The sequence below is a fragment of the Pseudophryne corroboree genome, chromosome 4 (genome assembly GCF_028390025.1).
Source record: "Pseudophryne corroboree isolate aPseCor3 chromosome 4, aPseCor3.hap2, whole genome shotgun sequence".
NCBI lineage: Eukaryota > Metazoa > Chordata > Amphibia > Anura > Myobatrachidae > Pseudophryne > Pseudophryne corroboree.
In genome coordinates, this window is record NC_086447.1 from 389,149,096 (window position 1) to 389,221,184 (window position 72,089).

Sequence of the window (72,089 nt, forward strand, 5' to 3'; positions counted from 1 at the left end):
ATAATTGTGGATGGCCATGCCTGGCGCAGATAAGAAAAATCTTTGATGTTCCGTAATTGTAAATGGTTTTGCGATCAGCCCACATATTGTGATGCATTCGCAATTTTTGCAATGGGTGTTTTTTTCTCAATTTCTGTGCGGCAACTATTTAATCGCAGAAACTGCTACTTAGCAGAAATTGCAATCCTTACTGAATAAGGGGGCTAATTCAGTAAGGATAGCAAATTCTGCTAATAGGCAGAATTTGCTATCCTTTTCCTAGCACGCCCACCGCTGGGCAAGGCCGCCCAGCATGCTGACCGGAGCCTCCCCCCCCTTCAACAAGCAGAAATTGCGAGTGATCGCAATTTCTGCTTATTAGCAGAAATACTGGAAGCCTCCAGGAGACCCGCCGCCTTCTCCCTGATCACGGTGACTGTGTGTGACGTCACGCAGATGCCGTGACCACACCCACGACATGCCCCGTTCGGCCGACTCTGCCCCCGCACCGCCGCACCGCCCCAGCAACGCTCCGCCTCCTCCCTGGAAACGGAGCATTACCCGCCCCTCGACCGCCTCTGCCTGATTAACAGGCAGAGGCGATTGCATTTTCTGCGCCCCCCCCCCCCCCGCAGAAAGGGCAGGCGCATGCGCAGGACGGGCACTGCGCATGCGCCCATGGGGCGATCGTAAAAATTCCGGATGGATCGCGATTTGCGATCCAACCTGAATTAGCCCTAAGGTCCAGTAGCCACTATGTGGAATGCTCTCCCTTTAACAACAGCCTCAAAACTTCAAGCTTTCCCTGATAACAGACAAGCTTATAAATTCCATAATCACCCACATAACCTTCTTAAGCTATTCTATACCTTCCCTCTACACAATCCACACTTAACTTTACATACAGTATGTTCTTTTTCTGCACTCACACAACCCAGTGACCCCAGGCCAACATTGCTGTATGACTGGATCATATAACCCATCAAGAATCTCTGCAATCTGGCTAGACCAATTTGCAATCCGTATGATTTATCCTCATGTATCAGATTTCTATTTCCTTATACTGTAGATTGCAAGCATGCAAACAGGGCATCTTACCTCTGTAATTGCCCAGTCTTGCTTTATTACTGTTTTGTTCTCAATTGTAAATGTAACTGAATTTTCTGGTGCTATACACTGTAAAGTGTATATCAGTGGCGTCACAAGCCAGGTGTGCGGAGTGTGGCCCACACCCAGGTGTCACCCTCGGAAGGGGTAACACCAAAGTGTCGGCTGTACTGCAGTGACAGGAGCCGGGTGCTGCAGTGTGATATTCACCTGCAGCACTCTGCTCCTGTCAGAGATAAAGAGACTACCACCACTACACACAGCGGACAAACTAGTCTCAAAGGACAGCCAGCATCTCCGGATATGCTGGACAGCCCCCGCAGTGACGTAATATGGATCCCCGCGAGGCTACGCCCATTTTAATTAGGCCACACACCCTTTTTCAGCGTGTGGGGTGTGTGTGTTATGCTGAGTGCGCAGCGGGTGTCACCACACCCGATGACACCTCTGCTGTATATGTAAATGTTCAGAAATAAATAACTAGAATGGAGTATACTACTTCATGTTTTATCTCTAACTCGTCAGTCAAATTTTCATCCATTTGTCACCCCTACCTAGAATGTAATGAAGAATCCCACCAATACACTTTGGTCAACAACCCCAATGAGATCAACAGCCTGTAGATCTGGTTCACTTGAGACCCCCTGCATGGCACCCTTCAATGGGTTTGCTTTTTGCCCAAAATAGTACAATATGGAATAATAATTGGTTAATGTTTGTTTCTGCTCCTTTATTTTTTTCTCTATCCTGCATACCATATATTTCTTCAATCCAAGATCATTGGTGCCCTTGGTATTCGGAACGTTTGTTGAAAACTTTTTTATTTGACTGCATTTGGGCATTGAACATGTTGATGAACCCAACCTTTCCCCTTTAACTCAAATTGTTCTTCCTGTGCCCCAGGATAAAAATCTTTTTAACTTAATAATACAGTATGTTTAACAAAAAAAAAAAAGAAAGATCATTTGTGAAACCTATATTGATTAAAATGTATTACATTTAACAAATTTCTCATATACGGCTGTGTCACCGCATCCTCAGAATGCTATTTTGGTAGAATGTACAACATTCTAACACATTTGTGTGATATTGGGGTCAATGTATAAAACAGTGATAATCCCTTTTATAAGTGCTTTCAACAAAAAATGGAGTAATTAGTATTACTGCTTTTCCATATGTACAGTATTAAAGAGCAGTCTGTGAATAAATCAGAGATTTCGCCAGCGGAAACTTTGTTTTCCTTTAATAAGGTCATAGCCATGGTGGCGACACGTGCTGGCAACTTATTAAGCTACATACAACTTACCTTCCCTCAGATGGTACTGTATATACTTACTTACAGTCCCACAGCAACCTCTGGACATTTTTACTCTAGTGCTTGCTGTAAAGTCAGTGTACAAATCACCACAGGACTTTAGTGACCAGCAGAAGTATGACTTTACTAGCTGCAGTAATTATTATTATTATTATCCTTTATTTATATGGCGCCACAAGGGTTCCGCAGCGCCCAATTACAGAGTACATAAACAAATAATCAAACAGGAAAACAGCAACTTACAGTTGATGACAGTATAGGACAAGTACAGGGTAAATAAACATAGTTACATCAGCAGATGACACTGGAATAAGTATCAGGTGGCAGAAGACTGATGGATTTGGTGCAGTTGAAGATTATTAAAGTAAGAAAGGATAAGCACATGAGGGAAGAGGGCCCTGCTCGTGAGAGCTTACATTCTAAAGGGGAGGGGTAGACAGACAGGGGTGACACAGATGGGGTACATAGAGAGCATAGAACAGAGGGTTAGGATGAGATTTGGCTGGGTTTGGTGAAGAAGTGGGTCTTGAGAGCCCGTTTGAAGTTTTGTAGAGAGGTGGAGAGTCTGAGGGGGAGAGGTAGGGAATTCCAGAGAAGTGGTGCAGCACGTAAAAAATCTTGGAGGTAGGAGTGGGAGGAAGTAATCCATAGGCAGGAGAGTCGGCGTGCATTAGCAGAGCGAAGAGGACAGGTGGGAGTGTAAAGGGAGATAAGGTCAGAGATGTAGATGGGAGAGGAGTGGGTGAGGGCTTTGTAAGCGAGTGTGAGAAGCTTGAAATGGATTCTGAAAGGGAAGGGGAGCCAGTGAAGGTCTAGTAAGAGAGGAGAGGTGGACGTAGTGCGTTTGGTGAGGAAGATGAGCCGGGCAGCAGCATTGAGGATAAATTGGAGTGGAGAGAGGTATCTATCAGGAATGCCAATCAGGAGCAGCTTACAGTAGTCCAGTCTGGAGATGACCAGTGAGTGGATAAGAGTCTTAGTAGCATCCTGGGTCAGAGAGGGTCTGATCCTGGAAATATTTTTTAGATGAAAATGGCAGGTTTGTGAGAGATGCTGAATGTGTGGTTTGAAGGAGAGGGAGGAGTCAAGGATTACTCCAAGACAGCGCACTTGGGGGCTAGAGGAGATAGTAGTGCCATCAATAGATAATGAGATTGTAGGAGGAGAGGTAATGCGGGAGGGAGGGAAGATGATCAGCTCGGTCTTAGACATGTTAAGTTTAAGAAAGTGCTGAGACATCCAGGAAGAGGTAGCAGAGAGACATTTGGAGATACGAGTGAGGAGAGCAGGGGAGAGGTCTGGAGAGGAAAGATAGATTTGGGTGTCATCAGCATAGAGATGATATTGGAAACCAAAAGAACTAATGAGCTTACCTAGTGAGGACGTATAGAGAGAGAAGAGGACCAAGGACGGAACCTTGGGGTACCCCTACAGTTAGTGGAAGTGAGGGGGAGGTGGAGTCATGAGAGGAGACAGAGAAAGAACGGTCAGAAAGGTAGGAGGACAGCCAAGAGAGGGCAGTGTCACGCAGACCAATTGAGTGAAGAATTTGCAGTAGGAGAGGATGGTCCACAGTGTCAAAAGCAGCAGAGATCAAGTAGAATAAGTATAGAGTAGTGTCCCTTAGATTTAGCAGCATGAGGGTCATTGCATACTTTTGTAAGGGCAGTTTCAGTGGAGTAATGCTAAACAATGGCTGTAGAGGCACCTCCTGAATAACAAGTGGATGGCGCACTAGCGAACGCAGGGGGGTTTGAGTACCCAAAACCCCATGGGCCCGGCAGCCAGAGATTGGAGCCAGCTGGAATCCCGGCAAAACAGAACTATTCCCACTCGTGGTTGTCCACGACACCCATAGAGTGGGAATAGATCCTGTGGTGAGTGCAGTGAGCCACTGAGCCCACATGGGGACTTTTTGTGCTCACCCCGCTGCCGGCATTCTGGCGGGCAGGATGCCGCTGTCGGGATATGGACAGCCGGCATCCCACCCGCCGGTAAATCATACTGAATCCGGTGATGTGGGGTAGAGCCAATATGACATTTCTCATAGAATGGTGTAATATTGGCTCAACCCACACCCCCACTGACCCGTGAATCACGGCATATAGCTGTGAGGGGCAAGGCCTAATGATTAATGTTCCCAGGGCCCTGGTCAACCTCCAGCATGGTCAGTGGCCAATGATCTCCTCCAGTGTTCGCAAATACGCGCTATAGCGCGTATTTTACCCGGATCTGAAGGCAGGGACTCACTTTTAAAAAATGTGAGGGTCCCCGGGGACGCGCTCCGCTGCAGCCAACTCCTTGTAAACTGACAGCGACGGCGCTTCTTGCCCGTACAGAGCGGAGGTGGAGCCTTACAACTGGCAGTCTGGCGGTGCCCCCTCCCCCTCCTGGTCACGTGCAGCGGCTTCACACGGGGGCCGGGCAGAGAGAGAAGACGGCTCTGCGGCTGCTGTACGCTGTGCTGCGGGCGGGAGGTGACTCGCCAAGACTGTGAACTGCAGCTCCCTCCCAACCCGATATCTGCCTCCCTCTCTGCTGCCTCCAGTGTGCTCTCCCACGATCTGTGTGAAGGAGAGCAGCGGTGATCGGCCAGGAACCTCACCTCCAGCCCCTGCCGTGCTCTGCCACCACACTGTTGCCGTGAGAAGAGAGGGCTGCACCATTACCATCAGGTGTCCTCAGCATCCCTACGGATGCCCAGCTAGCGGGCCTGTGACACGGGAGCCAGTTCCCGAGGTGGCCGCATTGGGTACACCCCCCCCACAAACTTCTTTTCACCACTTTTACCTGACGGAAGCAGCACAGGGCCCTGGTGCGGAAGGTACATTGCCATATAGCAGGCGGCAGAGTGGGAGTGAGGTGCATGCACGGCACGGAGTCCTAGCTTTCATGTCCATGGGTATGTAACTGAGTTGATCACCTTGAGTAATCTGTGCTCTCTAGAGTAGCTTTGTAGTAAGTGTGCCCCATGTACAGAGTCTTTAGTATATATAGCATTAAGGTATATGGCCTTCTTTACTGTGCTGCGGCGTGCTCTACCTGGTGCAATGTGTATAACGGCGTGCTCTACCTGGCGCATTGTGTATAACGGTGTGCTCTACCTGGCGCAGTGTGTATAACGGCGTGCTCTACCTGGTGCAGTGTGTATAACGGTGTGCTCTACCTGGCGCAGTGTGTATAACGGCGTGCTCTACCTGGCGCAGTGTGTATAACGGCGTGATCTACCTGGCGCAGTGTGTATAACGGCGTGCTCTACCTGGCGCAGTGTGTATAACGGAATGCTCTACCTGGCGCAGTGTGTATAACGGTGTGCTCTACCTGGCGCAGTGTGTATAACGGCGTGCTCTACCTGGCGCAGTGTGTATAACGGTGTGCTCTACCTGGCGCAGTGTGTATAACGGCGTGCTCTACCTGGCGCAGTGTGTATAACGGTGTGCTCTAACTGGCGCAGTGTGTATAACGGAGTGCTCTACCTGGCGCAGTGTGTATAACGGCGTGCTCTACCTGGCGCAGTGTGTATAACGGAGTGCTCTACCTGGCGCAGTGTGTATAATGGCTCTACCTGGCGCAGTGTGTATAATGGCTCTACCTGGCGCAGTGTGTATAACGGCGTGCTCTACCTAACGCAGTGTGTATAACGGCGTGCTCTACCTGGCGCAGTGTGTATAATGGCTCTACCTGGCGCAGTGTGTATAACGGCGTGCTCTACCTGGCGCAGTGTGTATAACGGAGTGCTCTACCTGGCGCAGTGTGTATAATGGCTCTACCTGGCGCAGTGTGTATAATGGCTCTACCTGGCGCAGTGTGTATAACGGCGTGCTCTACCTAACGCAGTGTGTATAACGGCGTGCTCTACCTGGCGCAGTGTGTATAATGGCTCTACCTGGCGCAGTGTGTATAACGGCGTGCTCTACCTGGCGCATTGTGTATAACGGCGTGCTCTACCTGGCGCATTGTGTATAACGGCGTGCTCTACCTGGCGCAGTGTGTATAACGGCGTGCTCTACCTGGCGCATTGTGTATAACGGCGTGCTCTACCTGGTGCAGTGTGTATAACGGCGTGCTCTACCTGGCGCATTGTGTATAACGGCGTGCTCTACCTGGCGCATTGTGTATAACGGCGTGCTCTACCTGGTGCAGTGTGTATAACGGCGTGCTCTACCTGGCGCATTGTGTATAACGGCGTGCTCTACCTGGCGCATTGTGTATAACGGCGTGCTCTACCTGGCGCAGTGTGTATAATGGCTCTACCTGGCGCAGTGTGTATAACGGCGTGCTCTACCTGGCGCAGTGTGTATAATGGCTCTACCTGGCGCAGTGTGTATAACGGCGTGCTCTACCTGGCGCATTGTGTATAACGGCGTGCTCTACCTGGCGCATTGTGAATAACGGCGTGCTCTACCTGGCGCAGTGTGTATAATGGCTCTACCTGGCGCAGTGTGTATAACGGCGTGCTCTACCTGGCGCAGTGTGTATAACGGCGTGCTCTACCTGGCGCAGTGTGTATAATGGTGTGCTCTACCAGGCGCAGTGTGTATAACTGCGTGCTCTACCAGGCGCAGTGTGTATAACTGCGTGCTCTACCTGGCGCAGTGTGTATAACGTGCTCTACCTGGCGCAGTGTCTATAGGAGGTTCTACATGGTGCAATGTGAATTGGCACTTTTATGTGGCCATTCCCCTTCCCCATGAAGCCATGCCCCTAAATTTTTGCGGCGCGCCTGCGGCGCGCACAGCCTGTAGTTTCGGCTCTGGGAGGTGGAGCTCCAATTCACTTTCTGCCAAAGGGCACCAAAATATCTAGTTAAAGCTCTGGGGCAGAGTGTCCTGCATGCTACACAGCCCAGCAGCATTGTCACCCCATTCCCCCACCTTGCAACACTTCTGTAGTGTCCAAATAAGATTAATATTAATAAAAACCTTAATTCCGATGGAACCCAGAAAAGAACCTGTAGGACCCCAATTTTTAAAAGTGAGGGGTCCCTGGGACCCACCTTTTTTTGTGCTCAGCGCGATCACTGTCCTCCTGCAGCATCTGACCTCAGGGCAGGCCCCAGGTGTCAGTGACAGTGTGTGCGTTTGTGTGTATACTGTTTGTATGTGTGTATATGTGTATTTTCTATCTGTGTGTATATTTAATATGTATGTGCAGTGGTTAAAGTGAGCCGAAACAGGGCGGAATTGCATTCTGTCAGTTCCAATTGGAGACAGAACGCAGTTCCGCCTCCTCCGGATCACCTAACCCAGAATGTGAGCCCAGATCCGCATGGGGATGCTGGGCGCCCGCTGAGATTGTGTTACCAGCGGGCACCTTCCCCTCAGCAGCAGCCGGAGCTCACTGCTGAGCTCCGGCTTCCGCTGTGTGCAACGCTATGGGCGCTACAGCGGCTCCCGTTCTCCTCCGTATCTGATTGCGGCTTGATTCCCTGATGTGGCTAGCAGCTTTTAGTGAACGCTGGCATAATTGTCACTTTTGGTGTCCTCTCCTCAATCACAATTGTCTCTCCAACACGTTTCGGGCTGGGACGCCCTTTAACTAGGATCCGGAGGAGAACGGGAGCCGCTGTAGCGGGCTCCGCAGCTGTGCAGGCTGATTAATATCACACCACTGAAGCCGGCAATACAGGTAGGGTCAGCAGGGAAAGTTTACTATGCACCTGTTATTGGAGACTTAAACTGGACCATCGGAATCCCCTGGCCCACCATAATAGAAAATACTCAATCCTTTAAAATAATCATAAAAGAGTTGTATACATTATAATTAATCATTCCCTTTTTTACAGGTATGAGCGTTCTTTTACATAATCATGCGCTCCTCTTTTCAGTATCTTAGATTGATAGTATTATTACGGAGCTGCTGAAACACATATAGCGCGGTATTATTATTGTAATTTGAGGTTACGGTCTCCACTACAGATTCACAGATGGTTTCGGAGATATAGATGAGAAGCGCAAGCCCAGTCTGGAATATGGCGTTTAAGGCCTCTATGAAGCGTTTTATTTAAATAACATAAATGTAATAATAGAGCGTAGAATACGATGAATGCAATCTGAAAATTTGTCATGTAAATATTTAAAATTTCAGTAGAAATAGTCACAATCAGCATATCAAATAATATTAATGACTTTTCAAATATTACAGTAATATCTCTACATTAGCAACAACCATACAGTATATACCATATCACTATGACAGTTCAACATGCAAATGTCCCTGGAATATAGTTTCGGCACACGTGAGTTCAGGGTGAGATAAGAGATCCCAGCATGACGTCAATAGAAATTTGAATCAGGATATATATGCATATATATAAAACCCAGAAAAGGTCTAAGCTTGGTTTTAGCCACTAGATCAGGGCTGGCCAAACCGGTCCTCGAGATCTACCAACAGTTTATGTTTTCCAGGCCTCCTGGAGACCTGTAGAACTGTCAGTTAGGAATGAATGCAGCACATCTTAATTAGTAGTGACTACACCTGTGCACCAGCTAGGTGGTCTGGAAAATGTGAACTGTTGGTAGATCTCGAGGACCGGTTTGGCCAGCTCTGCCCTAGATGGTAGAGCAATTTAGAAGTATTCACTACTCGTCAGAATATAATCCATAATTGTTGCAAGAATCAATGTAACAGTGAACAGTGTTGCAGCTCTGAAGGGTGCTGTTTTGATCAGGGATGTGGTGGTTTCTGAGATATAGATGAGATGCACAAGCCCAGTATGGAATACGGCGTTTAAGGCCTCTATGAAGCGTTTTATTTAAATAACATAAATGCAATAATAGAGTGTAGAATATGTTGAATGCAAACTGAAAAATCTCTGAAGGGTGCTGTTATCAGGGATGTGCTAGTGAACACTTTACGTGGTGCAATCTGTAGCAGGAGATTACTAGGAAACATTTGCCTAGGAAACATTTGCACTGCACAGATGCATAACTGTAAATCAGAGCTCCACAGTGAGTGCCTGTCCACAACCCTTCGATTTACAGCCAACTGAACTCAGCTACAGGCAATAGAGGTATATGATGTGGTTTTAGAGATGGACAAACTGTATTAGCAGTCTTATAATCCTGAAGTTATGATAATACTATCCATTTATTTACACATTCAAGGTATGGTGACTTAAATAATCCCTCACACCATGCAGGCTGTGGCGGTTCCGGTATGAAAGATAGACAGTGTCTAGTTAGACAGTCAATAGATAGACACCATATGTTAGACAGACATTAGGTCGACAGGATCAAAAGGTCGACAGGGTCAAAATGTCGACATGAAAAAGACCGACAGGTCAAAAGGTTGACAGGTCAAAAGGTCGACAGGGCCAAAAGGTCGACATGAAAATTGTCGACATGAAAAAGGTAGACACCATGTCTTTTGCATGTTTGTGTGGATAGTTTTGTCATCTGGGACCCCCAATTGTAGAAAGTCATACCCTCGCGGGGCTCGCTTCACTCGCCACGCTTCGGGCACGGTGGCTCTAACCAACTCTATGCCGACATGGATAGAGAAGGTATGAAATAGTCCAAAAACATGTTACATAAAAAAAAACCATTTGTCTATCTTTTTTATGTCGACCATTTTCATGTCGACCTTTTGACCATGTCAATGTTTTGACCTGTCGACCTTTTGTACTGTCTACCTTTTTCATGTTGACCTTTTGACCCTGTCGACCTTTTGACCCTGTCGACCTAATGTCTGTCTAACATATGGTGTCTATATATTGACTGTCTAACTAGACACTGTCTATCTATCAAACGGATACCCTCCACTACAGACTGACAGCCAGTGGGTCATGCTTCAACAGTGCCTAACATTACAGAGGAGGAACGTGGGGTGGACTTACCCAGTGACTGACAGCCGGTGTGTGGGCGTGAGTACTCTATATTCCAAGTCAGTAAAGCCCTCACATAACCCAGTAACTACCGCTAAAGCCTATTACAGGCTGATAACTCTGCATGTCTGAACAAAAGGCCCTTTCTCTGTACATACATAAGAGCGACAAAGAGAGAAACTGTAGCCAGCACATTGCACGTATTTAGCAGCTCCATCTATTCAGGACAGCTAGGCCTAAATGATGTAAGAGATAACTACCCAGATTTTTCTATTTGGAAACTATTCCTTAAACTCAATCCAGGAGCAGCAATAGGATTTGACTTAATAACCAACTGAGCTTCTGACTCAAACCCTTTATAAATGCACTGCAGGGTATATCCATTGTGCACAGCTAATTGGCTGCAGCTACACAAGCAATCCTCCTGTAACACTACTACAGTATCACAGTACAGAAAGAGTACTCAGCACAAGGAATAGTGAGAAACCGTGTTTATTTCTGCAAGTGCAAGAAAAGGAATACTTTACCATTTGGATGAAAACTAGCTTATCCCTGCAAGGCTTACACATGTAACGTAAGGCTCTGATTTTACAAAAATTGAGTACTCCAACATGAACTGCTTAACAGACTTTAGTTAGGATACGGGGCCCCATTAGCAGCACCGTAACTACGTGTGTGCCAGGTTTGCCTTGTACACAGCGCAGTCGCCCTGAGGGCGCAACGGCCAACAGCTTGTAATGAGTCAAATTGACTCATTACAAGCAGCCTCTGCTGTGCTGGTTGCGCCGCGCTGGAGAAGAGGAGAGGAGAGCAGCAGCAAGGGAGGAGGAGGAGGGAGGGGGACTGGAGCCGCAGCAGCGCTATGTAATTGGTAGTGGTGCCGCTGTAGCAGTTCCTCTCCTTCCGCATTGGCTGCCCGGCGCTGCTGTGAATGCTGGTATGCGCTTCCCTTATCCCAGCATTCACAGCGGTGTCGGCCAGCCAATGCAGAAGGAGAGGGACAGCTGCAGCCATGCCGCTACCAATTACATATCGCTGCTGCGGCTCCAGTCCCCCTCCCTCCTACTCCTTCTCTCCTGCCCGGGATCTGCTGCATGAAGCCTGCACCGAGGAGCCTGAGCCAGCAGGAGAGATGGTAAAGTATCTATCTATCTATCTATCTATCTATCTATCTATCTATCTATCTATCTATCTATCTATCTATCTATCTATCTGTCTGTCTGTCTGTCTGTCTGTCTGTCTGTCTGTCTGTCTGTCTGTCTGTTTATCTATCTATTCTGTCTGCCGCAATGTGTAAAAAGGGGGACTGGCTGCCGTAATGTGTAAAAAGGGGGGCGCTGTCTGCCGTAATGTGTAAAAAGGGGGGCGCTGTCTGCCATAATGTGTAAAAAGGGGACGCTGTCTGGCGTAATGTGTAAAAAGGGGCACGCTGTCTGCCGTAATGTGTAAAAAGGAGGCGCTGTCTGCCGTAATGTGTTAAAAGGGGATGCTGTCTGCCATAATGTGTAAAAAGTGGGACGCTGTCTGCCGTAATGTGTAAAAAGGGGGACGCTGTCTGCCGCAATGTGTAAAAAGGGGGACTGGCTGCCGTAATGTGTAAAAAGGGGGGCGCTGTCTGCCGTAATGTGTTAAAAGGGGGACGCTGTCTGCCGTAATGTGTAAAAAGTGGGACTGGCTGCCGTAATGTGTAAAAAGAGGCTCTACCTGGTGTAGTGGTGCTACTGTGCAGCGTAATTTGAATAATGGAGACTACTGGTCACTGTAGTATGAATTGGTATTATTTAGTGGCCATGCCCCTTCCTCACGAAGCTACACCCTATATATTTTTCACACGCCTATGACTCGCACTGCCCGTAGCTTGCATAGGGGGGGGCGGCAATGCCATTTCTTGCACACAGCGCTAAAATGCCTAGTTACGGCACTGCCCATTAGTAATCATTTATAAAAGACTATTACTAGCAGTGTATAGTACATTATTAAGATTGTTAGTTATTCTTGTTATACGTATATTGAAATTTGTATTCTATTTATGGACAAGGTGTGCACATACAGTCTACTTTGAGTGCATTATAAATAAGATTGCTTATGTTAACTACTTTTAAGCTCTTACAGTAGTAAAAGCACTTCCAGAAGCATTCCAGTTTAAAAATATTACTGTAAGAGCAATCGTGTAATTTTTGACTGTATGTAACATACTTTAATCTGAACTGTATGGTAAATTAACAGAGAAACCTGTCTCCACTCGATACTAGTCTCCAGGCTCTGGTAAGGAAAGTGAGAAGAAATAGCACCCAGCACAAACTAGAGCCTATATCATACTTACCCGAAATCCAGAGGCCTACTTTAAGCTCACCTGGAAGCTGGTAAATTCTGTGATACTTACCTGAGTATTACAAAGTGATGACAGGTGTATGGATAGTTTGAGCTTAATTATGTGTTAGTGTTTTTTTCACTTGTCATGTATCTCCTATATATATTAGCCCAGATCTGTGACTCTGTGTATAATGCTGGGCGGAGTCACAACACTGGGCGGAGTCAGAGTCACAGATCTGGGCTAATATATCCGTGGGTGCTCCTGGCCCTGAGCACCCACGGCCATCGAGGAACACCCACATTAGCAGCCACCCAATAACGATTTCCGCCGCAGCCCACGCAGTAGTTTGAGACACGCTGGGGGCTGCCGAAGCGCTTCCGTACATTGCTGCGTTAAAAGACCCACCAAAAATGGCCACTGCCATAGAAGAGACAGAATTTAGAGGTCACATTTGACCTCTAGCGCCTGTCTCCTCGGCGGTGGCCATTTTAAGGTTTTTGTTTTTACACTGCAATGTACGGAAGCGCTTCCGCAGCCCCCAGCGCATCTCAATCCACTGCGGGGGGCTGTGGAGGCTAGCAGTATAATTAATTATGCCCGCATCCATCCTCCCATACTTTATTGGGGCTGCGCCCAGAAGACTCCTGGCAACACACATTAAACCCCTGGCAACGGACATTTAACCCCTGGCAACGCGCATGCAACCCCTTGCAACGGACATTAAACCCCTGACAATGGACACTAAACCACCGGCAATGGACATTAAACCCCTGGCAACGCGCATGAAACACCTGGCAACAGACATTAAACTTCTGGCAATGTGCATGCAACCCCTGGCAATGATCATTAAACTCCTGGAAATGCGCTTTAAATCCCTGGGGTGCATGAAACCCTTGGCAACGTGCATAAAATCCCTGGCAATGGACATGAAACCCCTGGCAATGAGCAGGAGACCCCTGACAACGTGCATGAAACCCCTGCCAACGTGCTGGAGACCCCTGGCAACAAGCATCAGACCACTGACAACAGGCAGGTAATTTAAAAGTAATTAAAAGCCTTACTGTGTGGCATAATTTGTAAGGGGCATTATTGTGTGTGGGGCATAAAATAGTGTCAGGACCGGATCCAGTATGAATGGTCGACAATGTTAAGGTCGACACTCATTAGGTTGACCACTATTGGTCAACATTGACATGGTCGACATGGACTAATGGTCGACACATGAAAAGGTCGACATGAGGTTTTTTTACTTTTTTGTGTCGTTTTCTGCGTAAAGTGACGGGGAAACCCAATTAGTGCACCGCTTAAAAAACGCTTGTCAACATTTTCATGTGTCGACCATTTTCACGTGTCGATCATTTGTCCATGTTGACCATGTCAATGTCGACCAATAGTGGTCGATCTAATGAGTGTCAACCTTAACAATGTCTACCATCTGACCGTCAGGACCCCCTTCCCCTCCCGCAGCACCTCTGGAACCCCTCACCCATCCACAACCGCCCTGCACCTGCCCCTCCACCATCCGTGGCACCCCCGCCCTCCTCCTCCCACCCACAGCCCATCTGGACCCCATCCGTGGCCCCCACTTCCCCGCCCCCTCCCCATTGCAAGGGGCTCCGCCCCTTCACCATCGGATACCCTTTCGTCGTGCAATATTTAACCACTAACAAAACTAGGAATGCAGGTAATACTCCATATAATACACATTTTTAATGCCAGAAATGCGTGCAGGGGTTAAGGAGGTGTTTCCCCTTGCGACGGTGTGAAGAGCGCCCGGAGGGTGCTAAGAGTCACCTAGTTTAAATGTATTGGTTTATGAGCATATTGTACTTTACCTCTCTCTAGTTGATGCAAAGGACATTGTTGATACTTCCCATACCTGTAAATTGGTAATTAGATTCACTTATGCCTTGTGGAATTCAGCAGAAACAGGAACACTATTAAGTATGAGTAACAGGCCTAGCAACTGAAATCTTGGGACTCAGGGCCCGATTCAGTATTGACCGCTGAAGTGCGGAAATCGATGTTCGGCGATTTTGGCACTTCTGCTCATGTGCGCATGCCACTGGGTGCATGTGTGAGGACTTAAACTGCACTTGCATTTCAGTGGGGAAAGGCCCCCTGTGCTGAACGGCCCCCCGAATGCTAGTGAAAGCTGCTGCCATCTGATTCTCTCTTGCTTTTCCATACTACTGTTGTTTTTTCCTCTCACTATGACAGCCTGGCACCTCTCCTAACACCACGCTTCTCTACTTCATTCACACTGCACAATCCCTCACTTTATGGTGACTACGTGCTCTCACAAAAACGTCCTCCTCCTCTCACACATCCCGCTCCACTGACTTCTCCTGCTTCCTCTTCTATGGACTCCGGGGTTAGTTTAGTCCACCTCCTTAGAAAATAGCCACCTGTAGTGCAGTGATACCACATGTTGGCGGGGTATCACATGTTCCTGTGTCTCGGGGTCTCGGTCTACTAGGGATGTGCAACCACACAGGTAATGACCATGCACCCCTTGCTTGGATACATGCTCTCCAGCACTAAGGTCCAAGTGATCTATTTGTGGCCCCGAATACTATTAGATTGCACATGTCTCATAATATGAATGTTGAAAAGTTCAGTTTTATCAAACACTAGTTACCTACATTAGCAAGGTATTTTTTTATACAGTACAAACATGTGTACATACTTATATTGTTAAACAAATTTGCTTTTCTATTGATGAGGAGACTGGCAATGGCTGCCTGATATACAAGTACAATAAGCTCTACACAATTATAACATTCATTCTTATATATTTTATACGTGTTTATGTATTTAACAATATACATGAGTGCTTTTCATTGCAATAGAACCACAAGAAAGATAAACACACTCTGTTCATGGCAGGACAGTACAAAGGGCTGCACTGTACTAAGCAACGGATGAGTCAGTAATGTTATACATAACATCGAAACCATAAAAAATTATGCATGGATACTGAAAACAGCTAAGTGCCAAGCTTCTGACAGTACAGGTCATTGTTTAGTACTGTACTTGAATCTTGTGCTAGCAAATACATTTAGATGACATTCAGTTGGATAATAATCCATGTTATTAAAATATGTAATGTATATCTTGATAACAAAGTAGAATACAGCATACTGTATCAAAATAGAAGATAAAAATGTCACAGTATGTACACAACTGTTTATAAAAGAGACAGTTTCCAAATGTTTTCATTACACGAACAACTTCAATATTTTTAGAATCTACATCATGTGGATCAGGACAGAGCCATAATGGTCACTGGGCCTTATTCAGGTCACATCGCAAGTCGCGCGTTTTGGAGGTGGACACTTCAAACAGGAGTGGGTCGGTTCCGTTTTCAAGGTGGCTGCGTGACGTCACAAACAGCCGTTCCGAAGGAAAAAATAGCGGCTGTGCGCCTGCCTTTGCAGCCAGATTGAGATGGCAGTAGTCGTCCACAGTTGGTGGGACCGCAATTAAATTGCAGTCGCAGCCACTGGGTGGGACAGTTAGCATGAGTACAGAAATGGGGGCAGGGGGTGAGTCTTTACACTGTAATTTATAAAAGTGCAGTCTCCACCCGTGCCTTCTCCTCTCTAGCAGGCAGAACAGTAGACTCTGCACTAGGAGCTGTAGACTGTGCAAGCATTCATTTTCCTGAAGATTTTACTAGTGCACAAAATGTTGGGAAAACGGCCACAGTGCCATTTTCCTAGTGATTTGTGTAGTGCTGTTGCTGCTGAGGCAGAACTCCGGAGAGGTAAGTATTGAAAAGATGGTGCACCCATTATATATATATATATATACACACAAGTAGCAGTAGTCAGCAGCACTCCATACTGAATAAGATAGAAAGTTAAAGCCGGTGCCCTCCGTTTAACACCCCCAGCAGGGATGTCTTAAAACAACAGACCCAGTCGGCGGCACTCACGGCTCCCTCAGCAGGGAATAAAACGAGACGTAGTCGCAGAGCTTGTCAACGTTTCCTGATGTCCTGATGAAAATGTTACATTAATAACATTGAAACGTTGACAAGCTCTGCGACTACGTCTCATTTTATTCCCTGCTGAGGGAGCCGTGAGTGCCGCCGACTGGGTCTGTTATATATATATATATATATATATATATATATATATATATTTAAAATAAAAAGTAACCTTTTTTCTGCGCTATACCACTAGTCTCAAACCACTGAGAAATACCTTCTGTCAGATGAAGTATAAAGAATAGATATGAAAAGGAAAAAGGTTCTAGTGGGAGCCAATACGCCTTTAGAATAACTATGTTTAAAAGTTTTTATTCATACACAAACCGACGACATTTACAACCTAAACATTCGTCTTTGGTACAAATTACTAAAAATTCAGTAAAATGATATAACAATCTTATATAAACACATATTTCAGTTGATGTGAGGATTTTACAATCAGGTGATCACAATCAGAATTGTGAAGAGATATATCTCCAACCAGAAATCTGTGGTGAAGGCTTTATGAATCCAAGATCGCGAAACCCAACGCGTTTCGTCCGTTAGGACTTCATCATAACAGAGAATTACATTTTAAGTCGAAGTTAGGTGATGTTATATTCCCTAATCTCATCAGGGGTAATGAAACTCTACAGTCCACCTCGGCTTCAATAAGTATCACCAAAAGGGTTTTAATAAATTCCCAATCCTGAACAGTACTGTACCTTCTTACTGGGACATGCACACCCTCACAGGATCACAACCACCAGGTTAGATACCAAATTAATTGAATACATACTTGTGATTGGATATAACATTGAGAACCCTAGCCGGTCATAACCAGTGGTAATCCAATCTATTGTAAGAACTGATTGTTAACCCCTGATGAAGTCCTAACGGACGAAACGCGTTGGGTTTTGCGATCTTGGATTCATAAAGCCTTCACCACAGATTTCTGGTTGGAGATATATCTCTTCACAATTCTGATTGTGATCACCTGATTGTAAAATCCTCACATCAACTGAAATATGTGTTTATATAAGATTGTTATATCATTTTACTGAATTTTTAGTAATTTGTACCACAGACGAATGTTTAGGTTGTAAATGTCGTCGGTTTGTGTATGAATAAAAACTTTTAAACATAGTTATTCTAAAGGCGTATTGGCTCCCACTAGAACCTTTTTCCTTTTCATATATATATATATATATATATATATATATATATATATATATGCCACTGGCTATACTGCTGTAACTGGCTACATAAGATGCTGAGGACAGTACACCTTTATATACAAGGGATGAATTAGAGTATTGCTTCATTTTTGCTCAGCACTCCAAGCATAAGTCTATAGGTGTTTATAATTGGTGTAGCATACATCCAGATATCCAGGGCTAAATTAACAATGGGGTGGATGGGACTACAGTCTTAAACTGCCACTAAAAATAGGTCCATCATGATGACAGCATGATGATGACCAACCGCCCATTTGGCCACACAGTCAGGCATGAATTGTAAGTTTTAAAATCCTCAAAAAATTATGCAATTTTCTACCTAGTATTTAGGGAGACAGTGTGGCTGATCATGTAAGGGGGTGTACATGGTCACATGACACTGGCCCCTCCCACAGAACACTGGTCACACCTCCCCTGCCTCATACAATAGACCCTTTTTTTTTAAATCAAGTATGTTTTATTTCATTTTCAGATTTTAGAACATATAAAACACATAGCAAACAAAAACTACAAAACAAGAAAAGAAAAAACAAAACACAGAGAAGAAATCATATGCATTTCCAATAAGTACATCAACACCCTACAATAGACCCTTGATAATGTTCTGCCTCAGGCCCATCTAGCTCTGAATCCAGCTCTGCAGCTTCCTGCAAGTAGGCTCAGTATCATGTAGGCAATTACAAATCATAGAGGTATAAATCTTATCTGCTATTTCCTCCCGCAACACTGGATGACAGCGGTAAAAGAAGTCTAATTACTTACATGGCCAATGCTGTGTTTTTTTGTTAGCAGCAACAGGGCCTAATACAGTTTGCAGTTCTACATAATTGTGCAGTTCTATCCAAAATAGAGCAATTGCAAACCCAAAATTTGTGCAAGTCTAAGAGCTCCTTGCTTACAAATACATACATCATAAAATAGAAATAGAGTCCTGCACACTTTTCTAAAGGTATAAAATGTCTAGATCATATATGTCCAAACAATAAAGTCAAATGGTAAAAAAGACAAATGGTAAAAAAAGGAGGGTTGGCTGCAATGGAGAAACCTGTTTGGTGTTCTTGAACCCAGCAGTCAATAGTCTCTATCTTTATTCATTCCACAAGTGACATTCTCTTGATTCCTTCAGATCAAAAAACATATGCACCCGGTCCTTCATCCACCTTCGTTGTTGTTATCAATCACTTTCAGGTAAATTAATGTAAAACAAAAAAAGGTGGAAAGACCATAGTGTATACCAGTAAATTTTTAATATTTAAAAGCTATAACAACATGCGTACCAGATGAGACCTTCTATGGAAGGCACAAAGCAGAGTATATAGGGGTTTTGATTTAAAGCTGTTAGTTAGAGGTGTGGCTTCACTTTATTCAATAAAAACGTTTTGTCACTTATTTGTATCAATTCCTATATATACATCCAACTCAATACATTAAAATCAACTTCTTTGTTCCATTTAAAACGATTTCTAAGCACTAAATTTGGTGATTTAACACTAAAGAGGCATGCGTTCCATTAGTGGAACGCACGATGTCATTTCCGGTTCCGCCGGGCACAACTTAAGTCTATTAAGACTAAATCAATATGGCTTGTATACAGAAAAAAATGTGACACTGTGGTATGGTGCGCTAAAAATATCATTATGCAGCCAAAATATGTGAATACCAAATTAGGAGGATTCCTCCAACCTCCACCACAACATGCAAAGAACAACAATAGGTATCACTTATCCAGCGCTGTGATCTGTGGATCCGCCAGGGTAATACTGGTCAGGCTCACTTCCGGAGTGATATTACTTAGTTATATCCGGATAATATGCAGGCAAAGAAAAAGGGTTTGTATAGTGAAGTACAGTAAAAACACCTTTTTAATTTACATATTAATACATATACAAAATCCTGCTCCACATAAAACAAATAAACAGCGAATTCATCCAGCACAGGTATAGTGAGTGCAATTACCAGAATTTTGTTTCAAAACAGCATGAATATAGGTGAGTCCCGGGCACCCTCGGTGTTAAGAAATGCTGCAACAAGTTGTCCGGTATCGCCGTCACACATCCGTCCTGGGTGGCCTCTGCTGTCACCTCCAACGCGTTTCCACCCCGGTCTGGGGTCTTTTTCAAGGAGTATGTGAGTGGAGCTGCAAGGCATGTGCAATTTAAACTTCCCTTGTCCAATAAAATCCCTCCAGGCGCAGCTGATGGCCATTTCATTCATTTCTTAGTGTCTCCCCGATCAGCTGTGGGTTGCGGCGCATCTCTATGGTAACCCGACGTCACTTCTGGTGACGGGCTGAAAACAACTACAGTTCCCAGAGTCCTAAGGGCTTCTACAGTCTGTTTCCATGGCGGCATGTTGCGTCACTTCCGCCCCCGGGTTCTTTCCATGCAGTTTATAGTGTTCATTGTCCCGGAGACGGTGCCGCCCATTGTAGTCATGGCAACGCGATCCTAGGTAGTTCATAATAAAACAAAACTTTACTATTCATTCTTTCCTATGTGCTTCGTCCTATTATAATAATTCCCAGTCTTAGATGTTATGAGAAATAGCAGTTTAAAAATCATAAATGTTTAAAGATGAACGTGGATAAGGTGTTTATAATAAAGTGACAGTGCATACATAATTCATAAATACTAAAAAAAGACGTGTTGGATCAGGGGAAATATGAAGAACTGGGAATGGAAATTAGAATAACAAATAAAGGGAAGGGTAAAATTATGAAGGGCCGTTTAAAAATATCTATAAAAACCATTTTATTTTGAAATCCGAGTTGGTTTTAATGTCCCCAACTCGAAAATCAATTGCATTTCTGTTTTTGCTAATTGAGTGGCCGTATTTTTGTGTCTGCGATGTCCTGGAATATGTTTTAAACCAAAGAACCTCTTAATTTCAGATGTCTTGCTGTTGTGTTTCAATCTGAAATGCTCAGATAAGCCATGGGTTTGTAGGCACTTCTTTATATTTCGTATATGTTCCCCTAATCTGATTTTGAGGGGTCTCGATGTACGGCCTATATAATATAGACCGCAGGTGCATTCAATCCCATAGACTACGTTCTTAACGTTGCACGTTATGAATTCCTTTATTTTTTCTATTTTGCCATTAATGTGAACTTCCGTTAGTTTTTTATTGTCCCCTCTAACCTCTTTACACCCAATGCAGGACCCACATCTGTAAAAACCTTTGGAGTGAATCATGCCTGGTTTGGTTTTCTCCAAAGGGAGCAGGCTCTTTACTACTTTTGAACCTATGGTAGGCGCTTTTTTGTAGATACATTTGGGCCTATTCGGCAGCAGCTCTCCTAAAATAGGGTCACGTTTTAAAATCTTCCAATGTTTGGATAGAATACTCTCCAACTGTTTGTATTGGCTATTGTAAGTAGTTACAAAAGCCCAATTGTAGATTGTACTGTCATTTGATTTTGGTTTCTTAGTTAATAGTTGTTTTCTATCTATTTCCTCTACTTGATTGGTGGCTTCTTCAATATGGTTTTCTTTGTATCCAGAGGCAGTGAATTTATCTTTCATTGTTTTTGCCTGTTGAAGATAATTTTCGTTTTTAGAGCAATTGCATTTTAATCTCCTCAATTGGCTTCCTGGAATTGATTTCAGCCAATTGGGATGATGGCAACTCATTGCTTGAAGGAATGTGCCTGAATCTGTAGGTTTAGTAAAACACTTGGTGTGTATTTGACCATCTTCCACATATAAAGTGATATCTAGGAAGTTCACTGTACTGTCACTATCTATAAATGTAAAATCAATATTGACATCATTAGCATTGAGATATGTGTAAATATTCTCAAGTAATTCTTTACTGCCGTTCCATATGAAGAAAACGTCATATATGTAACGTAGCCAGGACACCAGGTTCGCTCCAAATGGGTTGTTGTTCCATATTTTTTAATTTTCCCAACAACCCATAAAATTGTTGGCGTAACTTGGAGCGAACCTGGTGCCCATGGCTGTTCCCACCTTTTGTAGATAAAATTCGTCATCATATAAAAAATATTTATTGGTTCGAATAAAGTGGACTCCTTCACTAATGAATTCCTAGAGTTTGTTATTCTAATTTCCATTCCCAGTTCTTCATATTTCCCCTGATCCAACACGTCTTTTTTTAGTATTTATGAATTATGTATGCACTGTCACTTTATTATGAGCACCTTATTCACGTTCATCTTTAAACATTTATGATTTTTAAACTGCTATTTCTCATAACATCTAAGACTGGGAATTATTATAATAGGACGAAGCACATAGGAAAGAATGAATAGTAAAGTTTTGTTTTATCATGAACTACCTAGGATCGCGTTGCCATGACTACAATGGGCGGCACCGTCTCCGGGACAATGAACACTATAAACTGCATGGAAAGAACCCGGGGGCGGAAGTGACGCAACATGCCACCATGGAAACAGACTGTAGAAGTCCTTAGGACTCTGGGAACTGTAGTTGTTTTCAGCCCTTCACCGGAAGTAACGTCGGGTTACCATAGAGACGCGCCGCAACCCACAGCTGATCGGGGAGACACTAAGAAATGAATGTAATGGCCATCAGCTGCTCCTGGAGGGATTTTATTGGACAAGGGAAGTTTAAATTGCACATGCCTTGCAGCTCCACTCACATACTCCTTGAAAAAGACCCCAGGCCGGGGTGGAAACGCGTTGGAGGTGACAGCAGAGGCCACCCAGGACGGATGTGTGACGGCGATACTGGACAACTGGTTGCAGCATTTCTTAACACCGAGGGTGCCCGGGACTCACCTATATTCATGCTGTTTTGAACCAAAATTCTGGTAATTGCACTCACTATACCTGTGCTGGATGAATTCGCTATTTATTTGTTTTATGTGGAGCAGGATTTTGTATATGTATTAATATGTAAATTAAAAAGGTGTTTTTACTGTACTTCACTATACAAACCCTTTTTCTTTGCCTGCATATTATCCGGATATAACTAATATCACTCCGGAAGTGAGCCTGACCAGTATTACCCTAGCGGATCCACAGATCACAGCGCCGGATAAGTGATACCTATTGTTGTTCTTTAAATCAATATGGCCTCAACATTGAACGGGCACGTAATGTCCGGATAATAATTCCCTCCAATCAGGGATCAGCACACGCTCCTCTTTCCCCTGATGCTCATCCTGTGATTGAGGCTCCAAAATATAAACTACAATGTTTAGGTCGACAGTCAATATGTCAACACCATATGGTCGACATGCATTACATTGACATGTACAAAAAGTCGACCTATGATAGAGTGACACTGAAAAAGTTCAACATGGAAAAAAGGTTGACAGATACAAATGGTCGACATGACAATATTTTTGGACTTTTTCCATTCTTGACTATCCATGTCACACATCATAACCTTTAGTAACCTTGTGTTGAGTAAGACACCGTGCCCAAAGCATGGCGAGCGAAGTGAGCCTGCGAGGGGCCGCATATGTACAAATGGTGGTCCCAGATGGGACAACTATCCACACTAACCCCAAAATTGCAAAAACAGAGTCGAACATTGCCACGTCAATCTTTTCACCCTGTTGACCTTTTGTCCATGTTGACGTTTTCCAGTGTCAACCTTGTGAGATGGGTGTGTGCAGTGCAGTGTTTGCTGCCAAGCAGAAGTAGACTTCCAACTCACCTTGTGTCACACCCTCTCACCTTTAGGCCACATAAATCCTGACCCTGGATCCTCAACTGGACCCGGACACGATGATCTAGGAGGAAGGAGATGATGTGAGTGCCGTTCCTCCTGAATGCAGACTGAAACGCCCAGTGGACTGTGGCAGTTCCTAACTGGAATTTTGGGTTTAAGTGAAGGTCATCACCGGCACTCTTGGCCGAGGACCCCAAATTATCCCCTACTTATACTTGTGCACCAGGTGAAAATTCAATCTTGCACCAGGGTGCAAGGCCCACTTTCTGCCTAGAAGGAAGGAGGATAGATAGGGACAAACAAACTCAAAGACAAGACGGACATAAATGTTGCTCACCGTTGCTAATCTTGTACACCTTCCGCTTCTCCACTTAAAGGTCCTTGTAAGGTGACAAAAACACCACAACAACCATGCAGGGCCAAAGCCATACCTAGTGGATCACTGCTAAGCTACCTACAACATCAGAGCCCTCAAACTAGCTCTGTGAGTGTGGTGCAGAACAAACTATAAAAACGCATAAACACATCTATAAACTTTGCCATGCACGGAAACATGCATCAATACAAGATTAAGCAGTGCCCTGTCTAGTGGTGGAACTTGTGAGTATTGGGAATAGGTGCAAAAATATGCTTTGGCCCCCTCCTCTGTCCCAAGTGGAGAGGCAGAAGGTCACGGAGCAGTGGCAGAGGCTGATGGTGAGGGGCAAAGGGTAACCGTGAGTGGTAAGAGGTGGCAATGAGAGGCAGAGGGTGGCAGTGGGGAGCCAAAGGTTGGTAGAGGAGACAGTGGGTGACTGGGGAGGTAGTAGGTGGCAGGAAGAGGTAGAGTGTGATAGGGAGAAGCATTGGCAGACATGGAGAAGCAGTGGGTGACTGGTAGAAGCTGTGGGTGGCAGAGAGAGGCAAAGGGTGGCAGTGAGAGGCAGAGGGTGACAACGGGAGGGAGAGGAAGAGGCAGTGAGGGGCAGAGAGTGACAGGGAGAGACTGAGGGTGGCAGGCAGAGGCAGTGGGAGGCAATAAGAGGCAGAGGGTGATAGGGAGAAGCAGTGATGGACAGAGAGAAGTAGTGGGTGACAGGTAGAAGCAGCGGGTGTTGGGCAGAGGCAAAGAGTGGCACTGAGGGGTTGAGGGTGACAGGGAGAGGCAGTGAGAGGCAGAGAGTGACAGGGAGAGTTTAAGGGTGGCAAAAGGACCCAGTAGGTAACCGGGGAGACAAAAGGTGAAATTGAGAGGCAGAGGGTGACAATTAGAGGCAAAAGGCGACAATGAGATGCACAGGGTGACAGCAGGAGATAGAAAGTGATTGTGACACACACATACACACAAACATCATTCTATTACTTGTGTCATGGACCCCGGCCACCCCACTCTCCGGATACACCAAACCGAGAGTTGCGCCAGCACCGTGCGAATCTCCGCTGCCACCAGCAAACACTTTTCAACGTATTATGGATGTTGCAGGCATCTTTAGCTTTACCTGTAACCACCAATCTCAATATCTCATGAAAAAATAGGTAACGTACCTCACTTGGCTTGGGTTCAAGAACACAGCAGTCAGAACTTAATTATATTTTTATCATAATTAAGAAATCTCTTCGGGTTTACAAGGGTAAAAAGATTATAAAGAATATAAGGAGTTTTAGAAAAGATATACAGGTTACTAGCAGTCTCAATAAACAAAAAGGGAATAAAGAAAATCAGAACCTAATTACTCTTATGTAGTGCATTAAGATCAGTGTGAGGAAGCTTCACAAAAAAATAGACATCCATCCAGGCACGGGTAGCCATAAAGAATGAACAACCTAGTGTGTGTGAGAGGGGCAGATATAACCCCCTTAAAGCTGCGGCCCCCATCCTTTCCTTAACTCTCTCAATGCTGTGTACCTGGGCAATGAGAAACCAGATTTACTTTGGTTTCACTTTCAACGGCTGTCTTTCTTTTAAGTTTCAAGAGGCCAGGTTTCTTGACCTAGCCTGGCTTTCTGTAGTTTATAGCTTCTTAGATAAGTCTAATGTCCATAAACTAACCTCTGACTCCCCACTATACATCAGTGTCCTCTACTCCCATATCTATGTAGCTATGGGTTCACTTAGAGGACAGGCTAGCAACCATGTTGTGTCACAGACTCCATTACAATATACACGAAGACATTACATACAAGTCTTATATCTCTGGATACAAATGAACATCCCATTTGCCACATTCCCACCTGTATATTGAAGCATAAGGGGACTAGGGACACATGTCACAGTCTTACTTGTGTGCCACTGACCACCTGCTCATTTTGGCGTGAAAGCCCATCAGCATTACTATGTTCTACACCTTCCCTGTGCTTAATGGCAAAATTGTAAAGCTGCAGCATCAGGCACCATTTTATGAGGTTTCCCATGTCTACAGAGACTCTATTAAGCTCACTCTGAAGGAGTCCACCCTCTGCTAGCTGCTCAGGGCCAGGGCAGAGGGGGGTAGTCGGGGCCTGACTTGCCTCAGACACATTTTTACACATTTTGTTCACATGAACCCCTGGTACCTTTAACTCTACATGGTTGAATACATAACCAACGGGAGTACTCTCATGATTAATTCTCACTGTGGGACAGGTGACTATTTTCTTTTCCCACACAATCTCACCTTGTGCCCTTTCCTGATGTGGTTGCTTGCCCTTCACCCACACGGGTCCTGAGGTGGGGGCGCCTTGCTCTACAGGATGCCCTTGACAGGTTTCACTGCACATCATTTGGGGGTATACCTAGGACATTGGGATCATCACCTAATTGTCTCTTTCTAAGACAAATTCTTCCTGATTCATCTCCCCAGCCTGTGTGACTGATCTGTGTCCTTACAGATGCTAAGTCAGGGTCAGCTGGTTGTCCTGCTTGGAATGCCTCACCTCTGATGAGCTAATCAGTGTGAGGGAGCAAAGCAGGGGCAGCCCTTCCTCCATCAGAACAGGGTCTGAGTCTGCAGGGAGGAAGGGGGGAGGAGGAAGGTTGGTTTGCTGGGAGCCACCTTCTCGACCTGCAGGGAATCCTGTCAGCTCATCATCTCTGATACCATAGACATTTTCAGAACTATGAAAGATACCAGTATTCAACACCATATTATCATCAGGAGCATGTTTCCCCACTGAAACTTCACGCTGAGTGGAAATAACGATCCACCTTTTACCTGGCTCCTGCTTATTTATTGAACTGACACCAGACATCTCATTATTATCACAGATGCTGGAAAAAATAGGGTTATCATATATCGTTGCATCAGTAATGACATCACCATCATTCATGCAGGTGGAGTGCATTTGCCCCAAACCAGTTTCAAGTAGCTCACTCTTAGGCAGGTTGGGTAACACACGTATTGTGACAGGGTCCCCTATCCCCACCTTGTGGTAAGATGCCTGTGGAAAGACAGGGTTACATCCTATCACATTAATCGGGTGGCATGGGACACATTATTGCATACAGCATTTAACCCAACTACTGATAGAGGTGGAACATAATCTGCTAACTGCACCCCACTCAACTATATATCAGGGCATGCACTTTCTGACAGAATAGATTTGGCCCTGTGTAACGACAAAGGGTTATTTTCCCGAACACACAGGTTTGCATCACCCCTAAAATCACATACATTTGTTCCCCTGAGGAAAAGAAGGGTTAGTTCCTGGCCCTGCAGCAATACAGTTCATATCACTGGTGCTCTCACAAGTCTCTGTCACAGTAGAAAATGCTAAATGTTCACGGGGCACTAAATTTTTACCCAGAGTCACTTCTGTGCAAGATCTGGCAGTATCACATATCATTACAGGCACTGTACACAGAGTAACACCATTGCAAGGTTTTACATCATCACATACTACCTGAAATGAGTCACATATTTCAACAGACTTAGAAATGTCAGGCACACATTGAGCTGTCAATTGTCCAAAGTCAGTCGTCCTGAACACATTCTTGGGAATAATATCCGACACTCCCACCTCTCTTATCGACATAGTCTCCTCCACAATCAAGTCCTCTTTAAAATCAGACTCTTCCAGCCGCAAGATCTGCGCAGATGGTGGTAATATGCTGTTCGCACCAACAGCTCCTCCCAGTAGGGTACACTGCATCTTGGGATGTGAGAACTCCATAACATAGTCCACACCGATTGTAGATGATGGGGGTACCTGTTCCTCTTGGGGCACCCCTGCAGGCTGGGCTACTGCTTCTCCCGCTGATAAAAGAAGCTTTCATAGTCGTTGTCTTTCATCATCTACTCTGCGACACTGATCGTGCCAGAATGGAGTATCGAGCTTCCTCCAATTGTGTGCCTCTCTCCATGCATCTGCAAAACATTCCTCCACCTCACACAGCAGGTACCCAGGACTCACCTTGGGACCTGACCACAGAAGTGTGGATCGATACTGGCTGAAGGCATGGTACTCATCGTCCTATGCCCACCGGAGCTGCCTGAGCATCTTGCTGCAGGTATTGTCACTGCAGGCGAGACCCTGCAGCTGACATTCTTTAATTAGCTCATCCGTACTCATCCTGGAAAACGGGTCATATGGGTCTGCAGCAGCATACCTCCATTGCTCTTCTGATGCTGTTTCTGATGGTTGTCCTGCAGCCTCCCTGGCTGCAGCACTGTCTTCCATCTCCCTGGTACTGGCAGAGGTGTCAGTCCTCTGTCTGGTATCTGTTGTACTGTTCAAAGCCAGCTGATTCTCCCAAATGCAGCGGGCATTTGTTTGGCTGCCTCCGTCCCATTGCAACACAGTGGAATCTCCTGACCAGGGCTTGCTAACAGGAGAGTCTTTGCCTGCGGACTGACTTTTGAGCCTAGCCAGATCCAGCTGGTATAGGCGGTCAGTCTGCCTTTCCTCCCTGGCAGCCTCACATTCCAAAGCTGCTTGGCGTTCAGCATGGAACTGTTGCACCAGCTGCATAAGGGTTGCCCAGTCTAGCTATGTCTTCATATATGTAATTGCACTCTGTAAATACTTATCCAGGTCAGGACCTTCAGTGTAGATGTAAGAAATGCCCGATCTCCGCTTGGTATTTGCAGTACTGTCCAAGTTCCCATAGTCAGTCATACTAGGGACTTGTTCCAGGCAAGGTTTAACAGTGACCTCCCTGGTCTCATGGTGTCGCGAGCAATCACTTTCTTGTCACGGAGCCATTTGTAGCTTACATTCTTATTCAGCTTGTCGGTTTGCAGAACTGCTTTCTGCCATAGAACTCTCCCTTTGCACCAGGTGTGCAGCACTGGCAGCGCTATCTCTCTCTCCTCTCATCGGTTTGCAGAACTCCTTTCTGCCAAAGAATTCTCCCTCTGCACCAGGTTTGCAGCACTGGCAAGCTCTATCTGTCTCTCCTCTCGTCGGTTTGCAGAACTTCTTTCTGCCATAGAACTCTCCCTCTGCACCAGGTGTGCAGCACTGGTAAGCTCTATCTCTCTCTCTTCTCGTGAACTGGAACACTTTCTCCCTGCCCAGCACGCAGCTCCAACAGTTTCCAGGAATGGGGGGATAAGATCCAAATTTGAGGAAGCCACAGCAGACCTCACATCAATAACAGAGTCCACATCAGAATCCAGCATTGCACTGTCACATCCCGAAGTACATAACAGTCCAGTAAGTAACAGGTTTGCAGCCATCATGATGCTCTGTATCTTTTCCATACTTGATATCAGTTGGCGAATATTTATCCAAGGCCATACGCACAGGCCTCACATCGATAACAGAGTCCACATCAGAAATCAGCATGGCATTATTACTTCCCGCAGTATGTAACAGTCCAGCACGCAATACATCTCCTACTGTCTCAGTAGCCCAGGCTGATGCACTATTCCCATGCACAGGTTTGCCATCATCGTTCATCAGATGCTTAGACTTAGTCATCTTGGATCTCATTTTCGCCAAAATAAAATAATAGAAAATAGAAAAAAAAAAACAGGGATATGGAAACAGAGACTGTGTTCACGGTATATAATTTCTAACGATTGTAAGCCCGAGTTCTGACTCTGGTGAAGTGGAATTACTCCCACTCACTCAAGTTCTTGTAAAAAGTTTTTTATCTATCCCACCGCTTGCCACCACTTTGTCACGGACCCCGGCCGCCCCACTCTCTGGATACACCAATCCGAGAGTTGTGCCAGCACCATGCGAATCTCCGCTGCCACCAGCAAAGACTTTTCAACGTATTACGGATATTGCAGGTGTCTTTAGCTTTACCTGTAACCACCAATCTCAATATCTCATGAAAAAATAGGTAACATACCTCACTTGGCTTGGGTTCAAGAACACAGCAGTCAGAACTTAATTATATTTTTATTATAATTAAGAAATCTCTTCGGGTTTACAAGGGTAAAATGATTACAAAGAATATAAGGAGTTTTAGAAAAGATATACAGGTTACTAGCAGTCTCAATAAATAAACAGGGAACAGAGAAAATCAGAACCTAATTACTCTTACGTAGTGCATTAAGATCTGTGTAAGGAATCTACACAAAAAAATAGACATCCATCCAGGCACAGGAACCCACTTCCATCAGAATGAACAACCTAGTGTGTGTGAGAGGGGCAGATATAACTCCCTCATAGCTGCGGCCCCCATCCTTTCCTTAACTCTCTCAATGCTGTGTACCTGGGCAGTGAGAATCCAGATTTACTTTGGTTTCACTTTCAACAGCTGTGTTTCTTTTTAGTTTCAAGAGGCCACGTTCCTTGACCTGGCCTGGCTTTCTGTAGTTTATAGCTTCTTAGATAAGTCTAAGGGCCATAAACTAACCTCTGACTCCCCACTATACATAAGTGTCCTCTACTCCCATATCTGTGTAGCTATGGATTCACTTAGAGAACAGGCTGGCAACCATGTTGTGTCACAGACTCCATTACAATATACACATAGACATTACATACAAGTCTTATATTGCTGGATACAAATGAACATCCCATTTGCCACAACTTGTAATACAGGTACATGTGTTTTTTCCTTCCACTCCTTTTCTTATAAATATAATTATTTTTCTATTCCCCTTCCCTTTATGCATTTAGTCACCCCTTCACTTACAATGTATATAAACCTAATGATATTTTGTCCCCTCTCCTCCGTGTATATTTAATCATGTGCACCTCTCCCCACACCATCACTTAAAGTATATAAATATAAAGAACTATTGTGTCCCCTTCCTCCTTTTATACTTACCTGCTCCTCTGCTTGTTCCTCTGTCTTTGTCCTTTATGGGCTGCTGGAGCTGGATGGGTATAGGCTGGCCAAATGCTAGACGCCAAGCTAGTCTTTTTGTTCTGCATTCAGCCCCCTTTCCTCTCAGGGATGAGACGTCATGACGACTCATTCCCTGGTTGTCACACCACCAGTGTTGCCCACCAACCCACCCAGTAACAACTGCCTCAGTCAGGACTCGGGTCTCGGCAGATACTGGGAGAGCGGAGGGGGAATACAATTAAGAGACAGGGACAGGACATCACAAACGGGTACACCGATCATGTGTTATACTGTGCGATGGGAGTCCGCACCTAATTACATTGCGGAGCAAGTGGGTAATAATTAGAGATGTGCACCAGGCACCTTTCAGGTTTTGGTTTTGGATCTGTTTTTTTTTTGGGAAACCCCCTCCCCATAAAAACAGCTAAAATCACAGAATGTTTTATTTTTTTGTTCCAACAGTATTATTAACCTCAATAACATTCCTTTACACTCATTTCCAGTCTATTCTCAACACCTCACACCTCACAATATTGTTTTTAGGCCAAAAGGTTGCACCGAGGTCGCTGGATGACTTTGCTAAGCGACACAAGTGGGCAGCACGAACACGTGGCCCATCTAGGAGTGCCACTGCAGTGGCAGATAGGATGGCAGTTTTAAAAACAAGGCCCCAAAGAGCACATAATGAAAAGAAAAAAAAGAGGTGCAAGATTGAATTGTCCTTGGGTCCTTCCAACCACCCTTATGTAGTTTAAACAGGACATGCACAGTTTAATAAACCCATCATTTCAGCGACAGGAAAAAGCTCACCAAGTTCTCTGAATCATAGCTAGCTACAAACATACCATCTCCATATTTGATGACTTTTCACATTATGATAGGAGGCAAGAGGAAGAGGACAGTATCAAGAAGGTGATTAAAAGTTAGAGAGGCACACGCAATCGGGAATAACACACAGGCTTTCACCTCCTTTCCTATCTTGGTGTGGAACAGAAAGGACTTTAACCAAGCAAATGCATAATTACCACATTACTGGACAATCTGAAAAACTATGGGCCAAAGCCTCCGATTTTGTACTCCCTTCTCCATTTTCAGGGATTTCAATAATCTCATATTTAATGCTGGGATGCAAATAAACTGATTTATACCACAGGACAGGGCCGGATTAAGCCTTGGGGATGCCTGGGGCACTTAAGACAGGGGGTACCTGATGGAAGGTGGGGGAGGTATATAAAATTGTGCATACCTCCCAACATGTCCCATTCCAGGAGGGACAAAATGCTCTTTACCTGGACCTCCCACTTAGTATATGATTGGTGTCACCTGTGTTGAACTATTTAATTGGTAAGAAAGGTGTTTCAACACAGGTGATTGCAATCATAAATTAAGAAAGAAGTCCAGGCAGAGCGCATGTTGTCCCTACTGAAATGAGTCACGGTGGGAGGTATAGATTGTGTATATTAAATTTAAACCAATGGTGTATATTATTTTTAACTGACAGTTTAATAATAACTGGGTACTGTTTATAGTTCCACCTAACTGAAAGACAACTATTTTATAAACTTCTCTCATTGTGGAACAAAGAAAACTTAACCTTAACATAAACATAGAAAAATAAAATAATTTATCTCGTCACAGCAGCAGCTTCTATACTACTTACACACTGGGATAGGACTCATGAGGACTCTCTGTGTGTGTCTCTATCTCTAGACCCAAATGGTTTAGTTGCATAGCAGTTTAATTAGGACTCAGATACCCAGGCGTGGAGGAGGAAAACCTGGGATCCCTGTGTCACTACGCAGCCCTTACATTATACAATTATTAAGGAGAAAACATTTACAAAATAAAGGAAAAGAACAATGTACAACAAATGCGCATCTTGTAAATAATCCCAAAATGTGAAACATTAATAAATCAAAATTAAGATTGACTAATTGGAGCCATTCATTGAGTCCCTAACATGAAATAATTGAGAAGAAACTCTCTCTAATGCTGGGTACACAGTGCACACTAGAAGACATATCTACTAGAGATGAGCGGGTTCAGACAGGGCACCCCTGGAATTATATGGCAGACATAGACATAGGTGTGTTTGGAAAATCTATTTTTTTCCCAGCAGTTGCCAGAGAAAATTAAGTAGATGTTGCCATGTCATGTTTTGCTGGATTATGATTCTGTCTCTTCTGATTCTGACTGACTTTGGCCACAAATTTGGTCTCTACCCACTTTATTGGAAAACACTTCATCAAACTTGGAATTTACATTTCCACCTTTGCAGCTATATGTTTTCACAAATCTGGTTGTGATGTTGAAGCTTGTTTCATATTCTGCTCTAGGCTTTAGTTTAAACCTAGGATCAAGTACAGCAGCACCCCTGGAATTATACGGCAATGCCTCTGGACTTATACAGCAGATAGGCAGCACCCCTGGACTTATACAGCAGATAGGCTACACCCCTGAAGAATTATACAGTACAGCAGACAGGCAGCAGCACCCCTGGACTTAAACAGCAGTGGGCAGCACACCTGGACTGATAGGGCAGAGAGGCAGCACCCCATATAGGGCAGCACCCCTAGAATGATATGGCAGACAAAGAAAAGACATGCAAGATGGAATTGTCCTTGGGCCCTCCCATCCACCATTATGTTGTATAAACAGGACATGCACACTTTAACAAACTATTCATTTCAGAGACAGGGTCTGCCACATGACTGTGGCTGAAATGATTGGTTTGTTTGGGCCCCCACAAAAAAAGAAGCAATTAATCTCTCCTTGCACAAACTGGCTCTACAGAGTCAAGATGTCATCCTCATCCTCCAATTCCTCACCCCCTTCAGTGTTTTGTTACGTGGACTATGGTGTTCTAAGGACTACCAGGTGGTTCTTGATGATGCTCACGCAATTTCCCTTGCCCAACAGTCTTTTATCCTCCAGCAATGCTAGACTTTACCTTTAGCAGCCGCCTTTCCAGGGTGAATTAGGTCTACCCCATACTCATATGCCCCCAGGTCTTATGTAAGGACAAGGAAACTATTGGAGGCTGGGCAAGAGTAACTGCAGTATGGTGAGCCGTTCACTCAACACAACCTTAATAACACTGTTCAAAGCACAGACAGAGATAATAAACGAATGCACGTAAGTGCAGCAATGCACAGGTTGAAATAATAATTAACACAAACTGTATGTAAATGCAACAATGCGCAGGGTGGAATAGAACACAGACAATATGTAAGGTGATATAAGCAACCAAACTGTATATAAATGCAACAATGCACAAGGTGATATAAATAATGAAGTAAGGGGCTAATTTAGACCTGATTGCTGCTACAAATCGCATTGCAAGCAGCATTTTTTTGCTGAATGCTCACACGCAAAGTCATGAGTGCGCATGTGCCGGCCTCGCGACATATGTGCAGGCATACACATGAAACTTATGAACGCAGCCAGGCAACGACAAAGAGGCGTGGTGAAGGTGGTGCGGGGGCATGTCTTTGCAGGCTAGCGAAAAGGTGTGTGAAGGTGGGTGTCGTGCGGAGGAGAATACTATGGGCTGCAGGCATGGTTTTTGCACGGCTGCAAAGCAAATCGCTGTCAGTGCACACTGAGCGTTTTCAGATGCCGAGTAAGTCTAGGGCTGTGCACAGCATGCAAACGCTCAGCACAGGTGTCCTGTCAGAGCTCTCCCAGCAAATAATTGCAAATCAAACACACCTGTTTGCAATGCAAATGCCTCAACAGCTCATTGCATCTCTAGCTCTCTCTGAAATGGTATGTAGCCTCTCACTCCCTGGATATGTGCAACACAAAATCTACACACATTTATTTACAAATATTATATGTGTACTGCACATGTACTACATGTGTTGTTTGTTTAGCAATTATACACATTACGCACAACAGATTAATTACTTTTAAAGGCCCTATTTCTGTGTTCATATTGCTTTGAGCTGACACATTGCTTTGAGTTGTCTATCAAGATGCATTCTGCTTTCAAAATACACATACCGTATTCATATGTCCCATATACATGCCATGTTTTCTTGAGGAATACATTTGTGTTTTTCATATTACAACATTCCCACCATAATGCAAGTTTACTTATAATGTTCAGCAATGATGCTTCAGGTACTACATTCATAGAATGAATTTTTTATTTAACACAAAAATTACTCATGGCATTATGTTTTGTTTTTTTAAAACAGCCATTACGATGCATCACAAAAAAAAATACACTATTTTAGGACAAAGTGTAAGGGCTTGAATTAATTTTACTCATAAATCCAAATAAATATATTCATAATACAAAGACAAAGAGAAAGAAAATAAATACTATGCCAAATGGCACAGCAACAAGCACCTGGCTGTGCAGAAAAGAGGATTACAGTACCCAGTAGTCATTTACCCCCATCTCTGTTACAAACACAACAAAAAGCTGGTCTCAGTACCCTGGCTGAGGAAGATGTGGGACAAATTGAGGAAGATTCTGGTCCCACTACCTAAACGCAACAATAAGGCTAACATACTGAAGAGGAAGATGGGTCAATTTCACAGGCTAATGCATCACAAGCAGGGAAAGAAAAGAGAAGAGGTGAACCCCCATTTGGCAAGAAAGAGTTGGACATTCTTGTCCCACAAACCATTGTCAAAATTCTTTTTGGGAAACAGAACATGGGCACTGGAACTAAGGACCGCATCTGGAGAGAAATCACTGTTTGCCCCTTTTTTCCCCGGCTAAAGGGGTTGTTCTTCTGTGTTGGGTCTGCGCATGGATCTGCGATTGGCCTGCCCAGTGCAGTCTTGTTCCTGGGCAGGGCTAGAGGATGGGACAGGTGTTGAAGGCTCCCTGAGAGTCTGGCCAAGGAGGGCTGCGATGATCTGCATGCCGTGGCCAATAGTGGCGGATATGTCACGCATTGCTTCCGCAACCGAGGAGATGTCACACACTCCTTGTTGCATAGTGGAGGTCAGCTCATGCCTCACAATTTGGTCCAAAAGCTCCTGGAGACTGGGTTGGAGGGGGGGGGGGGGGGGGGTGCCTCAGTGTGTTCCCGGGATGGTGGGCTTTCTGGGCCCATACTGGAGATGTCATTGCTAGCACCCTCCCCAGCCTCAGTGAGCTGCACCTCCTGTGCTGTGATTGGTAAAGGAAACAAAAGGAAAAAATACACATTAGTAACCCATATGTTTTATTAAAAAAAATATATATACAAAATGTACCTGGCAAGGCATGTGGACATTCAAGGGCAGACATATTGGTGTACATTACAGACACACCTGCTACCTACTCATCCACCACACAGACCAAGGCTTGCTCCTCTAAGGCCATATATTCTAGACTCTCAGGGATTTGTCCACCCCCTGTCTCCCTCGCAGATCTCCACTGCGCAGACATCTTGATCTTCAGCCAACATTTGAAATCATCCCAACTACAGATGTTTTTGGGTTTAAATAAAACAAAAAATGTTATGACTTTATTACATTGTTAACATTTTTGAAACTTTACTATTTAACTTGAAAAAATTTTTTGGGGGGGATTTCTTGGTGCAGTTGTATACATAAAATAAATAAAAATAGCATACCCTACATTACTTTGAACAACTTCTACTTGTACACATACATAGCAGTAATTATTGTAAGATGTAATTTGTACTTCAAGATAGATTTTGAAACATAGCAAACAAACATTAAACTGCTCATTTATCTTGGACATTCTAGAAGGATCCATATGTAATAGTCTTGGTTGCTATAGGCAACATCACATCTAAAAACAAGCTACCATCTTAGCAAATGCAGACAATAGTGTTTTAGAGTGTGCTTCAGTATGTACTTACCATCTCCTCACTTCTTGGGGTGTATGGAGAATTAGTCCCTCCGCATTAACCGCATCAGTGATCTCTCTCCAGATACGGTTCTTGGTACCAGCGCCCATGTTCTTATTTCCAAAATGAATTTTCTTAACCGCTTGTGGGACAAGAATGTCCAACTCCCTCTGCCCAAATTGGGGTTGGCGCGTCTTCTCTTTTCTCTCATCTTCAGTTTGTGGGACTGATTGTTGCATTTGGGTGGTTGGTCCAGAATCTTCCTCAGTTTGGCCTACATCTTCCTTAGCCAGGCAGCTGACACCAGCCTCTTGTTGTGTTTGTTGCCTAGTAGATGGGGGTACTTTACTACTGGGTCCTGCTCCTCTCTTCTCTGCATAGCCAGGTTCTTGTTCCTGTGCCATTTAGTGTAGTCTTTCTTGTATTTGTCTTTGTCTTTCCTTTATTACTGCATATTGTGCTTTAATTTGCTGAATCTCCAGCGCTATCTCTGCATCATGATGTTTGGGGCATGTGCGTATGGTTCAGGGGTGTCATTTTATACCTGGATATGCATGCTTTGCGTAAATTAGCACAGGTGATGCTGCATACACAATTGGTACATGTTCTTTGATTGCTTATACTATTTAAGCATGTTCTAGCCATCCGTGGCTTGTGGGTGTATGGAGGAGAAGGAGTTGTGGCGTGAGAAGGAGTTGTGAAGTGAGAGGTGGCGAGTGGTTTCTGAGGTAAGTTGTTGTTTTATGTGTTGTCTTTGTAAATTTGTACAGTAGTGCTTTTAATCATATTTCCTTGGAGTAATGTTATTGTAATGTGTTATGCAGAGTCGTGGCTTTTTTGGATTATTTTGAAACTTTTGTGGTAAGTATGTTGTGTGGTGATGATAGTGTGAGTTCGCACATCACAGCATCTGTTTGCAACACGTCCCTATGTAGTGTATTGTGATGCAGTGCATTTATGTGGTGTATTGTGGTCGCACAGTGTGTAGGACAAACAATGCATGTTGTATTTATTTTTGGTAATGGTTTTTTTTGTTTGTATTGAAGGATGTTTGTAGTGTGGATGACCTGACTATTTTTTTTTTTAGAAAAAAGTTGCTTTTGTCATTTATTTTCAAGGGAACAATAGTATATATATATATCTGTTGGTAAGTATATGCATGTTCATATGTGGGTGTTGTGTGGTGGTGTGTTGGTTTCTATTTGTTTGCTTATTATAGTTATTTCTCTTTTTCCTGAAGGGATATTTTTCCTGTTGTGCACAATTTAGAAATGGATTACAACACATCTGTAAGTGGTTTTAAGAAATTATAATTGGTCGACAAGAATGTTTGGTACCAATCATTCGATTATGAATTAACACTCTGCAAAATGTGTATTTCAGTTGTCGGTGGCTACATACCTGTATGCTTTATACGGCCAACCTCAACCTGCCCCTTATCCTCGAAGGCGTGCAAGGCCTCGTATCTTTCTAACCCTTTTTGGAATGCCAGATGATGAGGTGGTGCAGCGCTATAGGATGCCCCCTCATGTCATCCTAGAAACTCTCTCAATAATAGACAGTGATCTAGAGAGTACAATTCGGCATCGTACAGCAATTCCACCACTGACACAATTCATTGCTGTCTTACATTTTTGCACCTCAGGGTCCTACAGACATATAGTTGGAGTCCTAGGAGGTGTCTCCCAGGCCTCATTCTCAAGGATCCTGAGGCATATCATTGCTGAGTTCCACAAAAGAACTAAGCAGTTCATATCAATGCCATTGGATGTGGAGTTCCTAGCTGTGTTGAAGTGGTAATTCTGTGTAGAGGGTTGCTCTTCACATGTTATTGGGGTAGTGGATGGTACACACATTCCACTTGTGGCACCAACACATAATGAAATAATCTTTAGGAACAGAAAAATGTTCCACTCTTTGAATGTGATGGTTGTTTGTGGCCCATCCCTCCAGATCCTTTCCCTGAATGCCTGGTACCCAGGAAGTGCCCATGATTCCCATGTGATTCAGCAATCAGGGATATGGCAAAAATTAAGCATGTTGGAAGGCCAAGACGCGTGGCTCTTGGGTGAGTTTGAGACACATCATGTAGTTAAGTTTCAGTTGTGTTGTTGTATAATTGTTAAACATATTAATGTGTTTTTTTTATTGAGGAGATCATGGATATCCTTGCACCCCCTGGCTCATGACTCCTAACAGCACACCAACACCAGGACCACAATCAGCATTTAATTCTGCACTTACAGCCACCAGACAGGTAGTAGAGCGCACAATAGGGCTCCTAAAAGCCCGTTTTGGGGTGCTCCACCGCACTGGTGGCGACCTCATGTATTCTCCTGAAATGGTTAGTAAGACAGTGGTCCTGTGTGCAATACTGCACATTATTGCTGTAAGGAAGCATGTGGAGCTGGCTCAAAACCAAATTTTGGGCCCAATTTTGGATGAGGAGCCAGGGGTTGTACGTACATGGAGGCACAGCTCTGAAAATCGATGCTGCCATGCCCTTCGGGACAGAAAAGTTGCTCAATATTTCAGGTATGTTTGAGTTATGAGCACATCGGACAAGTGTTTATTGGTGTTGTTAAATCCAAATAATTTTTTGGAGATATTTGAATATTTTTCTTCTCATAACAAAAAACAAAAATAAACATTGATGGTAGATTGTAAGTTTTAACAAAACATTATTACTGGATTTGTGTGTAAACTATTCCTATTTACAGCAATGTTAGTTGCTGTAGCCAAAAAATTTTATATGCTTTTTTGGTTTGAAATTATTAATCTCATGAGTTAATGAACACCATTACAGTACAAGTAGTGTTTTGTAGGCAACATAGATGTTTTTTTTAATGAACAATGAAGCTATGTGTTTTGTAAGCAATTGCAATTATTATTAATTGTTTTTAAATTAAGTTGCATATGCGTAGTTTGTTTGTAATTTTTTTTATCCCTATTTTTTGCAAAATATATAATGAAGCAAACACAAAAATCCTGCAATGTATAGTTAAGTGAGGAACAGATGTTTGGTAAGTAATTGTGAATACACTAATTACAATAGCATACACTTGCAATTGCATTTGCAACTGAGAACACAGACCATACTGTTAATGTACATTAATAGCAATAAAACTTATTTGTATTTCTGACCATCACAGCTGTCGACCAATCAACAGCAGCCAGATAGTATAAATATTTGCAATTATGTTTAATACACCATTGGCACCATGCGAGCTGCCGCGTTTTCACTCAGGGAGCTGCAGCTCCTGACCTCAATAATGGACCACCGCGTAAGCCGCACGGGCCACTATGTCTGAAACACCTGTAAGCGTGCGGCCTATGCCAAAAGCTACGGTATGCCAAAAGTTGCGGGCGAAGCTCTGCAGCAGGTGGACCATCATCCAGTTAGAAAGGCGGTGGTCCGACCTGCGCCGAAGGCAGCCGCGGTTGCTTGCAGAATCATACCAGCATATTTGCGATCACGATACTGTAGCATTTGTGTGCGCATGAGTGTGTTTGCAGTTTAAAGTTTTATAATATTTGAACCCATAAGTGTGTGTGTGTGTGTGTGTTGTTTAGCCTGCAGATCTGGTAAATGTATGTTGGTATGCATATATGTTTGTATGGATGCATAGAGTATGTGTGTGGATTGTATGTTGATTACTGTACAAACATTAGATCTGACATACTGGCTAGATGCATCATCGCTTGGAAAGTGATAAAATGGAGAGTGATAAAGTACCAGCCAATCAGCTCCTAACTGCCATTATTCAAATACAGCCTGTGACATGGCAGTTAGGAGCTGATTGTCTGGCACTTTTTTTCACTCCATTTTATCACTTTCCAAGTAATGACGCAACTAGCACACTAACATGTATTATTTTGCATAGCAGTAATATGTTTGAGTTTATTTGTAGTAAAATAATGTTTTAATTTGTTAAAACAAAACAAAAAATTAGGTTTCATGTTGATTATTGAGTAGGTTTTTTTTATTTGAATACAAATGTTTAGTATAAACCACAAACTGTGTTCCTCTCTCCTTAGAAAGAGCAGAAAGAAGTGGGCACCACCCACACCCACCCTCCCCCACTCAACCTCCCTCTCCCCCTCTGCAACAATCCCCCATTCAACCACCCTCTCCCCCTCAACCTCCCTCTCCCCCTCAGCAAGCATCATCCATTCAACCATTTTCTCCCCCTCAACCTCCCTCTCCCCCTCAGCAACCATCCCCCATTCAACCACAGTAGCGCATGCAGGGTCAGCTGGCATCACAGGTTTGGGACAGTGAGGGAAGTTGCAGGGAATCGCTTCAGCGCGGCGCACGTATGTCAGTGTCTAAGAGGGTGCTAGTGTCTAGCGGTGCAGAGGCAGAGTGACAAACCTGTATACCCAGTGACCAGAAGGAGGCTGGCGGCGGGGCACCTCAACTCACCACAGAGAGAAGGTTTTATGGGAAAGTTGTATTCAACAGGCCACGGGTAATCCACGGAGGAGGGGGAGGGGGGGGGGAGAACACAGTTGAGGCTGTTTCTGACACACAGTGGCTGGGGCAGGACACTGGGAGGGTGTGTGCGTGGGAATTGTAAAACTGGCTGTCATAGAGAACAGAGTTGGGAGAGGAGTGTGACACAGTAGCTGGGTCAGAAAACAGGGGTGGGGGTATGTATGACACAGTGACTGGGAGAGAACACAAAAGGGGGATTGTGACAGTGGCTGGGAAAGAACACAGAGGGGGTTGTGGCACAGTGGCTGGGACAGGACATGGAGGGGGGGGGGGGGTGACACAGTGACTGGGACAGAACATTGGGGAGGGGTGACACGGTGGCTGAGAAAGAACATGGGGGGGTGACAGTGTCTGGGACAGAACACAAGGGGGAAGTTTGAGGCACAGTGGCTGGGAGAGAAAAAGGGGGAGGGGGAATGACACAGAGTCTGGAAGAGAGCACTCCATTATTACATGGAAACCCCCTTTAAAAATCCTGCATTTGCCCCTGAACCACCCTCTCCTCCTCAACCTCCCGCCCCCATTCAACCACTGCCCTTCAACCTCCCACCCCCATTCAATCAACCTCTCCCCCTCAACCTCCTGACCCCATTCAACCTCCCTCTCCCCCTCATCCTCCCACCCCCATTCAAGAATCAACCCCCAGTGCGGAGGAAGACGAAGAAGAAGAAGAAGAAGAAGAAGAAGAAGAAGAAGAAGAAGAGGAGGAGTATGGGCCTATGCAGGAGTGTAAATGTTTTTTTTTTTTACCTTTAAACATATACTACAACATGTGTCTTCAACCTTTGGCTATCCAGCTGCTGTGAAACTACACAGCCCAGCATTCCCTCCAATAGTTGTGCAATTTGGCAATGTGTAAACTTTTGAAGGGCATGCTGGGATGTGTAGTTCAACAACAGATGGAGAGCCGCAGTTTGCTGACCCTGGACCTAGACCAGGGATTGGGAAACTTTGGCTATCCAGCTGCTGTGGAACTAAACAGCCCAGTATGCCCTGCAACAGTTTTTCCATTTGTCCATGCTAAAATTGGTGGTCATTCCGAGTTGATCGCTAGCTGCATTCATTCGCTGTGCAGCGATGATGCAAAAAAAGGCACTTCTGCGCATGCGTATGCGGCACAATGCGCACGCACGACGTACTATTACAATGAACGATGTAGTTTCACACAGGGTCTAGCGAAGCTTTTCAGTCGCACTGCTGTCCGCAGAGTGATTGACATGAAGTGGGCATGTCTGGGTGTCAACTGACCGTTTTCAGGGAGTGTTCGGCAAAACGCAGGCGTGCCAGGAAAAATGCAGGCATGGATGGGCGAACGCAGGGCATGTTTGCGAAGTCAAAACAGGAACTAAACAGTCTGAAGTGATCGCAAGCGCTGAGTAGGTTTTGAGCTACTCTGAAACTGCACAAAAAATTTTTGTAGCCGCTCTGCGATCCTTTCGTTCGCACTTCTTCTAAGCTAAAATACACTCCCAGTGGGCGGCGGCATAGCGTTTGTACGGCTGCTAAAAACTGCTAGCGAGCAATCAACTCGGAATGACCTCCTTTGTTGCAGGGCATGCTGGTATGTGTCCAGTGGCGTAACTACTGCCCCCGCAGCCCTCGCGGTGGCTTGGGGGCGAGGGGCTGCGGGGGCGCCACTGATTTAGCACAGATTGACATGCGGACGAGCGTCCGCATGTCAATCTGCTCCTACTAACCCTCCCTGCCGTGTTGGAGGGACACGGAGGGCACAGCGCGCGCCTCTCCTGTGTCCCCTCCTGCATCATCTCCGGCGGCCGCGGGTCTAATAGAAGAAGTGCCGGTTCGTGAGCCAATCGGAGCTCACGAACGGCACTTCGTTTATTAGACCCGCGGCCGCCGGAGATGATGCAGGAGGGGACACAGGAGAGGCGCGCGCTGTGCCCTCCGTGACCCTCCAACACAAACCAGCGGGGGAGCAGCGGCGGCTGCGGGGGAGGGGGCATAAATGGCACTGGGGGGAATATCTGGCACTGGGGGCATATGTGGCACTGGGAGTGGGGGTGGGGGAATCTGGCACTGGGAGCATATCTGGCACTGGGGGGGGTAATATCTGGCACTGGGGGCATATGTGGCACTGGGGGGAATATCTGGCACTGGGGGCATATGTGGCACTGGGGGGAATATCTGGCACTGGGGGCATATGTGGCACTGGGGGGGGGGGAATCTGGCACTGGGAGCATATCTGGCACTGGGGGGGAATATCTGGCACTGGGGGCATATGTGGCACTGGGGGGGGGGGATATCTGGCACTGGGGGCATATGTGGCACTGAGGGGGAATATCTGGCACTGGGGGCATATGTGGCACTGGGGGGGTATATGTGTACCTGGCACATAGGGGGGGGCTATATTGTGCACTGGGGTCATGTGAGTACCTGGCACCGTGGGGTAATATCTGGCACTGGGGACATATGTGGCACTGGGAGCACAGCCCTAGCAACAAGCACTACCCCCTAGCAACGAGCATGACACCCAGTGCATGAAACCCCTGGCAACGAGCATGACACCCAGTGCATGAAACCCCTGGCAACGAGCATGACACCCAGTGCATGATACCCCTGGCAACGAGCATGACACCCTGAGCATGAAAACCCCTGGCACCGTGCATGGAACCAAGAGCATGAAACCCCTGGCAACGAGCAGGTAATTTAAAAGTAATTAGAAGCCTTACTGTAGGACTTAATGTGTAATGGGCATTACGGTGTGTGGCATAATGTATCACGGACATTGCGGTGTGTGTCATAATGTGTCACAGGCATTACGGTGTGTGGCATACTGTATCACGGGCATTGTGGTATGTGGTATAATGTCTCAGGGTCATTGCAGTGTGGCATAATGTATAACGGGCATTGCGGTGTGTAGCATAGGGTATAACGAGCATTGCGGTATGTGTCAGGCATTACGGTGTGTTGTATACTATATCACGGGCATTGTGGTATGTGGTATAATGTCTCAGGGTCATTGCAGTGTGGCATAATGTATAACGGGCATTGCGGTGTGTAGCATAGGGTATAACGGGCATTGCGGTATGTGTCAGGCATTACGGTGTGTTGTATACTATATCACGGGCATTGTGGTATGTGGTATAATGTATAACGGGCATTGCAGTGTGTAGCATAATGTATAACGGGCATTGCGATTCCTTTCATAATGTGTCAGGCATTACGGTGTGTTGTATACTATATCACGGGCATTGTGGTATGTGGTATAATGTATCAGGGGCATTGCAGTGTGTAGCATAATGTATAACGGGCATTGCGATTCCTGTCATAATGTGTCAGGCATTACGGTGTGTTGTATACTATATCACGGGCATTGTGGTATGTGGTATAATGTATCAGGGGCATTGCAGTGTGTAGCATAATGTATAACGGACATTGCGATTCCTGTCATAATGTGTCAGGCATTACGGTGTGTTGTATACTATATCACGGGCATTGTGGTATGTGGTATAATGTATCAGGGGCATTGCAGTGTGTAGCATAATGTATAACGGGCATTGCGGTTCCTGTCATAATGTGTCGGGGGCATTACGGTGTGTAGCATAATGTGTCGGGGGCATTATGGTGGAGGAGGAAAAATTACAAATAATGTAAGGGGCATGAATCAGGATTATTTTTCTTTCCAGTGGTGGCTAACGTCTGGGCGTGCAGGTTGGAAAACTGGGGTATAACGTAGTCTTTTCCTGCAATGCCACGCCCCTTTATGTGAAGTCACGCCCATCCCAACGAAGCCACACACCCTATTTCGCGGCGCGCGCGCGCCTTAGGTGCGCGCACATTTATTCCTTTAATAGTGCCAATTATGGGGGATGGGGGGGGGGGGGGGGGGGGCGCTGAAGAATTTTTTGGCTTGGGGGAGAAAAATTTCTAGTTACGCCACTGTATGTGTCGTTCAACACCAGCTGGAGGGCCAAACATTCACCATCCCTGATGAGCTGTTGAAGTGTTTTTGGTACATTACTTCTATATTGCATAATGTCTGAAATTAATTTTAATAATTGTTTAAAAATTCTTTAGAGATGCTGATGTTGGAGATCCGGATAGGGCAATTCATCAGTCTCTGCAGCGGAAGGAGGGGTACACACAGGACATCCTTGCAGAAATTAATTTTTTTTGTTAAATATTTTTAGATGATTTTATATTGTTTTTATGTTTTTAAAAAATATGTTTCAGTTTAAGTAAAATTTTATACAAATTAATTTGTGTTGTATTTTTTTTAAAGGTAAATATCATATATGTATTGATGTTGCATCACTTTGAAAGTGTTCAAATGGAGAGTGCTAAAGTACCTAAAAACAAACCTGTCATTTTAAGTACACAGCCTGTGACATGGCAGTTAGGAGCAGATTGCTTGCTACTTTATCACTCCCCTTTTAAACACTTACTATAAGATGAAGCATATACAGTACATTGTGCAACAGAACACACTGAGTTTATAGGGGGTCATTCCGAGTTGATCGCTCGCTAGCAGTTTTTAGCAAACGCATAGTCACCGCCCACGGGGTAGTGTATTTTCGCTTTGCAGGAGTGCGAACGCCTGTGCAGCAGAGCGGCTGCAAACACATTTTGTGCAGAACAAGACCAGCCTTGTAGTGACTTATTCTGTGCGATGATTGCTGTGACGAATGACACGGTAATGACGTCAGATACCCGCCCAGCAAACGCCCGGCCACACCTGCGTTTTTCACTCCCAGAAAACGGTCAGTTGACACCCAGAAACGCCCTCTTTCTGTGAATCTCCTTGCGTTCGGCTGTGCGATTGCAATTGTCGCTAGAACCAGTGCAAAACCACAATGGACTTCGTACCCGTATGACGCGCATGCGCATTGTGGTGCATATGCATGCGCAGATTAGCCATTTTTTTCACTGATTGCTACGCAGCGAACAACGGCAGCTAGCGATCAACTCAGAATGACCCCCATAATGTATGTCATACATTCACTACTTATTCAATATCATAAGAAATAACATATTCATCCTTTCTTTTTTTACACAAAACTATTTTACATGTAAATAAATACAGGATATTGTGCAAATAGGACAACAAATATATTAAATTGATATGTTTGTTGCCTTAATTGCTGAATGTTATTGAACAATTAGGTTGACAAACTCTTAATTTTGCAGTGTTAGATCACTTAATTGTTCAATCACAGTACAATTCCTTAGGCTAATTGTTTTTTTAAATGTAAAATAAAAAACCCCATTGTGCGATTATTTGCAAGATAGCGAATGCAACGCACATGTACAAGAAGCTCCATGTTGCTAGTGATGCAAATAGCAACCTTGCGAACGCATCGCTCTCGTTTGAAGCAAAATAGTAAACACCTCTTTTGTGTACTGCTGCACATTTTTATGCACTTGTGCGTGGTGGGCATGATTTTCGGCCTGATCGCACTCTTGCGTTGCTTTTGCACATTTGCGAATGCTGCTTGTGTGCGCATTGAACAGCTATCAGGTCTGAATTACCCCCTAAGTGCCACACAAAACCTGAATTCTAGGCAAGCTGGATCCATCCAGGGAAACGATCTAGACAGGGTATCTGAATCTCAGGAGTTCACAGGGCTGACAGGTTCTCACATGTAGCAGAAACTATCACCAGCAGATTGGCAGTGACCAGGAAGGGAATATATATGTGGCTGCTCCAATCACTCCCAGGAATCAGAGAGGAGATAATAAAGGAAAAGACATGCAGCTGCGCTGCTGCACATCCATGAAATCACTGCCAGACTAGTTGCCCAGCAACCGGGAATGCTGCCTGCATCTAGTGTCCCGGTTGCTAAGCGCTCGGCGGCTCCCAGTCCCCCCTGTGATAGCGCTGCTATGTGCAGGTCGGGACCCAGTAGCGCCAGCTGATGGAGGAGGTGCAGCATCCCGGTCGCTTGGCAATGGTCGGGACCTGCCTCCTTCATGAGCCACGCCATGGCTGATAACATGTTTACATCCTCATCCTCACAGAGAAATAATTCCTCACCGAAGAGGTGAATTTTTTTGTATTTTGCCCAGGCATGACAATGGCCTTTTTCATCCCATGGCCAACAACTATCTCCACTGGTGCCTTATTCAAACAAATCACATCACCACCAGAATCCTCATTGTCAACTTCCTCCTCAGCACCAGATACACCAATATCCTCCTCATTCTGGTGTACTTCTACAGTGACATCCTCAATCTCAATATCAGCAACTGGACTGGCGGTGCTCACTGCCCAAACCTCTTTTAAGGGCTCAGACTATTGCCTGCGTACGTGGGACGGCACTCTTGGTGATCTGGGCCTAATACCCAGATCACCTTATTTAAAATGAAATATGTTGCTCAGACCCTTTTTTTCCTGCCTAGCTGAGGGGGTTCACTAGCGATCTGGAGCTATTGTCCAGATCACCCTTATTTATTGGGCTCAGGCCTTTGGGCCTGACTGCTTGGGCCACTTCTTAGTGACCAGGGCCTAGTGCCCAGAGTCACCTTATGTACCTAAGTGCTTCACTTGAACTCTAATGTGCCCACAGGCATAATGCCTGAAATTATCCCACGGGCCTAGTGCCCGCCTACTGTGCCTTATTGTGCTCAAGGGCCTAGTGCCTGATTGCCCTGATGGTCTAGGGAGGAAGGGGTGACAGGATGGCCTCACAGAGGGCCTACCTGTACTGTAGGGAGAGGCTGTAGTGGGGTACTTCTTTTTCATCCCACCACTACAGCCCTGTCCAGTCCTCAGCTGCTCTCTTCTGAAGCTGGCCTGTCCTGGCCAGTGGTGCCACCTCTTCTCTTATTCAGACACTGATTCCTGACTTCTTTGTGGAACCTGGCACTTTCTGGCCTCTTCTTCAGCCACAGGAGCTCTTCTTGCGATGCCATTATTCTTCCAGTGCCACCCGACGACTCTTCTGCTCCCCAGTGGTGTTTGATGTCACATGCCGGGGTGTTCTCTGACGTAGCAACTAGCAAACAGTGATTGGCTTGCCACGACCGCTTCTCATTAACTGCTGCTCTGCGAGCCGTGATTGGCTCATGGAGGGTGCCGGATTTGAAATCCCATGGCCAGAGTTTCCTATTGGCTGTCAAATTTGGGTCAAGTTTGAAATGCCACTTCCGTGGTGCTGCCCGTCTCTGCAGAATAACCGTGCCAGGAACCAATAGATTGACCCAGCACTGAGCATCCACACTGCTGCTGCACTACTGGCGCTGGGATTGAACTCTTGATCCCATCGCAATCCATGGCACTGTCATGCTGGGGACATAACTCCCCTGCCCACTGCTGCTTGCCCGGCGCTGGGCCCAGACACATGTCCCAGCGCCGGAACACATTTCCACAAGCTTTCATGTGTCGACCTTTTGTCCATGCCACCCATATGGGGTTGACCTAATAATTGTCAACCTAGACATTGTAGATCTTCTATACCACACCCAATAGAGACATTGCAGCAGGAATAACAGTGCCTGCTGTATTCCCATTATAGCTGCTAGATCGGTGTACTTATACTTCCATAAAACTTTAGGCGCTGACAAGGGGCAGAATCAGAATTTGTGCAACCCTTCATACATACAGTAGAAGTGGAATTAGAGTTGTTTACATTATCACATTACTGATTTATTGTTTTCCCAGCTTCACACCAAAGCCCCCCAACACACACACACACACACACACACACACACACACACACACACACACACACACACACACACACACACACACACACACACACACACACACGGAGAAACATAATCCAGACACATATTTCTAATAAATATCAAACAGCATTTGAGTTGAATTTGATATTAGCATTCATGTAAACATGCTAAGTGTTTACTAGTCTAGCATATAAACTATGCTGTGTTATTCATCATGGGCTTCATGCACCCCCCCCCCCCCCCACTCCCTAAAAAACAAACAAAAAACAAAAACATCAGAAGCTTGTGGGAAAATGAGGCATGGGGTAATGCTGTACTGGTGGTGTTTCATTCTCTGTAGCGATTAATGTACTTTTTAGCCCTCCTGTTCCCTTGTCTCTCTCGCTGGTGTCACTATTCCCATGTTCATGTTCATTCACAGGACTGAAACTATTGCATTCACCTGTATATTCTATACTGTAATCTTACCCAGGTAACTACAGGTGTGTTGTGACCTGGCACATAGTGCTGCCATGCTGCCGTGTTACAGTATGTTAGGGGCATGCCATTCTGTGTATGAGGTCACATGTTAGGTACTTGCAAGTTATCGTTGATAGGCCTGTTTAACCCGGGTGTGGATTATTGGGTCAACCCTAATTAGGTTGACAATCACTAGGTCAACCACGGGTCCCCTCGCATGGCTCGCTTCACTCGCCATGCTTCGGGCAAGGTTACTATTCCCAATCATAGTCCACATGGATGGTAAAGTATGAAAATAGATCAACAATTTTTTATTAAATCATGTTGACCTTTTCCTGAGTCAGCCTTTGCCATGTTGACCTATTGTCAATGTCAAGCTTTGATCCATGTCACACCAATTGTAGTCAACCTATTGACTGTCGACCTAAGTGTAGTCAACCTAACAACTGCATATCGTTTACCCATCTATTATCCTTATATGGACACACAGGGAGTACCTATAAGGGAAAGGTAACTTCTCACTGAAAAAGTACCTCATGGGTTAAATTCCACCTCCACAGGGGACACTCGGAACTTTAACCAATTTCCCTGTCATTGTTCCATCTATTTGCTTCTCTCTGTTCATCCCTGGACTCTAACAGACATCTCGGAGCCTGACCCAGCATGTGGTCAGCAGGAGAAGGACAGCTGTGGGAGGAAGGAGGGAGAGACCTGAAATGGGATCCCACCAATCAGGAAACTGTGCAACTTCTCCAGGTGAGCACAGCATCAAGGGAATTTGGAAGGTTTTAAAAGAGGTTGCTCAGGTCAGCTCCTGATGTTCGTCGCTGGACTTTGGCTAAGGGGTGATTCTCTGCCAAGGTACCTTGTGTATTGCACAAGGTACCTGCTGCATCACCAGCAGGGGCGGATTTAGAGGTGAGGGTGCCCCTAGGAACATTTGATGATAGTCAATTTAATAGAATAATAAAGAAAAAGCCACTAACTATAACTTTTTTTATTTTTAATCATGTGTACCTATTTTCTAGGTAGGACAGCTTACAGAGGCAGTATGTGCATGTCCTACCTGTTTATACTGCATTTGAGATGGCATATTATTGTACAGTACAGTAGAAATATTTTGCAGTTACTGGTATTTTTTGGGCTGACAGTGCATCCAAGTGCCACTCCCAAACAAGTGCCTTATGTGCCTCATGGGAAATTCACCACTGATCACTAGTGCTGTATGGACTTATACGAATTTACTCCTGCGTGGATTTATACAAATGGGATCGGTATGAAATACCTCCAATCAAAATCCCGACGTTCAAAATCCCGACACCAATTGACCGATGGTCAAAATCCCGACAAGGTCAAAATCCCGACATGGACAAAATGCCGACAGGTCAAAATACCGACATGCGTTTTTTGTTGTTTTGTGTGTGTATGTCGACATAAGTCAACATGGACACCATATAAAGTGTACCGCGTCCCCTCGCATGGCTCGCTGCGCTCGCCATGCTTCAAGCACTGTGCCTCGCTGCGCTTGGCACACTATTATATTCCCCCTCCAGGTCCACTGGGATGGTAAAGTCGGTTTCAATGAAAAAAATCATGAAAAACTCTTGTCGGTATTTTGACCTGTCGGCATTTTACATGTCGTCATTTTGACCTTGTTGGTATTTTAAATGTCGGTATTTTGTCCATGTCGGGATTTTGACCTTGTCGGGATTTTGACCATCGGCCAATTGGTGTCGGGATTTTGAACGTCGGGATTTTGATTGGAGGTAAACTGACTGCATCCCATGCAAATATTCTCCTGTGGACCAATTTGCTATCACTGCTGGATAGACTCAGTGATAGTTCGGCTGTGCGGAACTGTTTGTAATTTCTGTGTGGAATAGTTGTTGAACTATGGGCCTAATTCAAGGTTGATTGCAAAATAACATTTTCCTCTAGTGGACAAAACCATGGGGGTCATTCCGAGTTGTTCGCTCTGTAATTTTTTTCGCATCGCAGCGATTTTCCGCTTAGTGCGCATGCGCAATGTCCGCAGTGCGACTGCGCCAAGTAAATTTGCTATGCAGTTAGGAATTTTACTCACAGCTTTTTCTTCGTTCTGGTGATCGTAGTGTGATTGACAGGAAGTGGGTGTTACTGGGTGGAAACTGGCCGTTTTATGGGTGTGTGCGGAAAAACGCTACCGTTTCTGGGAAAAACGCGGGAGTGGCTGGAGAAACGGAGGAGTGTCTGGGCGAACGCTGGGTGTGTTTATGACGTCAACCCAGGAACGTCAAGCACTGAACTGATCGCAGAAGCAGAGTAAGGTTGAAGCTACTCAGAAACTGCTAAGAGGTGTGTAATCGCAATTTTGAGAATCTTTCGTTCGCAATTTTAAGATGCTAAGATTCACTCCCAGTAGGCGGCGGCTTAGCGTGTGTAAAGATGCTAAAAACAGCTTGCGAGCGAACAACTCGGAATGACCCCCCATGTGCAGTGCAGGTGGGGCAGACATGTGCAGAGAGAGTTAGATTTGTGTGGGGTGTGTTCAAACTGAAAACTAAATTGCAGTGTAGAAATAAAATCTAACTCTCACTGCACATGTTATATCTGTGTACCCCCCCCCCCCTTGTAGTGCACATGGTTTTGCCCATTAGAGGAAAATGTTATTTTGCAATCAACCTTGAATTAGGCCCTAAATCCTCTACTGGGACTGACTCTATCTGGACTGCTAACTGCATATTGTTTCTGTGCTGCATTTACCTGTGATTCCTGTGTATTATGTACTCCTGTGTGCGGTGAAACATAAACCATTACTTTGGTTTCATCTACTTGGTGTCTGGGTGATTAAAAGAACCCTGTATCCTCACAGAACTTTTGGCTCAATAAATTGTCTACCATCATTTATATTCAATTCTATTTTTGTTTCGGCTCTTAGGGGACTATTTATCATCCCTTATGGGCTTGTTACACATGCAGAAATACTAGTTTCACTTGTTTTGTAACAGGTCCATTCATTATTAGAGGCCCGTTAGGAAAACTCTGATAACGCAAAGTCTTTGGAGTTTGCTTGTGGGAACCAATGCCATCTGAAGATTTCCGGAGCCTTGCTCCTTCCTATGGGAAGGAAGTACACTACCTCCAGTGGCGCACGCAGGGGGGGTTTCTGAGTACCCAGAAACCCCCCCTGCGCAGATTCATTACTAACCCCTGCGCCGATTCATTGTCGCCAATGTTGCACAGTTTAGACATATGCCTCCAGGTACGGATGCGGAGTTGCCGGGGCACGCAGGTGCAGGATGCCCCTGCACGCTGGTAGTGCTCAGCGCCACAGTACGTTCCTCTTCCCTCCTAAATTTGAGCTGCGCATCACAGCGGGCAGCCGGGAGACAGGTTGAAGAAGCTGCCCGGCGCTGAGTGTGTTAGCAAGAGTGGCCGGGCTGCTTCTTTCTCTACAAGGTGTCTCGTGCTCCGCTTCCCCTGCTGTATATGTCTCGCGCTGCTGCGGCTCCCGATGGCTTACAGTATGTGAGCCCTGTAGAAGACTGAAAGACTGTCCAGCTGGCTCAGGTACAGTGACTTGCCAGGATACCACACTTTGCTGCCTGTCATTGATCTCTTATCAGCTTCTCCTGTAACATGTATATTTCTTCCTGTACTTTTTAAAAAAAATCTCTAATTATTTGCTACTGCTCATGTCAGATTCTCTCTGCACCTTTCTCCTCTGTGCCAGCCTTCTGCTTTTATCCTCTCCTCTGTGCCAGCCTTCTGCTTTTATCCTCTCCTCTGTACCAGCCTTCTGCTCTTATCCTCTCCTCTGTGCCAGCCTTCTGCTTTTATCCTCTCCTCTATGTCAGCCTTCTGCTTTTATCCACTCCTCTATGCCAGCCTTCTGCTCTTATCCTCTCCTCTGTGCCAGCCTTTTGCTTTTATCCTCTCCTCTGTACCAGCCTTCTGCTCTTATCCTCTCCTCTGTGCCAGCCTTCTGCTTTTATCCTCTCCTCTGTACCAGCCTTCTGCTCTTATCCTCTCCTCTGTACCAGCCTTCTGCTCTTGTCCTCTCCTCTGTGTTAGCCTTCTGCTTTTATCCTCTCCTCTGTGTCAGCCTCTCTTCCCTTCTGCTGTGCCAGCCTTTCCTACCTTCCTTTCTTCCCTTTCACCGTGCTAGTCTTTCTGATCTTCCTCTGTCTGCTCCAGCGTTTCCACCCATCCTCTGTCTGCGCCAGCCTCTCTGCCCTGCTTCTGCGCCAGTGTTTCTGCCTATCCTGTCTGCAACAGCCTTTCTGCCCTTCCACTGTTTGCGCCAGCCTCTCTGCCCTTGTCCTGTCTGCACCAGCCTCTCTGCCCTTGTCCTGTCTGCGCCAGCCTCTCTGCCCTTGTCCTCTCTGCTCCAGCCTCTCTGCCCTTGTCCTGTCTGCGCCAGCCTCTCTGCCCTTTTCCTCTCTGCGCCAGCCTCTCTGCCCTTTTCCTCTCCGCGCCAGCCTCTCTGCCCTTGTCCACTCTGCGCCAGCCTCTCTGCCCTTGTCCTGTTTGTGCCAGCTTCTCTTTCTTTCTATCTTTGCCATCCACTCTGCCCTCTAACTATGCCACTCCTCTACTCTTTCCATGTCAGTGTCTCCCCCTTTCCTCCCTCTGTGCCATTTTCTCTCCATCTGTCTCCTGTCTGTTCCTTTCTTTACCCCTCTTTGTGCATTTGTTATTTTCTATGTACAGCTGTCTTTCCATATTTCTCTCTTTGCCTCCCTGCCATTGTGTTTGTGTATCTGTGCATTGTATGTCTGCCATTTTTTCCCCCTTTGCATTTCTGTCTTCATATATCTCTCTCTTTTTATATCTGCCCATTTGCCTCTCTCTCTCTCTCTCTCTCTCTCTCTCTCTCTCTCTCTCTATATATATATATATATATATATACACATGCATACACACACACACACACACACACACACACACACACACACACACACACACACCTAAAAAAAAAAAAACTGCTTGGAAGCCCCTCTTTAAAAATCCTGCGTTTGCCCCTGACCTCCACACTTCAAGACCGACAGCTGTGAAATTAGTGAATTCAGGTCATGCATGCACACACAGTTTTATTTTATATTTTCATCACAGTGCCTGCCCTGAATGCACAACACAGTGCCTCACAGTGCTGCAGACCACAGTGTCTCTATGTTTTTTTTAAATACTAATAATAATTGACAGTTTTGACACAGTACCTTTATTGGTTTTGCTTATTGGCTTTGCACCTTACTGCCATTTATTTGATATGGCTATGCTATCCCTACTTCATTTTGTAATACCATGTGTACTGTAGAATACAATTACAGCTGAGGTTCATGCTGGCTCTCTTGCACCTCTTTGGTTCCCACCTTTCTCCTTATTTTCTCTCTACCGTGCGTGATGTTCTCTACCTCCATTGTTTCCTGACCACCACTTAACATACTGTACTTTACAGTATTTTTTTCTCTCTGTAGTCCTGTTACCCCTATATCCCTTTCCTTTTCCCTTGTCCCTTCTACCTATTCCCTGTTCTCCATTCCCTTTATTTATGTTTATTATTGTATTCATTTTGCCTACAAAAATTGTCTCACTCACTCGAATTGTATTTACTATTTTTATGTTTTTGTCACTTTCTGTAAGCTCCTTAAATAGTTTAAAAAAATATATCTGAGCCATTATATTATATCCTCTTCACTGACACAGTGCTGCAGCCCACAACCTTTCTCTGACACAGTCACAGCAGTAATGCAGTTCACAGCTCTTCACTGACAGTCTGACACAGTCAGAGCAGTACTGTAGCCTAGGGGTAGATTTAGGGATGAGGGCGCCCCTAGGCACAACAGTAACAGCCGCTCCCCGCCTGCTTAATTTTATTATTTTTATTGATTGGATATAAGCCCTCATTTGAGCATAGCCAATTTAATAGAATATTATAAAAGCCACTATGACATTTTTATTTATTTATTTATACATATTTACTAAGTAGGAGTCGTGCTGATGTCTGCCTTATACCCCTTTCACATCGCACAAATAACCCGGTACCGACACGGCATATTGCCGTGTCGAACCGAGCCAGTGTGCGATGTGAAAGCACACTGGCCGATTTAGCGGGTCGCCTGACCCGGTAAATCAACCCGGTAAAAAAGAAGGGTTTTACCCGGGTTGATTACCGGGTCAGGTGCGGTGTGAATGGGAGCCGTGTCGATGCGACACGGTTCCCATTCACAAGATAGGGAGAGGCGGCGCTGGAGATGAGCTCATCTCCCGACGCCGCCTCCACCCCCGCCCCTGCTGCTGCTGCGCGCTCCGTTGTTATGGCAACCGACCCGGTATATTGCCGGGTCGGAAAGCCAGCAGCGGAGTGCAAATGCCGGATCCCACCCGGTAAGTACACGTTTGTCTTACCGGGTAGGATCCGGCATTTGCAGTCTGAATGCAGCATTAGTCAATGGTTCTTCCCCAGGAGGGGAGGCCGATGTCCAGATTCCAGAAGGGGTAGTTGATGACCTGTCACCAAAAAGGTCAAATCCTAAAGCCCCAGGAGGGGTTCCAGTTTTCGTGTCCAGTTCTGAAGCCCCTGGAGGGGCATTTGATCATGCAGCCCTAGAAAGGGCATCTGATTCAAGTTCTAGTATTAAACATTGTGACGCAGAGTTGATTTACAGTTTGAACACAGCTTTCCCAGACATTATCCAAAATTCCTCCAAACACTATCCTGTCACATCTGTTAGTTCCAGTTCCAAGAAAGATCTCCACTTTAATACTTCAGGGAAGAACCTTTCATTTTGTCAGTCCCAAGTAGGGGCTTCATGTCCTGTTGGTCCTAAGAAAGGTCTTCCTTCTGTCAAGCCGGAAAAGAAAAGTCACCCTGACCAAGACCCAGATCCTATTACCTTTAATGGGAGGTTGTTGCTTCAAGCTTAGGAATTGGGTCCATGCCTTTCCTCTGATGCTGAAAAAATTATATTCTTGTGCATGGCCTTCAAGGGGGAGGCTCTGGAATGGCTTAAACCACTCATCTCTTCTAACAATCCTGTTCTTCAAGACTTGGAAGCCTTCAGCAATGCTGTTATCAAAAGATTTAGTGGTCCTGAAATATATTTTTCTGAGTGCTCTGGGAGTCCTGCCTTGTCTGCCAAAGAACCATCTATTACTGAAGTTGGATCACCTTTGAAGAACCAGCGCATTAATAATTCTCCATCTCACAAAAACTGCAGCCTTTCTAAATCTTTTCCAAAACAACAAACCAAGTACATGAGGGGTCATTCCGAACCGTTCGCACGCAGCGGTTTGTCACTGCGGTGTGAACGGGTCCGGAATGTGCATGCGCGGCGGCTGCACTGCGCATGCGCAATGTTGCCCGGCAACAGGGGTCACCGGGTTACGTCGCGGACAACGAAGAAAGCGGTCACAGAGCCGACCGCAAGAAGATTGACAGAAAGAAGGCGTATCTGGACGTCACCGGACCATTGCCAGCCGTTTTTGGGGAGTGGAGAAGAAAACGCAGGCATGTCCAAGAGAAAGGAGGGCGGATGTCTGACGTCAAAACCGGCCCCAGCATCGCTGAGATCGTCGCACAGGGTAAGTATTTCCAGGGCTAGTCTTGTTCTACTTGAAATTTTTTTAGCTTAGCAGGGCTGCACAAGCGATCGCAGCCCTGCTAAGCTAAAATACACTCCCCCATAGGCGTGGACTAGTTGATCGCATCAGCAGCAAAAAGTTTCTAGCTGCGATCAACTCGGAATGACCACCATAACTACTGACTGTATGTCATTTTCATCTCCATACAATTAGTCTACTGAAAATTCTTGTCATTGGTACCCATCATCTGATCAGTCTGTCAAATTTTCATTTCCTGCTAAGAAAGCTGTGATTTTGCTTTGTGATGTTGACTCTAATTCAGATTATGACAGATGCAGCTCTGCAGGTGCACAGAGTTCGTAATTAGAGTTAACACTCCCAGCCTGGTTTTTTTCATTGGCTAATGTGGCTGTTATAAACCAGCTAGCTGAGTTCTCCCACGCCGGTTATATTATTATTTTCCTGCCAGAACTATCTGTATTGCCTAGTGTCTTTAGTCCAAGCTCTTGTTCATGCCGAAGGCCTGGTCTGCTGGTTCATGTTATCCAGCAACTCCTGTCTTTGCCAATTTGTGTTTCCAGAACTACCTTAACTAAGTATTACGGACTTTCACTGTGCTTTGTGGATTCTCTAAGTATTCATTACTTCTGTTTACATATTACTGTGGACTTCATCTATGCCTGCATGTATTTCTGATTTATTGTGCACATCCTGCAGTTTGAGTTCTGTGGATTATAACTCTGGATTCTTGTTCAACTATTTCATTACTTTGCTGCAAATCTCATTCCGGACAACCATTTACACTTTGCTTATGTTGTACCTTGGATTGTTACTGTGATTCCTCTGCAATACATTATCACATCACTGCTTCAATAAAGTACTTAGGGGCCTATTTATCACCATCCGCATCAAGTATGCGGATGACAGGTGAAAAAATCGCCCAAACTTGCACTGTGATAACTGATTACATCGCAGGGATGTATCAATTATCGCATGCAGGAACAGAGCTTGCGGTCAAGCTCTGTCCCTGCGATGCCTCTTCACAGCATCATCGGGGTATTTTTCGTAAAGAATACCGTGATGTCCTGCTGCGCATGCGCCGCCCACGCCAACATCACCGCTACCGCCGCCGTCCGGTCGACCCCCCCCGTCGTGATTACCCCGCGAGCCGCAGACCCCCCCCCCCCCCAAGCAGGATAATATACTCACCAGTCCAGGGTGCCGGTCCGCGCTGCTTCAGGAGGATGCCGGGCGCCAGGTCCTTCTCCTGCGCTGTGACCCCTTGGTGCTGTAAAGTGCGCTGCCATTTTGCAGCGTCACTTTACTGAACCGGGGTCACATTGCAGCATATGGGGGAACCGGTGCCCGGCAGCACTCACCGGAGCAGCGGACACTGGCTCCCTGGACAGGTGAGTATGCTTTGGGTTTTTTGTAACTTTTTTTTTGTTTGTTTTTTTACACTGTGATCAGCTTGTGTGTCCATCGGACACACATAGCTGATCACTCTGCCGGATCCCTGCTCAGCTTTCTCTGCCAGGGGCAGAGAAAGCTGGGCAAAAGGGTGCTTATTGCAGTGCTGCCCTGTGAACTCGCCTGAGCTGGCGAGATTATCACAGGGCGCAATGCGGTATTTTTTCACATTTTTTTTTTTTTTAGTAAATTTGGCCACATTACATTTCCCATTATAAGTATGGGGAATGCGATGTGGGTTACTAAAAAAAAAGTGAATTAAAGGGTTTGGAGCAGTTTTTCATAAAAACTGCTCCAAATGCCCTTTAATACATTTAGGTGATACTAAAATAATGTGAAAAGGGTGTGAAAACACCCTCTTTCACATTATTTTAGTAAAAATAATGTTAATAAATAGACCCCTTAGTGTTCCCTCACATCTGCGGACATTCATTACCTGCAACAGTGATTGTGATACATTCTGGTCCTGTATTCAAGCCCTGGCTCATAGCTGTGTAACTACTCATCTGCTGTTTATCATCAGTGTAAAGTATGGGGCTGCACATTCTGGTCTTACAGGAATAGTCCATTACATCCTGCAACAACTCGCTCAAGACACTTCCGTATTTCACAGTCAAGCCTGGTTAACCATTTCTGTGCCACCCTGCACCTACCTGCCTGCACCTTCAGCATTTATCCTATTCTCGTAATTCACCTGCCAAACATTATAGGCAGGTGAATGGTAACAAGTCCGTGCATGTCCTACCCATTTACACTCCATTCGTGATGGCATATGGTACAGTACCATACCTCCCAACTGTCCCGATTTCAGAGGGACAGTCCCGCTATTCAGACACTGTCCCGCTGTCCCTCCTGCGGGTGGCAGTGTCCCATGGGCGGGGGGCAGTTGGGGGAGGCTTTGATCACCCGCTTCTTTGCTCTGCAAAGCAGCCGGTGATCACTGAATAGATGCCCTGCAAAGCAGCCGGTGATCACTGAATAGATGCCGTGCATACCTGCATGGCATCTATTCAATGCTAGGGGGGGAGCAGGGGGCTGCCCAGCTGCTCGGCGAGCGCTGGCATGCCCCCAAAATGCCAAAAAATGGGTCCGTGATGCTCGGACACGCTTACTCAACCAAGGCCATGCCCCTCCTGCGGTAAGCCACGCCCATTTTCGTGTCGCGCGCGGCTTTACCGTGCAGGGGTCCCGGTTTCTCCCTCATCAAAGTTGGGAGGTATGCAATACAGTGGATATATTTTGCAGTTAATGGTACTTTTTGGGCTGGCAGTACAACACAAGCCTCCAAGTGCCGCCACCAAACAAGTGCCGCTCCTAGACACGTGCCTCACATGCCTAATGGGAAATTCTCCCCTGCTGCAGCCCACAACCTTTCACTGACATAGTCACAGTGTTAGGGTCTCCTGCTCTGTGCTGCCACGTCGTCATGGCAACCGGGAGACAAGTGCTAGCGGAGTAACCTGAGCGTAGCTGATACTCCGGTTCGGGTCTTTTGCTGTGCAGTGGTTACAGGCTCTGTGCACGGCAGGGGATCCGGTGCTGGTTTTTGTGCTCACAGCCTGTGAGGTCTGAGCGGGGCGTGGACAGCACCTGCTATATAAACCCTCTTCTCAGGTTAGGCAGATGCTGCTGAATCTTTGTTGGTTAGTCAGTTCCTGAAAGCTAGCTAGTACTGTGTAAACTTTGTATTTGTTTGTTGCTTACTGCAAATAGGCCTTGGGATTTGGTATTACACTCTGCCAATCCAGACCTAGCAGTAAGACTGGAGTCAGTCATTTAACCTGCTGGGGTTCTTTTGCTACTCTGTGAACCTAGCAAGTTTGCGGCTGTATTCTCAGACTTGCCTGCCAAAATCCTTTCTCACTGTGCAAGGTGTTCAGGTGTCAGTTTAGTGGCAGTAAGCTGAACCAGTGCACTGCAAGTGAGGACTAGGATTGTGGAGACTCTCCTTGTGTCTATTATTCCATCTCTGACCAAGGAGTTTACTGCCACACCCGTTGGTAACCCTTTAGGGTTTTGCTGTTGCCCTTAGCAACAGCATTTCGGGTTCTCTACGTATTAAATCACTACATCTTGCTTCTTTCCATCTGAGCATTCCTAATATTAGGGAGACACCCAGTTTCTTAGCCTTTGGGCTTCTCTGTTTACTTTGTGTTTATTTTGTTACCCTATCACCTTCTGTGTATGTAATGTCATATTCCCCAGTCTGTCTGTGAGTTCATTTGTTTTGCATCCCTCACCGTTCAGACACCAGTACATTCCTGCTGGCACTGGTGTGCATAACACACAGCTGTAATGCAGTTCACAGCTCTTCACTGACAGTCTGACACAGTCAAGTAGTGCTGCAGCCCATAGCATTCACGGACACAGTTGCAGTGCTGCAGCCCACAGCCCCACACCCAAACACTCCAGCGTCCTGTGTGAAATGGTGCCCGGATCACCAAGGGAGGAACTTTAATGGAATCTAAAACATGCAAGTTCCAATGCAGGGAATGTGATTTTTTTGGCCTCATTTTGAAATCTGAGCCTTGTGTGAAAACCCAAGCCGGGGCTCAGATTCACTCGGAAATAACAAGTTCTGGTAGGTTTTGCATACCTCCCAACTTTCCAAAGATGTGAGGAGGGACACTGGCTGACATTAAGGGGCGTGGTATCATGGATAGGGGCATGGCCTCACGGGAAGTGCCACAATCAATGCCACAATCACAGACCACCACGCCAACACTTTTGCTGCTTTGGGGGGCATGCCGAATGCTCTGTGAGTTGCTTGCTTGCCCTCTGTCCCTCTCCCCGGTGAGTAGATGCTGTGTGCATGTGCACAGCGTCTATTCACTGCTGCTCTGCAGCGGGTGAGAGCGGGTCTCCCAACTGCCTCGCCACCACTGGACACTGCGAAAGGGACAGCAGGACAGTCCTAGAAAAACAGTTGAGAAGTACGGATTTGGTTTTCAGAAAACTGAACATGAACATCTCTAGTTTTTATAAAACTAAAATCTCCTTTTAGAATGATCATTTTTGTAATTGGATGTGTTGCTCACATTTACACACCAGTGCCAGTGATGTGTTAACCAGTTGATGTAGAAACAATTGTTGCAATATATTTTCATATATACTGTTTGTGGAGCTAGTCTACAAAATATTGTGATTTTGCTGATGTACAGTACAAACGTATTTTACAGCAAACAGAAAGTACTGTAGTTTTCTCCAGCAAATTACAGGGTAGTATCTATGTTTTATGCTTTGAAGTCTTACCTCCTTTCGGAAGAAACTGGTCCCAAAATCCTGAAAAAGTTCTTTGCATCTAATGCTTCCATGTTGTGCCTTAAATTCAGGGCTGTATTAGTCATAAGGCTCACTAGGTTGAAGCCTAGAGGCCCTGCAGGGACTAGGGACCCATCAATTTTCTTTGCTGAGGCACCGTTACCTGCACCTTAGGGCTCTAATGGTTAAAGGCACACTCGTAGTCAGGTAAGGTTTGTTTTGAGACAGTAAGGGTGGGTGGGAGACAGTAGACCAGTAAGGCACTAGCATCATTGTGACATCATGCTACCTTCTCTTTGCTCCTATGAGCAATACATTCTAGTTGTGACCTATATCACGTGTGCTTGAATGTTCCCTCAGACCAACCGTAACAGTTATTATTTTAGAAATATTTAAAAAGAACAAAATGGCAGCCAACATGTATAAGCACAAGTCAGGATTTCAAAAGAGAAAAGGGAAGAAAGAACAATTGCGCTGTAAGAAAAGAGGTCAGCATACATGGGTATCAGTGTCCACGTGAATACTGAGAGGGGGCCCAAAATCCTGAAAGCCTAGTGCCTGGCCATGGGTTAATAGTATACAGCCCTGCTTATGTGCCTACATTACCAGCTCAAAGAGTTTGACAATTGCATCAAACAAACAGAGAATAAGAAGATAACTATTGAACTATTAGCCATTCTCAACAACCTTTTTGAGAAAATATGTGACAGTAAAGTAACATTTCTGCTCACAGAAACACACTCACTACTATAAAGATTGAACGATAAGGGGGCTTTACTGAACAATGGGGCTAATTCAGGTTGGATTGTAAATCGTGATCCAACTGGAATTTTTGCGGTGTGCCCGTGGGCGCATGCACAGCGCCCGTACTGCGCATGCACCCACACTTTCTGTGGGGGGCTGCAGAAAATGCGATCGCCTCTGCCTGTCAATCAGTCAGAAGCGGTCGCGGGGAGGAGACGGAGCGTTGCAGGGGGGCATTGTGAATGCTGGGCGGTGTGGCGCAAACGGGGGCGTATAGGGGAAGTAGTCGCGGCAGCTGCGTGACATCATAGGCAGCTGCCGCAGCAGATAAGCTGGCGTCGGGACTCCTGCAGCCTCAGCTAAGCTGCGCCAGCAGGAGTCAACTTTAGTTTCTGCTGACAAGCAGAAATTGCGAAGCGATCGCAATTTCTGCTTGTCGAAGGGGGGAGGCGCCAGTCAGTATGCTGGGCGGCCCCCAGCATGCGAGCAAAAGGATAGCAAATTCTGCTGATTAATAGAATTTGCTATCCTTACTAAATTAGCCCCAATGTTTTCTTAGCCAGTGTGAAGAGTTTGAGATGCCTACAGTATTACCGAAAAGTGAGTAGCTCAAAATCTTACAGAGGAACTACCTCATTATTCATGGCTTGGTCTAACCACAAAGGAAAATGTAAGTTGTTCTGGTGCTAGATCATCTTTAGCAGTTGCTCAGCAAATGTCTTCCATTACTATAGATGCAGAACAATATTGTGAACAGTATAAAATAGCTCAAAGGTATATTAAATTAACTTTGGATAAACGGACTTCTACATCAGAAGTCAGTCTATCCTTAGAAGATAAATGGGTTCATCTTTTCAAAACATATATTAAGGAAGGAATTGATGTTTCAGTGTTTTCATCTGTGGCAGAATTTCTATTCGCACTTCCAGCAACTGACTCTTCAAGTGGAATGTGTATTCTCATACTGTATGTACGCATTATAGACAGACAGTAGGAACAGATTGAGAATGACACACAGTAGGACTATCCTGTGTGCAGTTTTACCACAAATTCTTAAGAAAACAAAACTGCTGCAACAAATCCATGGTTCATGCAAATACTGTACTCCTACTCTCACAACCAAAAAGAAAGCCAGGGACCATCATAATTAGAGAGGCTGGCAGAGCGTGAGCCCTGTACAGTGGAGTTGGTTGTGTACTGAGAGGGGTGCTGAGAGGGTGGGCTGGAATACCCTGGAGGACGTATCAGATACCACCAGCATGTGCCCATATATGGCAGCAGCGCCAGTGACATGTGTGACAACGAGAGTGGCATATTAACTCAGGGTCCCTGGAGCAAGAGGATGTGCCATGGTGGGAGTGGCGGGTGTCATCATTCTCACAGGTACAGGGACAGACTGCCCATCTGGCATTTCTGGCATATGCCAGAAATGTCAATGGGCCGGTCCCACAGAGAGCCGGGAAGACCGCGTGCAGCGCAGCCTCCTGCTCTCTGGTTTATCCGCCCCCACTGCCAAAAGTGTGCGTCTCCATGGAAATGGGGGCTTGCCATGAGTCCATGTCCCCCTGACTCGCAGCGCGCCTCGGCCCAAAGCGTGCATCTCCATGGAAATTGAGTGCGCGCCCCCGTGACATACGCATGCACCTTTGGCGTACGCGTGTTCTACATGCCCGGGCCGGTTCAGAGGCCCAGTCCGTCCCTGCACAGCAACCTAACTGAAAAAAAACTTTTCTGTCTTCAGTTTATGGTAAGGTTACAATATTATTAACTATGGGCCTTTCTTGGGAACACTCTTCTTGGGGGTTCTTCCATCTGACCTATCTTCTGTCTTACAAAGAAAAGGAAAGTTCTACAGAGGTTGGCTTAGGGATTCCCCTATTGGACCACAGTGCACTGTAGGTGTAATAAACCCTTTACCTTCCTTCACCCAGGTAAAATAAGACACAATGACAAGGATTAAAAATATAAATAATCTTATAAGAGTGGAACGATTTTTTTTCAATATTTTTATATAATTTTTACATCAAAAACACAAATAAAAAGGAATATAAAAAAAGAAACAGGAAAGGGGGAAGGAACAGATAAAGCCAACAGGCTGGGTACATCACAAGGGTTCGGCACGATATCCCACGACACGGGATGCCGAATGTCAGTATACCCACATCGGCATCCCGAGCGGTAAAATGCCAGTAGGGGGGCGAGCGCAATGAAGCACCCATAGAGGAGGAATCACCTACCTCGCCGGTATACCGGCAGCAGTATGGTGCCCCCGTTGGGATAACGGCATCGGTATTGTGACAGCCAGGATTCTGACGAGCAGTATGCTAACCGCATACCCATCACAGATCACATAAAAGTTCAACATAATTCTAAAGAACAAAACACTATAGTGATAAAAAAAAGAGTTAAATTTCCTGAACAAAAATAAAATAAAAATACACAAAACAGATGGAGAAACACATCTGTTTGGGGGCATCACTTGGATGCTTGTGTCGGTACCGTCCGTCCAAAAAGTGCCAGTAACGGCAAAATGTTTCCACTCTACTGTACCATATGCCATCTTGAATGTAGTGTAAATGGATTGGACAAGCTCATACTGCCCCTGTAAGCTTTCCAACTTAGTAAATATGTATACATAATTTAAAAAAAAAATGTCCTAGTTAGTGGCTTCTTTTTATTTTTCTATTGGATTGGCTTAACATTAAATTGGCTAGTATCAAATTATAACCAATTTATATATATATATATATATATATGTATATATATATATGTATATATATATATACATACATATATACTGTATATATATATATATATATATATATATGGCAAATATTACTGAAGCATCACAAAATCTCCTTAACCATAAGGACTAGGAACTTGAAATTTGGACAGTAGCTTGTTTTTTTATGTAGGCACCCACTGAGAAGAGATTTAAAAAAAATTCCACCTACCAAGGGGATTAAAAGGGGTGAGATAATTCCCCCTTCACAGAGGAGAGTTAAGACAGCCCATGCAGCCGGGGCTATAAAGAATGCATGGTGTTGGCGATACCAAGTCGCAGAGGGGGGAGGACACAATGCTCTGCTCCTGGACTTCCATACAGTGGCAGTTGCAGAGCACTCCATTATTAAAATAGGGGAGCCACGTCAACTGCCACCCCTAAACACTGTCAAACATCACTGGGTGTGGCTCCTCTATTCGAATAATGGACTGCTCTAAAACTGCCACTGGAAAGTAAGTTTAGCCTTATGGTTGATTTTGTGATGAGTCAGTGATATTTGCCTTCTATAGACTGTATATAGATTTCAGATATAAGTGATTAACCAACCTACTCCCAGTCAGGAGAGGATAGTGTCTTAATTATCAGAGGTTAACCTGTCACTTGAACTGAACATTGCCAAACTTCTCGGAGAGAAATCGGAGGAAAGGAGAGATAGATATTTTGACTCTTAAATGCATTAAGCTTGATAGTCAGCAACTGCTTATCTGCTGTGTAAAGGATACCAAAAGCTCTCCCTGTGACCTTAAGTGTTGTGTGAAAATCTTTACCTTTTTACCTCAAAGAAGGAGCCTGAGAGCAAGAAGCTAAGCAGGGAGACTTAGGGCCCTTTGGAATAAAGTCAGCCCATCCCTGCAAACCTTACATATTTAACATACAGCAGGCGGAGCTTGGACTGTTGTCCCAGCATTTACAGCACTGAGTAGGGCAGCAACAGAGGCGGAACAGGGCAGAGTAAGAGGACATTCCCGCTGGTTCGGGTAATTATAATACAGCATTATCCTCTGCACTGGGACGCCAGTAGCAGGAGGACTGGAGAGACAATTTACCTTATTACAGGCATTCAGCAATTTTGTTGCAGTATGACACAGCTAATGTAACAGATCGGACATGTCTGTTTATTACTACAAGAGATACACTGTTGCTTTTACCTTACAGTGTAAAAGGACTTTAGCACTTTTAATCAGTGTGGTTGGAGTATATCAATTGATTCCTTGAGTCCATATGGAATTTTAAGTTTGGTATTAATTGTTGTTATATATTGAATTTAGTAAAATTTTAGAAATTTGGAAGCAAGTTCTATGTGTGATAATTTTGAGTAAAAGCAAACACAAACATATATTAATATATACATTTTTATTTACATAGTACATCAAGCGCAATAATAATACCTCCCTTATTTTCTATTTGATGCTACCAGTACTCAACAACATCCTACCATAAGTGAGCCTATTTTAAAAGCAGTATTAAATGTGCTTAAATGGCAGCGCTTTTTCTCTCTTTGTGATTATGCCCAAAATTCCGTAGCGACGCATGGGTATTCAGCTAGTAAAGAAAAATACAATTAGGCGGGGGGGGGGGGGGAGGGGGGGGGTTGTTACTGTTGTGCTGACGGGTGCCCTCAGTTCTTCATTGAATGTCTTGTTGCACAACATCATATCTTTGCTTAAACCAATTTAGGTGATAGACACAATTATGAATCAACTCCATACTCACCCAAACAATGTTCCTGACTCCTATGGTAATTTTAGTCAAACTTACAATCAGTACCCTTAATCATGACTTTTTATTCCACCCCTCCATTAATAAATATGTAGATTACTGATGAAAGCTAACCCCAGTATCAAATATCATTTATGTCCTAAATCCCCAATTCCCTTACCGAACCTCTGCACAAACTCTGGACTTTTCTTACTAAAAACCCCAAATTCAAGTCACCAGATCACGTTCACCCAAACACATCCACACTAATAAGACATATTAATTGGAAATGAATTTGGCACTAAGGCTTACTTAGGCACTGAGTTCGGTTTCTGTTTAGTTATCTGTTTGGATTATTGGCCCAGCTTGCTATTAAACACCCTTTTTGTTGCCTTCATGACCACTCCTTGTGACTTCACACTATTCTGTTTGCCAGAGGTTACTATTTTGTATAATTTGAGATTTCTGCCTTTTATGTCATTGGGTATTTCCTATGTGGGATTCAGGGCATTCTTAAGGTGTGTACACACGGTGAGATTTTTTCTTGAGATTTTAACTATATAGTCAAAATCGCAAGAAAAGTTAGTGCAAATCGCAAGGTGAAAGTCACCTTGCGATCCCGATGCGCGGCCCCGCCAGGTCGGCATCGCAAGAAAAGATAGACAGTGCAGGCAAGTCAATCCTTGCTAGATCGGTGTACTATCTAGTTCATCTCACATGTCAATGACATCTCACATAAGCCAAAATCTCAAATGAGCCAAAATCGTAAGCACACATAGTCCATATCTCAAGAAAAGTTAGTCAAAATCTGTCCTATCTGGGCTCCGGGGAGTTCAAGGGAAATCGCAAGTAAAAATCGAACATAGCAAGGATCTCACCGTGTGTACACACCCTTTGTCTTCATGATATCCTTTCTATGCACTATCTAGTAATATAAACCTATATTATTGCACCAGGCTTGGGGACAACTAAACATATGAGTATATATAGTGAGTATGTTATGATAGGAAAATCTTCTTTCCAAAGGAGGCGGCCATTGTCAGTGATCTTCTGGGCAGTGACCCTTGTACACCCCAGGTTAAGACTCGTTGAACTCACCAGCGGGTCTTCTAGCCTATAATAGCTGCTTTTCCCATAAGGTGAGACGTGCCTACCGGTACTGGGATGTCACCAGGACTTACGCCACTGATGGTAGTACAAGCTTAACCTTGAGTGACACAAATCAATGCCAGTAGAGAAAAAACCCAAGACAAGGCTAAAAGATATAGATTAGAAAATATAGGACAAGGGGAAAAACCAAACTGCGGAGAAGAGGAATATCAGAAAAGCATGCAAAATAATGTCAGGTATGTCTGAAACACAAATGAGAAAGAGAATATGAATGGGAGTGATAAAGAACTAGTATACAGAAACACAGAATACTTCTAGATGCAGGATTGGCTAATGGGCTGGGAGGGTACATCAAGCATTCAGACAAACAAAACACTCAAGAGAAGTTAAACTGAATAGCAAAGAGATAAGTACTAATACAAATGAAGTCATGCACTAGCACATAAGGTAATGGGGCTAACACGGGGCTGGATACAGTAATTCTTGCAAAAGCTGAAACTTAGAACTGAGAGACAAAGGCTCCCGCTGCGACCAGAACCTATGACTAGCAAGGAATGAGAGGCATACACCGGCTATAAAGGGAGCAACAGCCAATAACACACTGAGTCCAGCCAAGCCTTCCTTAATTGATAATTCTGTGCAGCTGTCCCTGTCTCCCCGGCAACCCTGACCGCCGCACTGGCTCAGCGTCCTGCCGCCATGGAGACGGCGGCCGGCAAGCAGAAATTCGACTGGATGCTGGGGAAGTCACGGGCTGCAGTGGCTTGTGACAGTATATTCAGCTCTGTGGATAATAGGGGATGCTACTGGTTCAAACCTTCAGTTCTATAGGTTAATTTATCTGGTGAAGTACATTACTCCATTACTAGAGATGTGGGCTGGGCCATTTTAGCTGGTTTTGGTTCTAATTTGTCATCTGGTTTTGGTTTTGGATTTTGGCTGTGACTGGTTTTGGTAAAATCACATAATTTGGGCCTTTTTTTGTTCTTAAGAGTATTATTAACCTGAAATTGGCTGAAATAGTTTAGTGCACATGTGTACATGTGAGCAGTATTATCAAAATAATGTGCAAGGCTTAAAGTTGAACTCTCAATTACTGTTTTGTTTTTTGTGTGGTTTACACATTTACATTTTTGCACTGACAAGCAATAGAAATATCAGGCTGCAGTCAACAAATGTAATTCTGGTTCATAAGTGTAGAGAACTATGAGATTATTTCTTTATTACGTTCAGGTACACAGCTGTACTGTTCTCTCACTTGATGCAGATGAGACAGATAAAATGTAGACTATGGTTTGTTGATTAGCCTCAACCCATACAGCAAAGATCACCCGAATGTCAGACCATAATTGACCCTGACTGAGAGAGCGGGGCATGAAAAATTCAGATAAGCAAGAACATTTTCTCAACCATATCAAAGTACACTGGGCTGGCTTCCAACAGCTGAGTCCAGTGAGCAAATGACGCTGCTGTACACAGTATATCTTACTGCCTTTAATGACAGGCTGTCACAATTGTAATCAACAGTGCTGGTGAATATACTATGTTCCTGAGTAACCTCTGCAACTACTGAATGTGCAGAATCGCCCAGTGTTGTATATTGGGGGTCATTCCGAGTTGATCGTAGCTGTGCAAAATTTTGTACAGCTACGATCAACTTTCCTGACATGTGGGGGGACGCCCTGCACGGGGCTAGTCTGCCCCGCATGTCAGTGCCGCCCCCCCGCAGAAGTGCAAAGGCATCGCACAGCGGCGATGCCTTTGCACTTCAGGAGTAACTCCCGGCCAGTGCAGCTTTAGCGTGCTGGCCGGGAGCTACTCCTCGCTCCCTGGCCCGCAGCGGCTGCGTATGACATCACGCAGCCGCTGCGGCCCGCCCCCCTTCGGTACGGCCACGCCTGCGTTGGCCGGACCGCGCCTACGAAACGGCAGCCAAACACTGCCGTTTCGTCCCCTCCCGCCCATCGATAGCCTCTGCCTGTCAATCAGGCAGAGGCAATCGCTGTCCTGCTATGGCCGTCGGCCGTCCCGCATGCGCAGGCGCGCAAAGGCGTTGGCGCATGCGCAGCAGGGACCCATTCACTCTGCTGCGTGAAAACGCAGCGAGCGAACGGGTCGGAATGACCCCCATTGTGTGGCAGACAGAACATACCTCTGCTTTTTGCTGCATTCACTTGCACTTTTATTTATATGAATGCTAATGAGTGTGTAAGTGGTATCTGAAAGGGTCATTTTTTTAACTAAACAAAATAATTAAGAAGTTTCTTTACAATTTGGTACCTGCTGTATCAGTTTCTAGCCCATACAGTATATACTTTAAAACTACTGGAGCTATCGCTATAAGAACCGATATAACTGTACGTTGTTCTGTATTTTAATGCCTATGGACCACAGTGAGTCTTTAGAAATGTTATTATACTGTTTTTGCCTCAGATACTGGATACCTTACTGTAGAGGCTTGTTATGCTTATTGGTATATATATATGGTATGGGTGAATATGTGAATATGACTAGAAAAGGAAGGCTCATACCCAACAAAATATTACCCCGTGTAACTGATTTAATTATGAGAAAGTCAAAGAAGTGCAGTATAAGTCTATTAGGAGATAGTAGCAGTGGAAAATACCATTGTTACACTAGCTCTCCTTACACCACCACACACACCGAAATGTGGACCCATAAATTCTGCCCTCATCACCTAGCCATCCTTCTCCACACCCAACTGCATTTTAGGGATCAAACGACTTGCCTTCCTTTACCCAGTTCAGTCCTTCGATTCACACTTAGAACCATATTCCAGCTCTTCCTCATCCCCGTAATGGCAACCACACTAACACAACCCTCCTTCACCAAACTCCAGCACACATGATAGGAACCAGGCACCCAGTTATCCTGCCATTCCCTAACCCATCCTAACACCATGATGGTGACCACACATCCAGATATCTTTCCATTTCAACTACTGCTCCCATATTGTGGGCCAAACAACTAGCCATCCTCCCATCATCATCCCGATGATGGGAGCCATCCACCCACCACAACCTAGTAAGTTATTCACACTTATGAGTGGATACAGGGTGCCTCCCATGTGATAGTGGGGCACTATGAGCAAACATGGGCAGTACGGATGGTGTAATGGTTAACATTACTGCCTCACAGCACTGAGGTCATGGGTTCATTTCCCACCATAACTCTAACTGTGCGGAGTTTGTATATTCTCCCCGTACTTGCGTGGGTTTCCCCCGGGTACTCTGGTTTTCTCCCACAATCCAAAAATATACTGGTAGGTTAATTGGATCCCAATAAAATTAACCCTAGCGTGAATGTGTCTATGTACATGTGGTAGGGAATATAGATTGTAAGCTCCACTGGGGCAGGGACTGATGTGACTGGCCAAATATTCTCTGTAAAGCGCTGCGGAATATGTGTGCGCTATATATATAACTGGTAATAAATAAATACATCCATCTAGCCCACCATCTACCCCTTGCTATGAAGGGTCACCTATCTAATCCAGCTTCCATCTGATGATTTCAGGGTCCACCACCTAGGCCATCATCCATCCCATGATGTATGGACCCTCATCCTTTTATATGAGCTATATTCCATCATGCCCGCCATAGTGGGGAATACTCAGTACTTTTTTTATCACTACAACATACCCTACACTTCCAGCCCTCATTCAGCCAATCCCACATCAAAATAGGGAAACATACACCAAGATCTCCACCACCCAATCCAACCCTCTTTCACGACACCGCAGTGTGGACCACACAAACAGCACTCTTCATCCCACCACAATGGGGAACACACCCTCCATCACATAACCCCACCACTAAAGGCCCAGCCATCCAAACCATTGTTCCACTACTCAACACATCATTCCACCATCCCCATGATGGGCACCACTCACTAGCCCTCTGTATACTCCACACGATAACCAATAGTGTCTTGATCCCTTCCTATTTATTTGATTTTTTGAAAGAGCAGGGCAGCAAATTATTGTATTTATTTGAACTTAATTAGTACTTTTGTTTTGTATTTGCATTTAATTGAATTTTAAATGGCAAATACAACATTAGTATCTTTTAACCACTTAACTGCCGATTTATTTCGCCGAAAACCGCTCAGAAATTGTCGTTTTGTTAAATGAGTGAATTACATGACTTTAACCCTATCCCAAATGATTTTAGTTAAAAAAAAAGGCAAAACAATTTTTTTTACATTTTTCTTCAAACATCGAAACATTGATAGGGAACATTGTGACCATCGGAGCATCGGGAACATCGCAACCATCGCGGCTTTCAATTTGAAAGCCGGGACAGCCTGTAGGTATAAAGAGGGGGGTCTGTGGGGGGGCTTGGGAGGGTTCATTTACTCTCCCCAGCGGCTGCCATTGTCTGCAGCCGTT